This window comes from Ailuropoda melanoleuca, chromosome 2 (assembly GCF_002007445.2).
Source record: "Ailuropoda melanoleuca isolate Jingjing chromosome 2, ASM200744v2, whole genome shotgun sequence".
Lineage (NCBI taxonomy): Eukaryota > Metazoa > Chordata > Mammalia > Carnivora > Ursidae > Ailuropoda > Ailuropoda melanoleuca.
The window spans coordinates 54,688,938-54,761,026 of NC_048219.1; the positions used below are offsets into that span (position 1 = coordinate 54,688,938).

General features: G+C 42.5%; 1 long non-coding RNA gene across 1 annotated transcript; it reads right to left on the minus strand.

Annotated features, from left to right (window-relative positions):
• Window positions 1-23,429: 23,429 nt before the first annotated feature.
• On the minus strand, window positions 23,430-54,751 carry LOC117796338. Its single transcript, XR_004620744.1, has 3 exons — window positions 54,654-54,751; window positions 52,287-52,555; window positions 23,430-23,515 (listed from the first exon to the last, which is right to left on the minus strand). It is a non-coding gene; the product is annotated as an uncharacterized LOC117796338 (long non-coding RNA).
• Between the last annotated feature and the right edge of the window lie 17,338 nt (window positions 54,752-72,089).

Genomic DNA, 72,089 nt, shown 5'->3' on the forward strand with positions numbered 1-72,089 from the left:
GACTTGCTTCAAACGTTGGACTAAAAGCATAAGCTTTACACTGATTAGGCCACTTTAACGTCCAGGGAAATGCATAGTGTGATTAGGTTAGAACTTGGAGAGAACTGGGGGGATGGTCTCCAGGACTGCCTTCGCCTCTAACACCACCTGCAGTTTAGCCCACTGTGACGTTAGTCAGTTCCTCAGACTGCCCTCACTTCTGATACCAAGTGCAAATTTGGGGGATTCTCAAAATCCCTCAGTTTCCATAATTCACTAGAAGTACTCACAAAACTCAGTGAAAGCTGTGATACTCACGGTTACCATTTATTATGTTTAAAACAAGAAAAGGATATTGATTAAGACCAGCCAAGGGGAGGAGAGGCATAGATCAGAGTCCAGGGGAGAACCGAATGTAGAGCTTCCAGTCATGCTTCCCTGTGGAGTTATGGAGAAGGTTAATTCCTTCTGGCTCTGATGTGTGACAATACACAGAGTACTGCCAATCAGAGAAGCTCATCCAAGCCTTTGATGTCCAGAGATTTTATTGGGACTCAACAACATATTGCCTACATGCTTGCCCTTTATTCTCCAGCCCTTCCAGAGGTCAGGCTGATTTCTAGTCCCTTCAGAGGTGGGAATTGATACCACATGACTCAAAGTCCCCATCATGAATTATAAATCACACTGTTAGACTCTCTGGTGGCCAAAGAGACCCCTATTAGGCAGAACATTCCAGAACCCTGGAGATTTGCCTGCGCCTCTTGAAACTATCATTGTGGCCAAGAGGGATGGGATTATCATGATTGGTTTAAGCCAATTAAGGCCAACCTCTGAAACTGGGTTTGAGGGCAATCCCTCTCGGACTGTATGGCTGCTACACAATGGAGGTGGATGAAATAAATGTCTGTGTGGCCATCAGAATGTCCACTACAACAAGAAGGAGGGAGACGGGAATCCAAGGAATGGTGCATAGGAGCCAGAAGAGCTAGGAAGGCAAGTCTCAGGATGATGACTTTATAGCAGATCTGGTGAGTACTAAATTCAGACTGGAGCAGGGGCATGGATGATTCCAGAAGGGAGAACTTGGAGGAAAGGGATGATTTCAGGGAATAGATAGTGCATTGGAGACACTGAAAGAATTTACGGGGTGCATGGGTGGCTCAGTTGGTTAAGGGGCCGACTCTTGGTTTCAGCTCAGGTCGTGATCTCAGAGTCGTGGAATTGAGCCCCTCATCAGGCTCCACACTTAGTGGGGAGTCTTTTGAGATTCTGTCCCTCTGCCCCTCCCCTTACTCACACATGTGTTCTGACTCTCTCTCTCTCAAATAAATAAATCTTGAAAGGGAGGAAGGAAGGAAGGAAGGAAGGAAGGAAGGAAGGAAGGAAGGAAGGAAGGAAAAGAAGAAGAAGAAGATAAAGAAGAAAAAGAAAGAAAGAAAGAAAGAAAGAAAGAAAGAAAGAAAGAAGAAAGAAAGAAAGAAAGAAAGAAAGAAAGAAAAGAAAGAAGAAAGGAAGAAAGAAAGAAAGAAAGAAAGAAAGAAGAAAGAAAGAAAGAATGAAAGAAAGAAAGAAAGAAAGAAAGAAAGAAGAAAGAAAGAAGAAAGAAAGAAAGAAAGAAAGAAAGAAGAAAGGAAGAAAGAAAGAAGAAAGAAAGAAAGAAGAAAGGAAGAAAGAAAGAAAGAAAGAAAGAAGAAAGAAAGAAAGAAAGAAAGAAAGAAAGAAAGAAAGAAGAAAGAAAGAAAGAAAGAAAGAAAGAAAGAAAGAAAGAAGAAAGGAAGAAAGAAAGAAAGAAAGAAAGAAAGAAGAAAGAAAGAAAGGAAGAAAGAAAGAAAGAAAGAAGAAAGAAAGAAAGAAAGAAAGAAGAAAGAAAGAAGAAAGGAAGAAAGAAAGAAAGAAGAAAGAAAGAAGAAAGAAAGAAAGAAAGAAGAAAGAAAGAAAGAAAGAAAGAAAGAAAAAGGAAGAAAGGAAGAAAGGAAGAAAGGAAGAAAGAAAGAAAGAATTTAGAAGTAAATTCAAATGAAGGCAGAGAATACAAGAGGAAAATCTAAAAGGGACAAAAAGTTATATGGAAAAAGCCTGAAGTGATAGCACATTGCTTTATTATTTAGTAGTGAATAAATACATGAACATAATAGCATAAATGCTACCAACCGACCTTCAACATTTAGGGTCATCCTATTGATTAAACACAGGATTAATTTTTGGTTATAGTACAGAATAAAAATGCTATCAATTTTGACGATGTAAAGGTCGAAGTGCAGGACTTGGGTGAAAGAGAGAAGACAGGTAAAGAAGGCAGTGGAGGTGCTAATATCTTCATCATATAAACTAGAAACTCAAGAGAAATGATCTATAATTAATGGAACAAGAAATAGAGTTACAAAGGTAATGAACAGAGGAACTAAAGAGCAATGTATTTATTCAGAGGAAGTAAGGAGAAGAGATGGGGGTATATGTGAGCAAAATACTTAATCGTGAGAGCAGGAAGTCAGTGCGAAATGTCTAAATTAGATGCAGCATCAAGAAACAAGGGCATAACCATAAATTTAAACACACAGAGGTGATTGCTAGAAAATAAAGACACAGAGTGGCAGCCCCTAGGGAGGTACAGTGACCATGTCATTTTACGTCCAAATCAGGATACTCTGGAGTGAAATAATGATAATCATTTACACAGGGATAAAACATGATTCAGGACTGTCCAGATGTGTAGCTACTCTATTTAAAGGGAAATAATTCCAAGAGGTCTTTATTTAGTAGAATCAACAGGACTGTCCAGGAAAAACCCATGGCAAAGAAGGGCTAGGGATTTTCTTAGCATTTATTATTTTTAGTGATATGTATGTAATATTTTGGCAAATACAAAAATTACCTTAGAAAAATAAAAGTAGATTTAGGCCAAGGTGTTAAGGGCTTACTATTGCATCTCCTCCAGAAACTTAGCATTTTAACAGAATATTAAATTCGGTGAGATACGGTATCTTAAACAGTAGCCATGCTATCTCCAAGTTAACCTTTGACCTATCAGGAGTACACTGATCACAAAATAAACATGACATAGATGTTGACAGATACATTTGACTCAAAAATAGCAGAAAAGAACAATTGTGTCATAATAAAGCACATGTAGATATTTTACATAAGAGAAAATTCATAAGAATGTTTTAAACCGAACACTGGGTTTTGGAAAACATCTTACCTTGGGCAGCCACTGAGAGTCACTCATTCCCCATACTGTTAGGTGTACTGTCGGAAAAGTTTGGAAAGCCCTGAGTGACCGGGTTGGAAGCATCTGGGGCAAGATGATAGGGACACATGTTGAGAGAGGAGGGCAGGTATAGGTTCCATGCCCCTTAGATCCCCTCCATGAAGTTTCCTGCTCTACCTGTTCCTCAGTCCACAGAATGATACTGTGTGTCCCGGCGTGAACGGAAATGGAGGTAAAACTCCACCAGGTCACAAAACTCCAGGTTTCTAATGAAGCAACAGAACTCCCTTGCTCAGTATGCTGGGGAACCTGAATCAAAAGGAAGATTTTTATTTGTGAGAGTGGCATGATAATCAAGGCACAAGAGTGTGGTGTAAAAATGCCTTGATGGCCTGGGGAGAAGGCCCTGAGAACTGGTGTCAGGTCAGAAAGTGGGGAGGGCATCCAGGATATCCAGGAGCCACCAGAACACAGTGGCCGATTCCTCTGTGGCTGGGAAGTCTCTTCCTCGAGTGGAGTCGGTGTTCTCAGCTTCTTTCCCCTGCCCTGTCTGTTCCTCTCTCACCCTCCATCCATCTCCAGCCAGCTTTCACTTCTGCTCCTCTGGAATTGCAGCTCAGTGTGGACAGACTTGCTCCACATGGCAGAGAATACGGTTGGAAGCAACCCTGGAATTATAATCTTTCAACCTAAGCCAGGAGTGCTATTTACAATTCTTGGTGAAAGACTGCTCAACCTGTACCCGTGTATTGGACAGATCGCCAAGGTCAGGAGGGTTTTATTACAAGGATTAATCCCAGTGTTTAGGGTAGCAGAAATTGTTTCAGAATAGCAGGTAGCACTAACACTATGCTGAGCCGGCCACCACTCTGATCTGGGCACTGGGAAGGTCTACCATACTTCTATTTAGTTTGAAGTTCTGTCTTTCATGAGATCCATACTCCTGTGGACTGATTCAAACAGTAATCCGTTTGAGCTAGCTGAATTTAAAAAAGAAAAATCTGCTACAGGAATACTTCGCTGATATGGCCATTGGAAGAAAGGACCCACGGCAACCAAACTTACACGTTTTAGAGAAGTTAGCTCACTCTCGGTATGAATTTCAAATTCTTGAGGAAGTCACCCCACTCTGGGTCCAGTCGCCAACATTCGGGAGGTCAGCAAGGAAGGAAGCCAGAGTGGCTAATGGTCATTCATCCTCGCTCAAGCTTTTCCAGTGACTGACAGGAAGCTCATGATTTCACAAAGTAGTTCAACCCATTATTTGACAACCTTCTGGTTAGAAAGTTATTTCTTAGCGATCAGGAATGAGGGCTTTGGTGGTAACTCTGACTTCATGTCCTGAATAATCTGAGGATCTTGGATCAAGCCCATTTTCTCTTTCACATCACTTCTGATTTCACCACCATAGCCAGCAGTGTGGGTTCTAGGATTTCTTTAATTTCTCTGAGACTCAGTTCCCTGACCTACAGAATCAGGCTAATAATAGTACCTGTGTCACCACAGCATTGTTTTGACTATCAGATGAGGGGCGCTCATTGAAAATTCAGTGCTGAACACAAAGTGTTCAAGAAATAGCAATCATTAGCTCTTTAATTGATATTAATTACAATAGATAAGGGTGAAATATGTCTCTCTTGACTTCTGCCTACTGAGCCATATTCTATTCTCTGTAGCAACACAGCCTAGATCTGCTTCCTCTGCACGGCGGCTCTTCAAAAATTTGAACCCAGATTTCTTCTCTGTTTATACTATTGGCCAGACTCAAGATACTATGAAGTCGAGAGAACAGCCTTGGTCTAGGGGCCTGAAGTCTAATCTTCAATAAGGCATTCACCAGTTAGAGGTCCTCAGACAAGTCTTCACTTTCTCTGAAATTCAGACTTCTCATCTGGGTCCTGAAAGTAATTAGATATGCCTCATGAGGTTATGGTAAGAATAGAATGAGATAATACCAATATTGGCATAAACCCTTAATAAATAACAAGTATTTTTTTCTATTTTTGCAAGGAGAACAAGAGCCATGACTCAGTGTTTGATTGTGGAAAACAGTGATTGCTGGATGTGTTATGGACCCGATGATGTCAGGAGCACAGAGCATTAGAATTCTCTTACTATATGCAACATTTACCCATCCTTTGTCCATTCTTTCAGGGTTCTGCTCTCTGCTGAGAACATTCTCATGATGACTGATTAGTTTGATATATTATCACTCCAATTAACATTGTCGCATTTTATCCAGGATACATAATGGTAGCTATTGCCAGGACTAGAGCAAGATACTGGGGAGAGAGGGGTGCAGAAGCGTTGAGGCAGAAAGAACCAAATTCTTTCTGCGCAAATCTGTGGTTTGCCGACTTTAGTGTGCATCAGAATTGCGTGATTCGGTAAGTATGGGTAGGATCTTCCCCAGTGATTATGATGGAAACCAAACTTTGAAAATCAGTGTCATAGATAGGTGGTTCTCCGATCACTGATGGGTGTTTTTCTGCACCCAACTAGCCCAGGATGAATGACAGGTGGGGATAAGAAATATAATCCTCCCAGAGGGCTGGAACTACCTATCAAAGCCAAACTCCCTTTTGAAAGGATGTTCCACCTCTCTGTTGCAAATGGCATATTTACAGCCATTTCCTCTGTTCATTGCCAAGCCCGAGACATTGCCGAGTGCTATGGAATAGCTGTTGTGCTTCTCTCCAGGTGGGTAAAATTATTCTGAAATGTAATTTTCAGAATACAATAAGGCAGAATGCATTATATATATATAAATTAGTACCAGTCATAATAATAATGAGGCTTCAGAAAGCACTTTCTAAAAACGGTTTGACTTTCAAAGAAGCCAAAATAGTTTAATTTAGGGGTATATTACTACTCTTGTGTCGAGACCTGCCCGTGTGGCTTCTGTTGATGATAACGTTAGTTGTGAGCTCTTATGCAGGAGGTGTGGAAATCAGGTACTACGTTTAAAGGGTGACTCAAGTGCTGGCCCACAGATCAGTTGGGCAACAATCTGTTTTCAAAAGTTATTCACCTGCATTTAAATGCAAAAGAATTAAAATCAAATCAGTTCAGGTTTTCTCACATCAGAGTCAAGGATGTCCGCCTCTGTTCTTTTGCCACTTTGGAAATCTCTAAGAGACCAAGGCAGAAGAACAATGGTCTATTTTTTTTTTTTTTTTTATGTTGAATGTACTGTGTTATCTGGGCTCATTAGGATGCAAGAAATAGACTCTCAAGGTATCTTAAGTGCTGCAGGTGAGGTGGGAGCAGAACCTCAGGTATTTTCATGATAACAGGGCGAGAATCCCAGCTGGGTGGCCAGGTCTGAAAGAAAGAAAGAAAGAAAGAAAGAAAGAAAGAAAGAAAGAAAGAAAGAAAGAAAGAAAGGAAGGAAGGAAGGAAGGAAGGAAGGAAGGAAGGAAGGAAGAAACCAAAAAAACACATAGAAAGCTAAACCAGCAGGTTGTCCGAAAGCATAATAGAGCTGGTCTTGCTGAGCCAGGAGAGTTCAGAGGCTGGGCAGTTACTCGGGATCCAGTGCCCTCCTGCAAATGGGCCTCATTCTGGCTGTGGTCATGTGCTCAGAAACCCCGTCGGGCTGGAAAAGCAGGCTCCCTTCCACCCCCTTTCAGCAAAGGGCCCGGGAGGGGACTGTCTACCCCAGACACATCCGTGGACTGGGATGGAAAAGCCACGCCAGAGAGAGGCTGCTTAGAAATCACCTTCACTCATTTTCTCTCTCTCCTCATGTATCTCTGCTTTTCCTTCGTGTCTGTTCTGTTCTCCTCTCTTTACTGTCTTGCCAACACAACTCAAAATAAACTGATCTGATTGGTTTGGCTAATATGACTTCAAACCAGTGATCCCATAAATCCCCTGCTAGCCTGCAGATGCCCCCCCACCCCGGTCCAGTTTCATGGCTGTCTCTGAACAAAGAATGGACTGGTCCTGCTTCCTGAAGCAGGAGGGTATGGATGAGGTGGAGTCATCTAGAAGGGAAGCTTAGGTACAGCAGGCACCACGTTTGACATTAACCTTATTTTACTAATCTTGCTACTGCTAAGCAAATCCACTATGTTCTCTATGTGCTTTCAGTTTCTTGTTACGCATGGCTACATCCTTTTCTGTAAGTCTTTTATAGTTTCTTTCCTGTCTGTCAACTGACTTTTTGCATATTTGCAGTTCAAACTCTTGGTGAAGAGGATCAGCTTGGTCCAGTTTGTAATTATTGGCCACATTTGGCAAATGTCTCTTTTAAGGCCACCTCTTCAGCTACTGGTCAACCAATCGACTCCCCTTTGGGTGAGGTGCCCCCCTCTAATCCAATCAATTGTGTCCAAGTTGGGCTGAGGTGTTGTGTCATATGGGTCACTTACATGTACCTTAACATTTCTTCATGTAGCTAGAACCATGTAGAAGGGACACGCAAAAGGAAACTATAATAATCAGTCTTCTTATTTGGGGCAACAACTACCTAATTTAAGGTTTAAGAAAAAGTTTCAGTTAAAAGGTATCAGGTAGCTTATAAAATCTCAAGTAAAACCAGAAGTCCAGGCTTGGAAGATTTACCACTAGGAACAGGGCAGCTTAGAAAAATATCTAATTACTAAGGAGAGTTCTAGAGAAACACTGCTGCTTGGCACCTGCTGCTGAGCCACTCTAGAAATTCGACCCTGGCTTCCCTAGAGGACCAGAAGCCCCTGTCACTGGGTTTACCTGGTCATTGGGTCTCCCCTTGAGCTCAGCTCCATTTCTAAGTCCCACAAGAGGATATCCATTTGGCACTAGTTAGAGCATGCATGAACTTAACTACAAAGGACTTGGAGAAATATAACTGTGAAGTACGAATCATGCTAGGAAACTGTTGAAAATGGGAGCTGAAAGAGCCAAAGGGTCCACCTCAAGGGAATTCTGAGATTCCAACATTCCAGCACCTCTCCCTTAGTCTTTAGAGAACCCTGTAAGAACGCCTTATTGGGTCGATCATTGTCCTGATTTGGGTAATATTCAAGGAAGTACTCTCTCCCTGGTCTCCTTTAACAAATGTGGGCTCCCTCCATTAGCCAAGTCGAACTTCTGGTTCACTCATTCATTTCTTTCTGCCTTTGCTGAATTCTTGGGAAACTCTCCTGTTCTTTACCACAAATATGTGTTCAACCCCACATTTCAGGAGCCAGCTTATTATACCTCACTTCCCTAAGTAACACTGACATACTGTGATCACTCGTCAATCCCAAATTCCTCAAACTCACCCGTGGCTGAGTGATGTTGGTTTGACAAGAATTTACTCTTGCATCCATATACATACTACGTTGTTCTTGCAAGCCCCCCTCCCCACACTGGAGTGGCATGTAGTGCTCATACGATAGATATTTATCAAATAAATACTGATCACTTCAAATACAGGCAAGAGGAAGAGGAAACCTCCTTTCAGAGCTAACAGAAACTTAGAACAGGTCCGTTGCCTTGAAATCAAATTCCTTCAGTCCAAATTGAAATCTTTCCTATGTCTTAGAAACTTGGGAAAACAAGTCAGCCATTTTTAAATTCAAAATAATTGACAAAAGCACAGTAAACTGATCTGCCTTTTCCGTAGATTCCTGAGAACATTTCGGAACCTACCTGCGGAAGGGAGAGGGGCCGCTTGGGGATGAGATGTGGTGTGGGAAGGTGGCAGGATAGGGATACTTGTGAGCCTGGGCAGATTTTCAAAACTCTCTCATTCACAAGAATACAACTGAATCATTGACACTTTTGTCAAACTTTCCACACCTCTCTTACTGCAGAAGAAAAAACATATATGGAGAAACAAGTGAGTAAATTCAATTAAAGTAGGGAGAGTGAGGATATGGACACTGCCATCTGTTAGTATGTCCTGTCCGTAGCACCTGGCCCAGAGACACATACCAGGTGATCAGTGCATATTGATTCGGTCATGAACAGAAAATTTGTTATTTCCATTTAGAAATTAGAAAATGTTCTCCGTAAACTAGCTGAGCAGGAGAAAGTCATCCAGTATGATCCCGTTCATGCATCCCTCATGCATATGCATTCTCACTAAACTCTTCCTGCTGTCACTGCTAAACCAGGCGCCCCACTCCCACTCCACCTTCTCCAAGCCAGGCGCACCTGCTACCCTGGGCGCTCACTGCTGCTGCCATGTCTTGCTGCGTAATGCCATTGTCAACCTCCCTGCCTGGCGTGCGTGCCATTCTCCTTCACTGGAGGAAGGAATGTTTAATTATTTTTAATCAGTGGACATGGCATCTTGCTAGACAGCGACACTTGGGGGATCCAACACCATCTGCCTTCCACCAGGCGCCAGCTGCTCTGGTGGATGTCGGCAGAACACCTTAGGACATGGCCTTCCACTGCCAGGCGCCTGCGAGCGGCTGCCACTCGGCACCGTCTCCAACGCGATGCTGCCACTTGGGCTCATTCCCTGTCATGGTTCGCCTCTCACCCCTGCCACCCTCCCAGGGAGATGTTCCACAGCCCCAGCTCCCAGAACATTTTGCAAGCAACCCAGGGGCCTGCCAGTAATAATAGGGTGTCCAAATATAAATGTCACCCTAACCCAATGGCCACAGATCCTTCCATCACCATTAGTCAACCTAATGGATCTGCTGACTTCAGTCCCACAGAGAACGGCTACTGACTTCACAGCAGGCCAACCCATGGAGAGCAAGGGTCAGCCGGCCTACCGAGTGTTTAAAACAGTGGGAAGGACGAAGGGAGAGAAATGCCTCTCAGATAAATCACTGAGCTGTCCGGGGTGAGCTGTGCCCTTGTAAGTGAGCTCCTGATCGGTGGTGCTCTGCAAGTTCCTGTCACAGACCTGTCCCTTCCACCTCCTACCCTTAAGGCAGTTCCTGCAGTTCTCACGGCTGTGCCAACACTTTCACTCCTGCAAAGCACGTTTCATTTGCCGCTGTCGCTCCAGCGGCACAGCGCGGCCCCTGTCGGGAGCACTGCCGCCTCCTTCCCAAGGAGCGGGCTCCATTCCCAGACTAATTCCTACACTGTGAACCAAGCCCCCCAGGTTCATGGCACCCCCACCCCTGCCCCCGACTTTGTGAAGAGCCAAATTAAGCAGCTCCAACCCCAGCCTTATTTTCATGCAAAGTGAAAGGGATCAGCCGCTGGGTACGGCTGAAGGGTAGATAAAAGCCCCAGCTGTGCCTTCTCAGGGAGTCAGTTTCACCTCCAGCAGGAAAGCAAACTGTTCTTGTGCCTGAGGGAAATTACGGAGCCTCACACTTTCATCCAGAGAGGGACAAAGGGGAGGTCAGGTGCTGCATCTGCCAGAAATGGGGATGTGTGAAATGTGATTAACCCAGGAAGGAGCCAGACAGAGCCCCGGCTGCGGCCTCTCCTGTCCCTGTGTGTTTCCCAGGGTCAGGAGCAGGAGGAAGAGTAAACAAAAACATTAAATAAATATTTTTCCATTTAACCCATGTGTTAATACAGATTTTCACAACCTCGACAGCACAGAGTGAATTGATAGTGCAGCATTAGCCTAAATAATGAAGGAAGTCATGTACATCTGTTGAATTTTCCGCATTTGTGTAAAGAATGGCAGGGGTCCTGGGGAGGGGGCGGTGCAAAAAGGAAGAGGTTCCAGAACCAGCAAGCCTGTAGTCACATTGTACCCCAGTCCATCCAAAGCACTGCTAAACCTTTCGGGGCCCATTCGATCAGCTTGCCTAATGTTATTTCTCAGGCTAACTACAAACCACCGGTGCCCGTAGAATTAAAGTCATCAATAGCTAAGCTCTCCTGCATTTACAGGAAAACACAAATAAAATCCCCACTGATATGCCTATCGGAGTAGAAGTCCTCTGTCCCTTTGCAGACAGGCTCTGTAGGAGCTCTGCACGGTAAATGAATTTACAAGTGCATTTGTCTCTTTGTCTAAATAAGTAATGCCAATTTCATTTTCAAACAGTATGCTCGGGCTGCATTCATTATTGTGCTAGGGTTTTGTTTCTGCCAAACCGGCCCTCCCCAGCACCCTGCTTGGACAACTTGTCTCTGGTTAGAGATGGATGCTGAAAACAGATACTGTTTGAAATTGACTGGAGATGTATTAAATAATCACAAGAGAAATTCCAGTAAAAATAGAGTCAATTATCAAAAGATTAACACTTTTCTTTGTTCTGCAAGAAAAAAAGGCAAGGAGGGGAAGCAATTTTCAAGACAGGCACTGATGCTTTAAAAGGATTCTTCATAGGTGAATTATTTAATCCTTTGTGACTAAGGAAATCTTTGTGTGCACTGCGGGAGGGGGGCGCAAAAAGGAAAACATGTACAATATTGAAAAGTGAAAATACAATATGTGGCACACTGAGAACATGTCAGTTAGAAAGCCTGTCGGGTGGTTGATACCTGAATCAAATCTTGATTACTCTCCTATAGGAAGAATCTGCAGATATTTTCTCGAATATCCCTAAAGGATTAACATAATCAACTATGGAGTGCCACTGCAGCTATTTCACAAAAATGTAGTGAAGGCGGTACTTATCTGGCAGTGGGAAACTCAGCTCTCAGAGAAGGCACTTCACGTAGTAAGGCTTTCAATAGTTTTTTTAGGGCCCTCTCCAGGACGCAAGAGCTGCTCCTGAGGCTGGGAGGGGTCTGGCACGCACCAGTGTTCTCCAGCCCCCAGAGGCGGAGCGGTGGCAGCCAGGCATAGGAGGGTTCCATGTGTCTGAACAGGACTGACAGGGCTGAGGGGCAGTTCGCCTCCAAGTAAGTTTCCACCGGATTCCCTGGAGGGAGGGGGTGGTTGAAATACACAGAACCAGGCTTCCAGAAAAGCCAGCTCAACTGGGATTATCTCAGTGAGAGGACAGCTCAGAGAGTCACTAACACTGACCTTCAAAAATCAAGAAGTGCCTGGATCCCTGGGGAAACGACCCCAGAAGAGCTAATAAGCCTGATTGCTCCTGATCAATATACCCTCTTCTGTGACTCATCTCCAGCCACAGAGACTCTAAGCGGCCGTTGCACCAGGCTGAGCTGTCCCAAGCAAGTGAAGCCATTGACTTGCTTAAGCAGCACAAGCTGAGAGGGCTAGTCCCTGCAAGGAGGGTCTCTCAGATGGGCTGGTGGTCCACAGACGGGGCAGAAACAGGACTGGTTTGGCGTGGAGAGTGGTATGCCCTAAGGAGCAGAGATTTGAACTTGAGCTAGCTTTAAAAGTTTGACTACTCCCACCTACTCATTTCCTTCTACTCATTTTATGAGCAATATATATTCTGAGTGATCGTCATACATATTCTGTAATTTTTCACTTAGAAAAATAGCTTTTGCATTTCATACAGCTTCTAATTCCAAAATTAGTTCAACACCTAGCAGTGAATGTAGAAATATATACCCCTTTCGGAGACGTACTTAGGGCTGGTATTGATTTATGCTATATCATGATTTTAGTCTTATGGGATAATCACCTTGTCAAGGCTATATTTATTGTTGTGGCTATTAAATCACATTAATTCCTCAGCGACTACATAGAGGTAAAGCATCCGCAAACTGCAGCAGTGACAGAACTCAGTTTTCCTCCCTAAATAAATGCAATGCAAAGATGCATGTCCTAGTTTTTCAATGGTATTCCAATTTTTTTTTCTTCTTGCATATCTTACACAAGCATCAATTTGGGGTTGCAGCCAGCACTTTGCCATAGATTTGGACTCTGGTGGAAAAGCCCCTTGAGGGAGAAGCAGCACTTCGGAGACAAGTGCTAATGGCAGCACAGCACAGAACCAAATCGCCCATCAAATGGGATAACTTAGTGTTGCAGAAGCATTTGCAGGGGAAAAAGAAAGGGAGAAAGCAGAAATCATCCAATACCAGCCACCCTTGATTTAGGCTGCTTTCAGTAGATTGGTATGGGAATGCAGATGCTCTCTGGTGCTCAGGGAGTTTGTAACAACACCGTCCAGACCCAACTCACCTTAAAACTTCCACGGTGTGTTAGCAATAGGAAAGTGAGAAATCAGAGCTTTGCAGTGAAGGGGTTTCTTACATGAGATAGGAACCGGGAGGGTCCTTTTGGAGATGAGCGTGAAGCCCATGCCAGATTCACACTGGGTGCAAAGTTGAGTTCACTGCTTGGGGGACCCAAGGCTAGCAGGTAGCTCTGCGGAGCCTACACGTGATTGGTGTCTGGAGAAGGCCTCCTGTGAGAGAGCACTCAGGACCGGCTCTATCATACTTAAGCAAGACGGCATTACCCAGGACCGAAGAAATTCTGGCTGCCAACAAGAAATATCCGGGTTGACTGTCTTGGATCATTTGAAAAGATTCTGCTTGCTTTGTATTTTTCACAAAGGGTCAGATAGGATTTCATCCAAACTGGCTCACCCTCCTTTCTGCCTTGCATGTTGATTTCTGTCATTAATTTGGGGCAGGCTTTTAGCTTGATTGAAGCCCATGTCCGTGACCAAAAGACTTGTTTATATGCCTCTGATGTTCTTCATTCTTATGAATGCCAAATACCTTTCTTCTACAACCCATACCTTAGCTAAAGTCCCTGAGCCAATGAGGACAGAGAGAATAATGAGGAACAGGAACAATGCACAAGGGTTGCTCTGGACTCCAATTGTTATTGGTTCATTTTGGACCACAGAACTGGATCATGCTTAACGATGCACTAAGTTTTGACTCCCGTAGAAATGATAATAAGTGAGTTTTAAAATGTAGATATTTCCACTGTAACAACATATTAAAACAGACCCAGAAATGGGGGAGAAAATGAAACCCTCATTCGCCCATCATGGGTTTTGTAAAAGAGAAAATAGCGGGTATCTCTTGCAGGCAGCTCCTAATTTAATTTGTTCCTGTATAGTAATTTTCTTTTTCATTTTCATTTTCTTTTTCTTTTCCTTTAAAAAGAAGCATGGATACCTGAATTGTGGGATACATGCTTTTGTTCTGTTTTCTGCAACACAGGAAGACTTAGCAGAACTATTTGTACTTGAAGCGATTTGCATTTCCCTAAGTGCACCTACCTGAATAGTCAAGTGCTTTTCCCTCCATGCCACCCACCATGCCCACGCCACCCCCACTGCCCCGCTAATCTGCTTTGCCCAGGCATTTCCTCCAGGTCACCTTTCCGTTTCCACTTCTCACCTCTTCAGCCTTCCCATACACATTTTTACAGGGTGCCCTAACTAAAAGGGCTTTTCTTCTCTCTAATTTTATAATACATGTATTACGGGGCTGTAGGAATAGAAATGCCCTACAACCGATTTCCCCACCAGTGTGCCTCATAGAGTCAGACCTCATAGAGTCAGAGTAGTTTTTTTATATTTATTATTCCCCCATCTAATCATATTAGGAAACAGCTTAGAACCAACCTCCCCCGTGTTGTACTCCTGCCTCACCTGCCCCCAAACCTCTTAAGCAGTTGACATCAGACATGGTGGAGGATGTTTGCCAATTTCCCTTCCTTCCCTCACACCCCGATCTCTCCTCTGTCTGAAATCCCACCCTCTCTTTTTCCCCCTAACCTCGTTCACTTGGGCTCCTGGGGGTGATCGAGTCCTTCCTCTACTTAATAATGTTTTCCCCCTCTGTGGCCGAAAGCAGATTGTAAAGCAGTGCTTTTGCTCTTTCTCTCACCTAGTTTTACATTTTCCCCACCTGTTTTTCTTGGTACCCGAGTTTTCCAGGAATGCCATGAAAGTTTCACTCAAGCTGTTCCAGTGTGCATTCCTCCAGCTTGCCAAAAGGCCCTCTCTAGGTGGGTTTTCCCCAAGTCCCCGCATGCTTTTGCTAACGAAACTGCTGAACGGGAGCTAATTTATCACGCTGTTATCACCATATTAGGGCATGAGAGAGCCATACCTAGGATGAATTATGGATCCTTCCAGTGTCCCGTGCATCCTGTACGTCAAGGTAAGCAAATGCTGCGTTGTGTTAACTGTCAGCCTCCAAAACAGCTGACATTTGTTATTTTAATTAATAGTTTACTTTGCTGAAATAAGCTGCTGTGAGAAGCTATGACTTTTTATTAAATCTTCACTGCAGCATTGTTTTCCCCAGATTGGGAGAAAAAAGCTAATTTTCAAAACTGCTTTATCCTGCAAGGTCACAGTCAACAGCTTGGGTGCACATGTCAGGGAAACATCTGCTTCTGTGCCAAAGATATAAGTAAAATTTGCTTTATTTTGAAATTTAAATTTACTTTTACTTGGAGAAAAATGATGAGTCAGTCATTAAAGAGCTATTAAGTGATGTTGATTAGGAGAGACTTTTTAACCAGTCATTTTGTCTCACAACTGATGCTGAAATTTCTCTGACCTCAGCATTCTGCTCAGACGTTGCAGGGAACTGTGGTCACTGGCACATCTGGATCTGGACCAACTTGTCTTTTCATTAATGCAAATCATTATTATGTAATTACTCAGCCTGCAATGTAAAGATCATTGATTTCTTTTGCCCAGTAGCAGTATTTTTAAGTCACTGATGACAATGAGAACTTTCAGGACAATCCAAACTATACAAATTAGCTTCAGTTGAAGAAAGGCAAGCTGACTTAAAAGGCTCCAACACCAAATTTAGTTCTGAGATTTTCTCTTTGCTTGGAATAAATTAACCAAGGGAAGTTGGTTCCTTCATGTTGTTTTAATTACCTTTGATAATGCATTTTACTCATCACATTTCCGAGACAATAACACTTTAGCGCTCTTTCCCCAAATGGACTTGTGTTCTGCCCCTGCGTGTGGTTCCATATGATGGCTGGGCTCTCAGGGGAATCCGTCACTTTTCTGAGAATATCAGTGACTCCTTTGGAGAGACATGCCCTAGTATGAACAGTCTCCTATTCGGTTGATATTTCTGGATCTTGTTTCCTGAAGGCCAGAGACGTCCTCAAACACTGACGTATAAAAAGCAGATTACCATCTCCTGATTCTGCAGTCCCATCTCTTCAAGCCACCTCTGCAAGTTTCTGAAGTTTTGTGATAGATTGAATGATTGGCCCCAGTTCCTGACCCCTTCCTACATCTACACGCTTGCCTTGGCCTCACTGTGGGAAGAACATTTCCCCACCTCCGACTTTGAGCTCAGCCATAGGATTTGGTTTCGACAACTGTCATGTAGGTGAAAGTAACACGATGCCAGGTCCAAGCCAAGGCCTTAAAAACCCTCCCATGTTTCTGCTTGCCCTTTTGTACCTCCACCGTGACTGTGAGAAGTTTAGGCCCAGCTGGCCCGTTGGTGCAAGGAGGCTGACGGCGCAGAGCTGCCCCGGCTGATCCCAGCTCCGATCAGCCAAACTCTAGCCACAACTCACAGTCACATAAGCTATCAAAATAATGATTGTTGTTTCCAGCCACTGAGTTTGGGGGTGATATGTTAGGCAGTGATAGCCGACTGTTACATAGCAGTTATCTTTTTTTTTACAACCTTTTTGCGGAACAATAATCTTCACATATTTCAAATATACAATTGATAAGTTTTGACATGTGAATAGACCTATGAGATCATCACCACAATCATGATAATGAACATAGCCATCACTGCTAAACATTTCTTCCTAACCTTCCGGAATTTCTCCCTCCCGCCCTTCCTCCATCCCTAAACTCTACCCCATCCCCAGAAAAATGTGTTCTTTAGGGTGTATTTTGCATTTGGCAGCCTACATCTAGCAATTTTCTTGTGGACCATTCTTGGCCATCCTTAGTTTGCATGTAAACATGGTGTTCAAGTGTAGTAATTACTACCTTGAAAAACCATGGGGCCCACTGCCCAGGAAACCACAATAGGGAGAAAAAGAGTTGACCTGAGACCATGGAATTTGGAATTGCACAAGCCTACTTTGTATTCTAACTCTGATATTTAATTGCTCTGTGACTTTGAGCAATTAGATTAAACTCTCTGAGTGCCAGATTGAAAAGGGTAGGAAATATACCTATCTTCATGGGTTATTCTGAGGATGAAATGAGGTAATGTATGGTAACTAGATGGCACATATGCACACAGCATAGCCTCAGAAATGTTAGCTGCTATTATTTTTAGCTTTATGTCATCAGAGGAACTGCTCCTTAAGTGCACAGTAGAGAAGAGAGGAGCTGCCTGCACCATAGCTGGCACATAGTAGGCGTTCAGGAAATGTTGGTTGAATACATGAATAAAAAGTTCAGCATTTATTTCTTTGCCTGCAAGTGGTCATTTATTTTGTAGAATGAGAGGCTCATCCTATGGAACCAAAGTTGGTACCCCATCCTTCTCTTTCTCTTTTAAAAATAAGCTTACTCTAAAACTGTATGCCTAATATTACCTACACCCTCTAGGTCATTTGTGAAGACTGCACACAGAGCAGCAGTGATGACCTTGGGGAAAGTGCTCTCGTGCCGTAGACTGATACCTGTCATTTATTTTCCGGGGGATTCTAAAGCCTAGGGCCACTCAAGGCTTTTTCAGGGGCTAACACTTACCTTAGATTTTCTTTACTCTTGTAGATTCCCTTCTGGAAAGAAGAAAGAAAGAGAAGGAAAGAAAGAAAGAAAGAAAGAAAGAAAGAAAGAAAGAAAGAAAGAAAGAAAGAAAGAAAGAAAGGAAAACAAGGAAGGAAAAAGAAAGGAAAAAAGGATAAGAAAAGAAAAGGGGGGCACCTGGATGGCTCAGTCACTAAGCGTCTGCCTTTGGTTCAGGGCATGATCCCAGGTCCTGAGATTGAGCCCCATGTCGGGCTCTCTGCCCAGTGGGGAGCCTGCTTCTCCCTCTGCCTGCTGCTCCCCTTGCTTCTACTCTCTCTGTCAAATAAATAAATAAAAAAAAAGAAAGAAAGAAGGAAAGAAAGAAAGAAAGAAAGAAAGAAAGAAAGAAAGAAAGAAAGAAAAAGAAAGAAAAGAAAGGATCATCTTCCTGTCTCATTTGGGGCCCCTTTAGGAAGCAGTGAGCAAAGTGGACCACATAGATTTTGATGCCCATCTCTCACTTATTCTATCTCTGTCCACTGTATTTAACCCCAAAGGGCCTACCAGCCCTCCTCTGGCTGGCCTGTTCTGACTCCCATGAAAGTCACCTTGACAGTGACTGCTGACATCCACATCCGTCTGACGGTCCTTAAGGAGACTACTCTCTCCCATCTGCTGACATGCTGCTGGGCTTCTGGGCCAGCTTCAGATGCTGACTCCTTGCTTTGATGGCCCATTTTCCTGACCATGACCCTTCGAACTCTTCCTCAACAATCACCATCTGGCCCCACAAAGAGCCAGAGTTAAGGGACAGGGGCTCCTATTCCCACCCTTGCCTCTCAAAGCTGGGCCTCCACGGGGCAAGAGGTAGGATAGAAACAGTAGCTGTTCCCCACAGTCGTACATGTCACATGACTCACCAGATACACACAGATCGCGCTTGGGTCTACATGGCTACTTTGCCACCTCACTATCCAAGGGCAGGTTTTCCCAAAGCTGTTCTTTCCATGGTTGGCCCTTTCTTTTGTCAGTTGCTCACCTCCAAATCCCACCTGTTTAGAACTCTGTTTTTGTGATGCTGGGACTCTGGAAACTACATTTGTCGGGCTCCCTGCTAAGTTTCACCAACAGAAGTTTCTAGAAAGTGACTATTCTATCCCCCTCCAAATGTGTATGTTGAAGTCTTAATGCCCAATATCTCAGAATATGACTGTATTTGGAGATAGGGCCTTTAAAGAGGTAATTAAGTTAGAATGAGGCCTTTAGAATGGGCCCCAATCCAATCTGACTGGTGCCCTCATAAAAGGAGGAAATTTGAACACACAGAGAGACCCCAGAGATGCACACAGAGGAAAGGTCCTCTCAGGAACCAGTGAGAAGGGAGCTGCCTGCAAGCTGAGGAGACAGACCAAGGAAAAATCCAAATCTGCCTACACTGTGGTCTTGTCCTCCCGGCCTCCAGGACTGTGAGAAAATGAATGTCTGTGGTGTAACCCACCCAGTCTGTGGTGGGTTTTATTGTGGCAGCCTGAACAGTATCAGAGAGGCTGCAGAGAAGGGGCAGGAGGGGGGACTGGCTTCTTCTGTGTGCATGCTGCTCCTGTCAGGACCACCCCAGCAGGGCTCTTACCACCCAACCCCCCCAACAGCGGCAGCCCTCCCAGGCTCCAGTTCTCTCACCAGAACACCCAGGACCAGCCTGTCGTGCCCCTTTGAGGAAGCAGCCCCCATCCTCCAAGGTCTGAGTCCCAGCTCCATGGGCCTTCTGCTGAGCTTCTTGTTTCTGGTAATTTCCAATGCTTTCCCTCTGTTCTCCCAGTCCTGAGGGCAGTAGGTTTATCCTGCAGTTACTAGGTTTGCTGCCTCTTACTACCCTCCAAAATTCCCAGGCTCCTCCCTCCTGCCCTCTCCACCCCTGCCACTCTCCACCCCTTCACCCACCCCAGGATCTCCTTCACCAGCACTTGTCTGACAGTGTCAAAAGTTAGAATTGCTGAGTGGAAAAGGTATTTGATATGAGAAGGTCTGTCTGGATGAGTTTTCTATTGCTGCCGTAACAAATTATCACAAATGTGGTGCTTTCAATAATACGAATTAATTATCTCATAGCCATATAGGGTGGAAAAATCTGGCCCGGGTTCCTCTGGGCTAAAATCAAGGTGTGAGCAGGTTGTGTTCTCTTCTGGAGACTTAAGGGGAGGGTGTGTCTCCTGGTCTTTTCCATCTTCTAGAGACTGTTCCCTTCTTCCATCTTCAAAGCCAGCAGAGTCAAAACTCTCTCTTATGCCGCCATTTCTCTGGTTCTGCACAGCCTCTAAAGGTTCTCTGTAAGGATTTCCGTGGATTAGATTCAGCCCACCCACATAATCCAGGATCATCTCATCTCAAGGCCCTTAATCTTAATTGTATTTGCAAATCTCCTTGTAAAGTAAGAGAACAATTCCCAGGTTCCTAAGATTAAAGGCATGCCCAGATCATTATACTATCTATATAGGGTCTGGCTAGCTTTCACCTAATCTCCCTTCCTTCTTATTTGACATGACTCCCCACTTCTACTCACAGCTGAGTGTTTTGCTCAGACGCTTTGCTTAGACACTATGTACTCTGAAGGGGCGATGGGAAGCGCAGGGGTCCTGTGATCCTGATCCTGGAAACGAGCAGTGTTTAGCAGTCCCTGTACTTCCCTTGAGACTCAGTTTTGTTAACTGTAAGAAAGCTTGATCCTAAAGCTGTGAGCAGGTTGTAAAATATTGGGATTCCAGGGAAACGGTGGGAGAGGCCCTCTCATCGCTCTACATCAGGAGACCTAGGGAGCAAAGCAGGCTGGCTGATGACTGAGCCCTGACGCGGAGCAGCTAGGTGTCCGCAGTATATTGGCCCCTCTCATCCGAGGGGCAGCCAAGGCTTCTGCTGCTTTTCTCCATTCTCCTTTCATTGGCCTCTGAGCGGGGGCGGAACCACTCCTCACAGGATTCCTGCAGATAAAGGGGCCTCGTCTCCTACAAGGCCGCGTGAAGACTTCAGAGTCAGAGGTCCATCTTACAAGGGAACGACTCAGAGGAAAGAAGTGGAGTGGAATCGGGAAGTCAGCGAGTTAGCAGGTGGGCAGATTTTCTCCCCCCTCCTTTTTTTCTTTTTCTTTGTTTTTTCTTTTTCCTTCCTTCCCTTTTTTTTTTTTTTTTCCATTTGTGTTGGGGGTGGGATTTGGGCAGGGGGGTTTGAGAAAGAAACAGCCATGAGAACATAACTAATTCCATGCAGGACGTTTGGACTCATTTCAAAACCCGATACTACTCTTTCTTTACTGGGAGATCAAGTGATTTCTCTAAGTTTTATGCCAAGCATACTCTGTCTTGGGGCCTTTTGAAGAACTGTGTCTCCATGAAATTTGGTGAGGGCAATTCAAAAGCACCTGAGTGTTAACTCCACGTTGTTGGGTTTCCTGAGGGAAGGCAAGGCCTTGCAGCTCCCTGTGGCTGTTCCCACTAGTGCTTTCTTGCCGGTTCTCTGCAGTTTTTGTTCCTGTATCCCTTGAGTGTGTGTGGATGTGAAGGAAGTAACTACTGGAAGGAAACGAAAAATGTGCTTTTCTCCCTGGTCTATGATCAGTTTTGCACATATTTTCTATTTTTTAGGGATTTATTTCTTTTAGTGTTGGGCTTCATTTCAGAAGGCATTGGGGTGGCTCTCTGATGATTTATTTGTGTGGTAGAGAGAGGTTATTGGTTTTTCCTTATTTATATGTAGGCCCCCTCGCAGAGGAATATTTTTAGAAACATTCTTATTTCTCTTCGTATTTTTTCCAGTTACGGTGTATTTGCTTGCTTTGGGGGTCGGCTGCCTGCATCCCTTTGGTGTGCCAAGTTAGAAGAGAAAAATGTGAAGAATAGGAAGCTTTCATGGCCCCCATCCCAACATCACGGGTGTAGGGTCCATCTCATTAATAATGGAGGGGTCTTCAGCTTCTTGCTGAGATGGGGTGGTTTTTGTGGACAGTGAAGCTGAACACTGATGCTAAGAGGGTGTGCATTCCTTCGGCCCTATTCTACCGATCTGCATTCACGGATGAACTGCACTGTTGACAGTCTGCCTTTCTTTCTGCCACAGTCAGCTCTATTATCCTGCCTCAGGCTTGAACCTGCAGCAGCTGAAGCTTGTATTTGCTCTGCCTGAGGCCTTAACCTGCTGCTCTTCCCCTCATCCTTTATTTGTTCCTTCCTTGTGCCACCTGTTTGTCTCATCTGGCACTATGAGAAGGCATCCCTCCATCTCCGTATTCCACCTCCAGTATTAAAAAAAAATCGCAGGTGGCTTTCTTTCACCTTGTGCGTGCTTGAGTCTGCCCCAGCAGCTGTCGAGATGNGATCCCTCCATCTCCGTATTCCACCTCCAGTATTAAAAAAAAATCGCAGGTGGCTTTCTTTCACCTTGTGCGTGCTTGAGTCTGCCCCAGCAGCTGTCGAGATGAGTTTTCTTCAGGCATATGAATTCCAAAGCCGATTTCCATTTGTTCTATAAGAACAGACCTCACTACAAGACATCAGAAAGGCACACGAGTAACTCTGCACACACTTAAAAGAAAAATTAACAAGCAGAAATGGTGATGTGTCCAACACCAATGACATCAAAAGCCAAAGGCCCTACTAACGTTTCTTTTTAAGTAGGGACTCGAAACACAGCTCTTACCAAGGCCAACGAATGCCATCTTGCTGCCTTTCTAAAGTACAGTTCCCACATCCTTTGTTCTAGAACCGGGCCATGCAGTCTGGTAGCCACTCACCTCATGAAGGTAGGAGCACTTGAAATGTGGCCAATGCAGGTCCAGAGGGGCTGTAATTGTCAAATGCACACCAGACCGCCAAGACATAGTGTGGAAAAGGATGACTGTGGAATAGCTCGTGGATAATTTCCTGCACCGATTGCATGTGAAATGAAAACATTTCGGACATATTGGGTTAAATAAAATATGTTACTTAAAATGAATTTTGCCAGTTTCTTTTGACTTTTTTCAATACAGCTAATAGAAAATTTAAAATGACATGGCTTATATGATATTTCTACTGGACATTGCCGTTCTAGAACTTGGATAAGAAATGATACTTTAGGGGCACCTGGGTGGCTGTTGGTTAGCATTGGACGCTGGGTTTTGGCTCAGGTCGTGATCTCAGGGTCCCGGGATTAAGGCCTGCGCCAGGCTCTGCGCTCAGAGTGAAGTCTGCTTGGGATTCTCTCCCTCTTCCTCGCCCTCTTCCTCTTTCCTCTGTCTCTTTCTCTCTCAAATAAATTGTATTTATTTATTTAAAAAACATGACACTTGAGATTTTTGTTTTTCTTCCCCTCTGAAAAGCAATGCTAAAACCCAAATTGAGGAATATGTTCTTCAGTTTCTTTTCAAGAGATTTGACATGGTTGGGTCACTAGAAGTAGGATTTTTGTAAAATTTGGATACATCTATGATGAAGTCAGTTAACCTCTTTTAAAAAGGCTGCTTTCCATTTTTACGTACTGGTTTTTCCTTTAAATACTACCATTCCGTCCATAAGCTCAATCTGTTTTGAGATCAGTTTAACATTTATGAGGTGCTCCCGGTTTTTGTAAGAACTTATAAAATTATATACTCCCTGCCCTCAAGGAGAATATACTCCTAATGAACAAAAACTGGCAGACTTGATCTTCCTCTCTTTATAGAATTTTAATAGACCAAGTTTTAAGCATTAAAGAGAAAAAAGAGGCATGATACAGATTCTGTTTCCATCATGTTTTATGTGTTTTCTTTTCCTTATGTGATTTTTTTTCTAACAAAGTTTAACCAGAAGGAACGCGGTTGCTTCATTGCTGAGGATGGAACCCTGGGCACAAAGCACCAATTTGTGAGGACCCAAAGGACATTTTTCAGGATCTGAAAAATAAGAATAGTAAGCATTTATATAGCACCTACTATGTACTGGATACCAGTAAATACTTGGCATTTAAGATCTGATATAACAAGAATTCCGTGAAGCAAAGACAGTATTTATGCTCATGGTACAGATTAGGAAACTGAGGCATAGAGAGGTTGAGCAAATTGTCCTAGGTCACACAGCTAACAATCGTGGGAGTAGGGAGTAGAGATCGACACGAACATTCTGGCTCAAAGCTGGACTTTTAACCCTGCACCACACTGTTTCGCTCAGGTGATATGGATGATTCATGATGACGACTGCATCCTGGTTTTCTCTGCTACGCTTTGAAGGCCACCTGAAATTTGAGGGACTAAATTCTGTTTTCCCCTTGATTTTATCCCACCACGCCCTTTACCACAACTTACTATGTGACAAAATTATTCACCTTAGTTTCACCCTGTTTTCCTTTGCATTAGTACGAACTGACCCTGAAAAAACTAAAATGCAAGAGAAAAATGGTAAAAAGATGTGGCCTAGATAATCTATCAACTAGAATTTTATATACATATATATATTTGCAGCTCTTTAGAGAACATAGGCCAAATCTTACTCTTGTTCATGGATTTCTATAGAAAATCCATTTGCATATCTGAAGAAGGAATGTGGCTTTTAATGATCTTAATGGAAACTAGAAATATATCATTTTCCTGATAAGTTGTCATTTTGGATGTTCATCTTCCTGGCACCATAATACAAGCATGTAAATCTATGAGCCGCCGCCTGTCATAAAAGAACTGATGTGACATTCCCAGCTTTTGCAGCCTGTCCCCACACCTGATTCTTGCACTACATGGTGGTTTGAGTTCATTTGTCTCCCCTCTGGATTTTCGTTCTTAAAAGCTAATTTCCAATGTCAGCTTGTAATAATTCATGTAACTCTCGACACAAAAGCACGTTATTTACAGATAACACTCCCTGGTTGATCCAAGGATTCTTTCCAAAGAAGCCTCTGAACTACCTTGTGAAATCTTTAGCAATATTCCTGGAACCTTCTGACATTATGCTTAATTAAGGCTTACATGTTAATATTGAACGATAAAATGAGGACAGCGTAATAACACACATGCAAAATAGCACCAAAGTAATTAGCAGCGATGATATTTGTTCATTGAATTGTATCATTGCACATATGTGTACTTGCCAATTTATAATTTTTTCGAGTTATTAATTATAGCTTCTGAAGCAGTATCTTTTTAAAATACCTCAGGAGCCATCTCCTAAACATCCCTAGATTTAATGAAAAGCTAGTGATTATTGCCTTAAATAGCAGCAGAGATGCCTCCCAACCTTACAGAAATCAGTTAATCTCTAATTTCTCTTGTCTGTGAACAAGCAACTATTATTTCTCACCTTTTTCCTGAAGTTCATTATCAATAAAATAACTTTGCTTTGTTTACATATTCTTTACAACTCAGATGGGATTTTTAACTTGTCTCCAGATTGCTTTCTTTTTTTAAAGAAGAAAACAATACCAACATCTTTTATGGTTGAAAACTATTAGGACAAAATCTAACAGATATCTTAAAAATAGGGAAGTTGTTTAAAAATGTGCTAGCAAGTGGGGAAGAAAAAAAAACCCAAGGTGTGTGAGAGACATAAAAATTACTTTACACATGTCCTTCAAAAAAGTTTAATACATAGTCAGGTCACATTACTGCACATCAAATTCTCTAGGTCTCTGGCTGCCAGTAGCAATTATCTGTAAAAGAACATGTTTTCCCCGGTGACTCGCTATCGGGAATTTTTGAGTATACCTAAGCATAGCCTTGAGCAAAACTCCTACGGGGCATATTTGGAATACAGGATTTCATTTGGATGCAATATCAAGGTTTCGGTGCAATATGTCTATCTATATATTTTTACATCTGTTTTAACATATTGATGTGTTTATCTGTTGGCTTTAATTACATGATATAAGTATATATAAATGTAAATAGTACTCCTGAGCTTCCACTCAACTTTTGTCATGAGATATACAAATATATTTCCCTTGATGCTGGGATGATTTTATATTATAATGATGTCTCCTGAATTTTCACGATTACTTTGCTAAAAAGGTGGTGAATATTTGCAGATTGCTGAGGCATCAGGTCTTATTCTATCTGACCAGGTCACATTTCATTCGTTTCCAATGATCAGTGGAATCTCGTCTAGTAAAATCTTTTGTGGCCATCCCAATTCTGTTCCAGCTAATGATGATGTCACATTTTAAAGGCAGTTAAAGCATGAGCCCTGATTTTTTTCAAAACGTTGCCATGCCATTTTGCAGAGCCACCGAGAACTGAAAAAAATAAATGTTTTCAACTGATACTGTTATGGATTCATAAAGCCAGCTCGGGTACTCAGAGGTCTCAGTGTATTACCGCTGTCCCGGGAGCTTCAGGCATCGAGGGTATGCACTGTGGTTTGGATCAGGATGCTTCTGGAATGAGACAGCAGTTCCCAAAAATATATTTTTCTAAGATATGGAAGTCAAATGTTGGGGTGCCTACTGGGTTAGGATTTAGAAAGGAGCCAAATGTTATCATTGGCTCTGAAGGGGCGGGCAAAACAATGGGGGGGGGGCTTCATCTAAAACTTACCTTTAGTGATCAGCCTGCCCCTTAGCAAGCTTGAGTAGGCAAGACTCTCTCTACATTTGAGGAATTGAGCTAGCCGGCATGAAGTAATTCATATTTACATCTGTTTTCACAGTGAGAATACGTGTCCCTTCCAGAGTCCCCACCAGCTCACTTAAGGTGGCCCGAAGAGACCACAATCCCCCAAGAGCGGTGATAAATATGTTGTGGGGCTGGTAAGGCGCTTCATTTGTAAATGGATCACCTCTGGGGCCCAGACACAGTGAGTGTGGACCCGGCTCAGGTGAGCAGACGGGATGAACTGTGCTGCACTAATATAGGAGATGGGCCACCTGTCCACCCAACCGAGCTGATACGAGATCTGAGAAGGATCTGACTTCTCAACCCTTCAACATGGGGACTTTCCCAGGAGATTGATGAAGGGTGAGAATGTGACAGGTGGGTTTATAGGTAGCCTGGGATTTATCAAGAATATATCATCTGAGGGCTTCAGGTGATCCTTCTCTAAGAAAAAAGTTTAGAGCCCGAGTGTTTCCTGTAAGCCCACATTAGTCAAGGAAAGCTGGAGAACATCAGTTTTTAGCCTAATACTTTAGGTTTAATGTTTGCAAGGGCCATGTAAAGCATTCTGGATTTTTATAGAGCCATATGCACTTTTATTACTGCAAAAGACAACACCGTTACAGTCATGATAAATAAAATTATTTGCAGGCCTTTACAGCGCGGGGAATCCAGTGGTACTGCATTTTAAGTTCTGTGGCCACAAAATGTAAATGAAGTTGAAACAGCAGAAGTTTCATCCTTTCCACTTGTAGTAATTCTCGCAGAATCATGAATATGCCTTTCTTCCTCCTTCCTGGATCTCTCCAAATAGATTCCATTTATCTGATTGGATTTCTGTCCCATCTTTCTACATATTACAGCTAATTAGTGCCCCCTGATGAGAAACAGTCCACTGATGGAAAAAGCAGTTAGATAAGATCTGCATTAACAAATGTAGTTCATTTAATATCATTTGTGCTGCTGCATTATTAATAATACATAATTACCCTGCACAGGCTGGAAGGGGAGAATAAAACTGTTCTTTAATTTCTTGGCCTTTGCAGAGAAACAGTATATTAGAGAGAATAAAACAGTATTGGACTGTTGGTCGCCATCCATCATAGAGCTTTATGTGTCACACAATTTTATTAACTTTGGGTCTAGCTAGAGTTTCTGTATTTCAACGCAATCGCAGACTACTCAGGGACAACCACTTTGTGGGATTTTGAATGGCCAACTTCTTGTTTCGGCATGTGAGGTCCAACTGATGGCTATCAGAAAGCTGAGATTGTTTCCGCCCGTTATTGGGAGGACTTCATGGCAGTAGATCATGAATGCCATTGTGGTCAATAACCAATGCTCACGAAACCTGATTTCACATGATGGAGGCACCTGACTTCCCTCTCCCCATTCTCCAGAATCGCAGTATGCTGGGTTGGAAAGATGTTGGCATAACGCCTGTGTTAAAATAATAAAGCAAGCCGTGGTGACAGCATCAGAGGAAGAATGGCCAGCATTGACTGAATGAGTGCTTTATGCCAAGTTTTATGCTAACCTTTTAAACGGATTCATTCTCATCATAATTCTATGCTGGGGGTTACTACTTTCATGGCACAAGTCATGCAAATCTGGCAAGACCTCACTCACTGTCTTGAAAGCAAAATCTTCTGACAAGACGGCACACTCCCTGCATTTTTCTTTGCCATTGCATTTTCCCTGGTGAAGCCAAGCCTCTTGAACATGATTTGCCAGGCGGCGGGGACATGTGAGCGGCCGCGGAGCCCCTGTAAGTGTGTTTGTTTGCACAGGAGAGGCAGGCCAGCGATGCAGGTCTAGTTGCTGGCTTGGGAAACCAAAAGGTCCTCCAGTCTCAGTTCTGGTGCTCAAAGGAACGACGGAGCCTGGAAAGGGCAGGTGCAGGGCTGAACATTTGAGGTGCCCTTTTTTTTCTCTAATTAAAGCTGCACGTAAACCATTCTGTTGCCTTCGTCAGCTCAGTTTTTTATTCATTAAATATTTCCTGAGCCCCTACTACAGCAGTCATCTGAAAGGGGAATCATTCCTCAAAGGAGGAATTTGAAATATTAAATGGGGAATAAGAACACTTTCCCTGTTATCAGAGAACTCCTATGCTGACTATGAATACCGATGAAACAATGTGGGCGCAAAGGACGGAATGCTCAAACTTGGTCCGAATGGATCAAAGGAGGTTTTGACAAAGAGACAGTGAACTGATACTTGCAGAATGAATGCTGTTTTCCAGGTGATCTGGGAGGAATTCCTTTTCTCTCTTAGTAGTGACATTACCATGTTAAACAATAAATACTCTGCCACCTAAGAGTTGAGCGCATGGAAATTCTGTTGCTTATTAGAACAAAGCATCTTCCTTCTGAGGGTCATGGCTATCTATCAACATTTCATTATTGCTTTGAAATACTTTTAAACCAGAAACATGGAGGAATGATTTGTGTGTATGTCAATAATCCTGATAAAGAGAGGGAAAGAGAGAGAGAGAGAGAGAAGAAATGGGTAGGTCATGCATTGGTCATAGGATTTATAATATAACTAGCGAATATTAGTACAGAAACTTTATCTGTAGTGGATTTTTCTCCCAGCAGATTCTCAGATGTATCACAATTTCGAAACACAAATGATTATGTTTTCCCCTCCAAAGATTTTAATGTCTACAAGGTACGGAACAGAATAAAAGTCCTCTGAAAGATAAGATAACATCTGTACTGTCATAGCAATTAGTTCAGCTCCTAGTGCATTGAAAGCCATTTTACCTATCTGTGATTTCCTGTGTCATCCACTTCTCCTTGCTAAAGAATGGACACCTGACTCTCCATCTCGGACTGATGGGGCTGCTACAGTCTCCCTGGGGCATCGCACAGAGACAGCCACAGTGTGGTGCAGACCGCCAAGTATTCACCCAAACTCTCTTCCTTCTATGCAGGCAGCTCGACTCTATTTGCAGGCTCCCTGAAGTTGGAGAGGGCATGTGAGGAATGCTGGTCGAGGAGCCCTGAGCCGCGGGGATGTGCTCCCCTTCAAGGCTCACCCCACAAAACCTCCCGCAGGCATGCTCCAGTCTCTGTCCTTGTCTTCTGCCTGGAAGTAAAGTGGAGAATTCTGAGAGCAGAAGCAAAAGATGGAAGGAGCCCAAGCCCGCATCCCTGCTGAGAGGAGAGCAATTCAGGAGAGCACCAAAGCGGGAATGCCTATTGTTGCATAAACAAGAGATCAGCTTCCGTTGTGAATTTTTAGCTTGTCATTTGCTTTGGCCGTCAGCCCACCCTGAAGACGCAGGAGCTCTTCCCTCAGATGACCGAAATAAGAAAGATAAGCGGGTGTGTAGGGCAGAAGGTGACGGAGGACTTCGCATGGAACACTGCGACCATGCCGAGGGGAGCCGGAGGGGGGTGGCGTTGATTCCCACTGTTAGGGGCAGGGCTAAGGCGGCATTGGTCACCACTCCCATGGGGGCTGTGAGAGGGCGTTGAACAACACTGCCATGCAGGGTGACTGGAGAGTTCTCAGTGCAAACGTCACGGCCTTTTTATAAGGCTTTCCTAATCCCACGCCAGCTGCGTCTCCTGCTATGTGCTTCCTTCGAATATTGTACTTTTCCTCCGTGGCACGTTAGACACATAATGAAATACTTGATTTTTTTGTTGAATGACTGTCTTCTTCCCTAGATTATAAACTTTCCTGAAGACTGGGACTGCTTCATTCATCACGGCATCCGCCTCGTCAAGAATTGTGCCTGATATACAGCTGGTGCTTATCAAATACCGGTTCACTGACTAGTGCTGACCTTTTGGTCATTTATTCTGGCTTAATCTTTTATCTGCCCAACAGACAAGAGATTTCTACATGGGTTGTTACATTCAATGACCTGCAAAGCTCCATGTAGTTATAAGAGATTCTGATTTTAAATTTTCATTCCCAATAAACACGCACTCATGCACCCATAGAAAACAAACACATATACACAAAATGCCACCACCATAAATGCACACAGGTGTCCCAGAAAAAAATTCTCCCAGATGCCCCCAAGAGCCATCCCCTTACCACCTGCACGGCCACAGACATGCATCCAAAGACACACACAAAACAGCCATAGACACCCTGAGACCTGCACGTACCTCTAAAGACACCCCCCTCCACTACTGACATGTGCTCAGACAAACACACACACACACACACACACACACACACACACACATGTTAAGAGCATTTAACACCTGTCAGTTTGGTGACATTTATTCTATGCCTTTCTGCTTCATCCAATAAAAGAGAAAAGCATAAATCTAAAATTAAAATAACACTCTCACCTCTATTATCTATTCTGTTTTTGGAGCTGCTTTCCTTAAATCAGTGTCCTCTGTGGGAAGATGTACACGGGGCACAGAGGGGAACAAATGTCTCTCCCAAAGTCTTCCATTATTCTATCATTTACATTGCAAATGTCATCAAAAATGCAAATATATGTGACACATCTAATTGTTTCTAGGTCTTATGCTACAATAAACATTGGCTTGGTTAAATCATATTTCCAGGAATAAAAGAGATGAAGGTTTTGTTGTTGCTGTCCTCTATATTTAGAGGTGCTTAGAGAAGACTACAATAAAATTGTTTTTAAAAGTTATCCATCCAAACTAATATATTTAGCACTCAAGGCATACAATATTTTGGATTAAAAAATATTATAGAAAGTGTCACAAGTCAGTTGGCAATGTATGAGGCTTATCCACGGATATTTAGCCTGCTGGGAAAGGAAGAAATAGGGAGATATAAAGTACAATAATAATAAGCAAGTCACTCTAGGGTACCCTCCAGGGCACCCGGGGGTATATAATCGACTCTGCTGTTCTCTTTCCACCGGAAGTTTACAGACATGGCTGCCCCACCTCAGAGTAGAAATGACTGTTCCCACCACTTCCTGCATAGCCCCTGATGCCCAGGCCACAGACAGAAGACTATTCAGGAGAGCGTGGGCAATCGGTTTCCGATGCTGAGTAGGCCAGTCTTGGCAACGTGAGAAGAACACGCAGCCAGTTGTGCCAGGTCGTTTGCCCCAGACATACCCTCTTTCTTTTTTTCCAATGAGTCTCCTCCGTGTGCATCGTAAAATTGCTAGGATGTAGGCCAGAGCCAGCCTGAATAGGACGTAAAGTGAATCAGACTGTTGTTCTTTTCATCATCGCTGCAAATTAACACACACATCAGCCATTGTTTATGGATGGGGACCAGGCTACAATGAGCACCAAGGGCAGCATTCAAGTAGGTGGCATGTGGAAGACAAGCGGCCACCCTGCCCTTTTGCTGGGGAGAGTCTAACGGTATGAAAGACTCAGTGCTTCATCTGAACATCAGTTTCTGAAGCCACTTTCTCCCCACCTTCTGTGTTTCTCCATTATTGTCCAGCAACCTCGTTTGGAACTGTGCTTTCCAGTGGGCCTGGGAAAATACATATTTAGAGCAGTGGTAAGGCCAAGGGGATGTTATCCACACACACACAAGGGAAAAACAGCTCTGCATTGACAGAGCTTTCATGAGAATCTGATGAAAGCTATAGACGCTCTCTCCAGAAAAAAAAAATGCATATATCATCACAGAAGCATAATTTTGCATTAAATTTCAGAGTATTTTTTTAAAATTCTCAGTCAACCCTTCCATAGGTTCCAGAACATAAGTCCCCGGACCAATAGTCAAGCCTACTGCCACACCCTGTGGAAAGAGCATGGACCTGTCAGTCAGACAAACCCCATGAAATTAACCAAGTCAATTCACTTCACTTAACATTCATTCATCCCTTCATTCTGTAAATAAAGACAATCATAACCACATAGAGCTATTATTAGTTCTGTGGGAACATATCTTTCTCACCACTACATCCCTGCTACTTTACAACTCACATGGGACACATAGGAGACTCAATGCATGATCCTGAATTACTGAATATGTATAAACCCCCAAGTACAGTGCCTGATACCAGTTATGTACCCAATATTATTTTCCATTTCTTTATTGCAGCAGCAGTAAATAAATCCTGATTTCCAGTTGCCCTGTGACTATAAGCCTCATCCCTCTCCTTGGTCAGCCATTCAAGGGCACATTTCCCAAGTGGTGAACAGCAGCATCTAGAAAGAAGATGTCAGGATCCTTAAATGACATCACTGTCAGTCATACGGGGATATTTTTTTTTAACATATAATGTATTATTTATTCAGGGCTACAGGTCTGTGATTCCTCAGTCTTACACAATACACAGCGCTCACCACAACACGCACCCTCCCCAATGTCCACTGCAGCTTTGTAATGGAGCTTGAAGTCGGAATTGTGATCCCACCAGCTTGGTTTTCTTTTTCAACGTTCCTCTGGCTATTTGGGGTCTTTTCTGGTTCCGTACAAATTTTCGGATTATTTGTTCCATTTCTGTGAAAAAAAAGTTGATGGTATTTTGATAGGGATTGCATTGAATATGTACATTGCTCTAAGTAGCATAGACATTTTCACAATATTTGTTCTTCCAATCCATGAGCACGGAAGATTTTTCCATTTCTTTGTGACTTCCTCAACTTCTTTCATGAGTGTTCTATAGTTTTCTGAATACGGATACCAGGATATTTTAAAAATACTTTCACATATATTTTCATCTTCCATTTATCCCATTGTCTTGTGAATTCCCGTCACTGAATGAATGATATATATCCACTTGAGGGTCATCATTTTAAGACTTTTTTTTTTATTTATTTGACAGAGATAGAGACAGCCAGCGAGAGAGGGAACACAAGCAGGGGGAGTGGGAGAGGAAGAAGCAGGCTCATAGCAGGGGAGCCTGATGTGGGGCTCGATCCCATAATGCTGAGATCATGCCCTGAGCCGAAGGCAGACGCCTAACCGCTGTGCCACCCAGGCGCCCCGAGGGTCATCATTTTAAAGCTGGCTTCCGTTTTGAATCAGTAGGCTGGAAACAGACTTGAGAATCAAATTTATATAGAGAGAGGAATCCTAATTTTATTAAGCTTTAATTAACAAACAGAGACAGACATGAGCGACCTGACAGTAGAGTATTACATAAGGGAGGTGCCTTCCAGAAAAAGAATGAAGAGGAGAGCTTGTCCCATCTTGTCGGTGGAAAGGGAAACAGGAGGCAGAGAGTGGAAGTGGCCTGGGAGAGACACGACTACAGGCTGATGTCTGGGAGGGCAGTGACACCCGGGAGATTGGGGGGAAAGCTGAATCCGTGCAGACAAGGGGTTTTGTCCTGTTCTCAGGGACTGGCCAGCTGCAGCACGGGTGGACAGACAGTGAGACTGAGTGGGAGAGTGAAGTGAGTTGCCCTGGACTCTTCCGTGGCCTGGCAACAAAAAAATAACAACAATAAGGCTTATTTTGTGCCAAACTGTGTTCTAATTTCTTTACATATTAAGTCATTTAATTTTCACAGAAAGCTATGAGGGAGTTATTATGATCTTTGTTTTACATATGGGAACACTTTAGGCATAGAGAGGTTAAATAACTTGCCACATCCTATTACCTCATTTTCTACTAGCTAATACTTACCAAGCACGTACCCTGTGCTTACCAAGCACAATTCTAAGTGCTTTTCATGAGTAACTCCTGGAACCTTCATAAGGCTCCTATCCAGAAGGTAGGTTATTATTAACAACCCCATTTGACAGGGGAGAAAATGGAGTACGTAGCTTTTCTTAGGTCACTAAGCTGGTAAATGGCAGAGTTGGACATCAAATCTAAGCAGGTTGGCTCCAACGTCCATGCTGTTAATGAAAGGTTCTCTAATTTCTCTGATAAGGGATATAGAACTTAGTTGAAAATCTGGCTGGGTATTGAGCAACAGAGACATAGTGACCCTGTGGGCGCAGGATACAGACTGGGCCTCTGAAGTTAAGACCCAGTAGGAGTCAGAGCCAGACCTTAGAGAGTACGCAGAGCCAGAGTGGAATAAAGTGGGTCCAACTTGACAAGGGAGATGACCAAGCTCCCTGGGAGTCTTAACTATTCAGGAGAAAGGACACTGAGTCACATCAGCCCCTAACTTCAGTGTGGACAACAACAGGGTGGGGACGGAACTCCCACACCTCAGCGGACAGCCACCAGGACACCCCCAACTACCACCATCGGAGAGACCAGCCCAAGGACCAGCATGAGGTTTGGAGGGTCCATGCCCTTTAACCCAATTCTACGAGGCCACATAAGCTACCCAGGTGCCATTCTAATGAAGGGCCAGGGGAAAGCAAATCTGAAAGTCTGAGCATTCACAGCCTCCAGATTGAGTTCAAAACAAGACCACTTACACTAAAAAAAAAACTGAGAAAGTTTAAAATAAAGCTATTTTTACCTGCAACACACTGGGATGAGAAGCTCATAAGGAAGGTTAGATCAGTTATTGAAAATAAAGAAACTATATTTTCTTTGAACATTTGAGTGTTGTGTGAATGCATGTGAGCTTACAACTCCAAAGGGCTCTAAGATCCTGTCTAATGAAACACCTGCAGTATATTTATTAACAATTAGGATGAGGAAATGGACAACATACTGATCAAATTTGTGGTTGATGCAAAGCCAAGAGTTACAGGGCATACATGAGGTGACAGAACTAGGACCTGAAAAGCTCGTCTCCGGCTGACCTGGTGAGCCACATGTGGCCAGAACGGATTTAATCTGGATAAACTTAAACGAAGGCACAAAGAACCAATTGTACAAAAACAGTGGCTGCATAAGGGTGTCCAAATATTCAAACATTCACTCTGTAGAAGACGGATTAGATTATGAGGTCCAAGGGAAGAAGAGCAAGAGCCATGTCTTGAGTTCTCACTATGCGTCAGGCGTATAAACCATCTCACGGACTCCTAGGAAGGGGGTAGTGGTGTTTCTACTCTACCACATCAGGAAATTGGGGTTTAGCACCCACGGTCTCATAGCCAACTCTTCAAAGTCACGTTGTCTGACATCAAAGCCCAGATTCTCTGCACGAAACTGCCTCGCCAACATACAGCCATCAACGTAAGTAGGATTCTAACAGTCAGAACTTTCCTCTGGAAACAAAGCATGACCAACGCCAGGGTGGGACAGCGGATATCAGATGCCATAAGCAAAACTACTTATTCTGAGGCTTCATGACTCGTCTCTGGAAATTTCCAGGAGCCGTGGTCTCTGTTTCAGGTGGCTTTTGCTGCAAACACACCTACGAATCTGTAGTTCACAACAGCAAACCTTTATTTCTCACCCAGAGGTCTGAGGGCCAGTAAGGTTCTGTCGGCCTCACCTCACCTCTCATCCTGGGATTCAAGTGCAGGGAGCAGCCGCTAGCTGGGTGTGTTGTTCACGCAAGGGCAGAAGCCCCAAAGCACGTGGATAGCCTCTGTTTCCTCGTATTTGCTCACACTCGGCTCTGTGTCCACTCAGTAGCTGCACTGGAATGGCAACAGATTTTAGTCATTCTCCTGGTAGAGAAAAAAATCAGTTCTTATGAATTTGCCATTGTCCTGTGGATGGGACTACTCCACCGAGGTTTTGTTTCCTTTAACTTTTTGCCTGTTCATTTTGTTTTGCTTTTGTTTTACCTGCGAAAGAAACTATCAGAGGAAATGGCAGTCTCAGGACAATCTGAAACAAAGGGGTGAATGAAACGGGATGTAAAGGAAATGTTCCAAATCTCCCCATAACGTCCATGCTACGATGAATGGGTGTAGATGGTTATGCGATTGCATCTTTCACTGTGGATGCTTATTATTTATGTCTTTAAACTTTGGATACATTTCTCACATAGAAGCCCCAGGGCACATTTACAAGCACTGTTGGGGGGAAAAAAAAAAAAGATTGAGAAAGCTGTGTGATCTATTTATTCCAGGAGAGATTTACTTCATTTTTTATTTGTTTGTTTGTTTATTTATTTATTTATTTATTTATTTGATTTATACAGCTGGGTCCAGCGCAAGCCCCTGGGCACGTTCACATCAATTAAAACCACAGATAGAAGCAGAATGCTGAACACAAACAAAATCAACAATTAATGGACTATCCCCAACTGTAAAGCACTTCGGCAGAAACTTCAAATCATTCCGCCCCGCAAGTCCCCTTGGGCAGAAGGCTGGGTTAACAGATGGTTAAACAATGTTAAGAGAAGAGAATAGAACATGAGTACTGTACGTAGGGGCTGGAAGAAAGACAATGAGCGAAATTCACTGAGGAATCTGTCAGTCGAGCTATCGGTTGAATTTGTGAACCTGGAGCTGGAGGTAGCAGTGATCTGGCAAAGGTAAGCAGACAGCGCAGTCCTAACGACAGAGGGAGAAGAGGTAAGAGTCAGATGTTAACTAAAATGATGTACCCAGTAACACTCCACCCTCTGGATTTGTTGGGACTCCAGCCGATAAGAGCGATCTGCTCTGGTTAGTATTCCATCATCGGCACTAAGCCACAAGTTAACGTCCCTGAGTCACATGCTACTTCAGCTGAGCACCCAGGGAGCTGCCATGTACTGCGGTGACATCTTTAGGTGGGGATCAGAACAAGGCAGGCGATTTTCATCTTGGTGTTCCACATTAGTAAACATTTGTAATAGGAGATTAAGAAAAACCTACAACTTTTGTTATTGTTGTTGAGGTATAACATAGATATAGTAAATAGAAAAATCTTAGGTAATAGGGCAATAAATTTCACTTATACATTACATAATCATCACCAAGGTGAACGTATGAAACACTTCCCGCATCACCAAAGTCTCCCTCATGCCCTTTCACCGTCAATATTCCACCCCCAGAGAGAATCACCACTCTGATTTGTTACCGTAAGTTGGTCTTGCCTGTTCTCAAACTTCAGATAGATGATATACAGCACATATTCTTTTCTATCTGGCTTTTTTCGCTCGATACTGTATCTGTGTCACTTATTCCTGGTGTTGCACGCAGCAATAGTGCATTTTCTGATTGCTATGTAGGATTATAGTGTATGAATATACTGCAGTTTGTCCATTCAATCGTTGATGGACTTGGGGTTGTTTTTTGTTTTGATGGTGGTGAGGATGGTGATCTGAGGCTGATAGAGCTGCCCCGAACAGTGGAGTATACGAGAGCACATGGCCTATATAACCCAGTAGAGTCTTCGGGCATTTAACAAAGCCTGGAATTATTGAGTCATGACATGGTTGTAGCTTTAGTCTCAAAATATATTGCCAGGCAATTTTCCTAAGTGGTTGTACTAATTTAGATTCCCATTAAAAAATGAATGTTCCAGTTACACCACATCCTTGTCAACACCTGGTATCATCAGTCTGTTTAACTGTACCGATCATGGCATATAGTGGCATCTCACAGTAGTTTTGATTTGCATTTTCCAGATGGTTTTCCACAAGGTTTTAGAGCCCTGTTGACCTTTCTGATATTCTCATTTGTGAAGTGCCTATTTAATTTTTTTTTGTCCAACCCTTTGTTGGGTTGTCTGTCCCGTTTTCAAACTGATTTTGTAGGAATTTGTAAAGTATCATGGATATGATTTCTAGCTGAATGTATGTATTGCCAATTTCTTCTCTTTGTGGCTTGCATTCTCACTTTCTTAGTGATGTTTTTGATTAAAAGAAGTCTTAAATTTTATTGAAGTTCAATGCATGAATCTTTTGTTTTTATGGCTAGTGAGTTTTTGCATCCTCTTTAAGAAATGAGAGCCTATTCCAAGGTCATGAGCTTCTCCTGTGTTTTCTTCTAGGAACTTTATTGCTTTATCTTTCACATTTAGGTCTATTCATCTCACATAGATTATTTTTCCATACTGATATCCCATATCACCTTTTACCGATATGTCCATCCTTCCTCCACCAAACTGCAATGGCCTCTTGGTTGGAGAGCAGGTGACCATATGTTGTGTGGGTATGTTTGCGCATTCTCTATTCCATTTTATTGGTCTGTTTGCCCACCTTTGCACAGATACCATACCCCAAGTCTTGCTACCTATTGGTGTAACTTTAACTCTCACTAATTTTAGTATCTTTATAGGATTATCTTTCTCCTTTCAGTGATTTTGTTGGTTTTTCTTTTTTGTCTCTGGTTCTGATTCTTGTCTGACTCTACCTCTAAAGCTCAACTACTTCTCTTCTATGACTATTTCTCTCTCCCTGTTACGTAAGGGGGTCTTCAATGCCACACAGCGCACAGATAATATATGGGTTTTTTTGGAAAACACTTAGAAGCAGATAGGTAGCAGAGTGCCCACAGTCCCCTGAATCCATGTCTAGTCCATAAATGTGTTTGTATGAAAACAACAAGGTTTCAGTGAAACAGAGCCTGCCTCAGCCAGCAGGCTGGACTTGCTCCCAGGAGCACAGCAAGATAGAACAAGCTTTGGCCCACACCGTGGTACATGTTTACAGGTCAGCCTAGGAAGAGCTAAAGAATGCCTAGCTTCTCTAAGTAAGATCTTTAAGAAAGGTAGGGAAGGATCTCCAGGCTCAGAAACATTACCAAGAAGTGCATGGACCGAGGGTCAAGGTCTTTATTCTGAGGTCCCTGGGAACAGCTTTGCCTGGCAGGACTACCAACAACCAAATGTCTTTTCTCTGATTAAGTTGAGGCAGCTCTCTGCTAAGCTACCTAACAAGGAAGAAAATTTGCCTCCAGAACCATCTAGATTTGTCTGTCATTGCTCCCCACTCCCAATATTCTTTATTATTATTATTAATATTAATATTATTAAATTATGTTAGGTAGCAACATTTCTTGAATGCCTACTATGCAGATGACACTCCATCAAGCCTTCCAGATATAAAGCTTCACAATATGGTCACTATCAGGAAGGAGTCCACATTCTCAACAAGCATGAAATAGAGGGATCTAAGTGTGAGGAGAAGCAGGTGCCACCAGGCCTCTCCCCTCTTTCAAAGTAGAGCTCGAAACTCCATTATTCAAAGGTTTCAGATGTACTTATGGCTTGTGCATTTGTAAACTAATGGGAGTGAGTAGTTTTTGAAATTACTTGTTGCATTATATTTGTGTCTGCTAATTTTAAAAGCAGAGGTATTTATCATTGCAAAATTTAGAAACACTTTAAATATCCAGTAGGAAGGGAATAGTTAAATAAATTAGAGTAAATTAACAAGATGGAATACTAATGTGGCATTAAAAGTGATCATTAAAAAGACCAAGTAGCAAAATGGAAAATGTTCCAAATTGCCTGTATGCAAAAATACATATAATATTTATGGACAAAACATGATGAAAATGCAAAACATGTCACAGTGATAAAATTTTAGCAAAACACAATTGTTTTCTCCTAAAATTTCCTTTAATATTATTACTTTTATAATAAATTGAAATTTGGAGAAAAAATAGAAGCTAGTCTTTCTTATTTCTTTCTCTTCTCCCAGATATATTTCCACTGTGTATTGAAAATAAGCATTTTCTTTTTACTTGTGTGCATATGTGATCGTGAACATCACTTCTGCTCTGCTGAAAATAGCTCCTATCAAAATGGACACCAGAGCAGTCCAGCTCAGAGCAAGTAGCAAAGGAATTCACCCTGGACTCTTGGACTTGGGCATTGAAAATTCTCTTTGGTTTTGTGCTTTCCATTCCTAAGAGTACAATAGGTCATTCCACCATTTCTTTTGAACAACAACAGAGGCAAATGTCAAAAGCACATCTGCTGCCCTGTGTGAGGGCCTCCTAGGCACCCGAGAACTCTGGCCTCTCCTGCTCCTGAAACCGGGAGCGTGGTTCTCTGGTTGTGCTATGGGAGGAGAGGGCTGGGGAGCTGGTGCCCTCCCGGTGTTCCTCTCACAGGGAGGGAATGTCACTAGGGTAACCATTGTGGCCCCTTTCTGCACCTCTCACTCCTCTCCAAGGGCAAGCAAGGGGCAGGACCTGAGCGGGCATCATCCTGCCCTCGCTTCCCTTTCAGTGCCCCTCCTTGCTGTGCATTTATGGTAGCAGGCTCCATCTCTGCGGGCTCCGTCTTGCCCAGCCCTGTGCAGTTAGGGGAATAAATGGGTCTAAATCTATAGTTCAGGATAAGGCAGCACAGCCCATGTTTATATGTCACATTTTCAACATCAGTTTCATCAGTAACAACAATGGTATTTCAGTTTCCAATCTCTTATTCTTTTGTCTTATTTTGGGATATGCTCAGAATTCATGCAGGCAAGAAAGATGCTATTTATTGGGCCCCCTGAGCCAGCTGCCAGTTTCTCTGGAAGCTGCCTTTGAGAGAGAGACTAGTGTCCAAGAAGTTTATTAGGGAATGCTGTTGGAATATCACCTGTGACAGAGGAGAAGGAAGCCAGATTGGGCAGAAGGGGAAACAAGGCAGTCACCCAACTAAATGAGGAGCTCCGGCCCTCAGGTGGTTCCTTCAGAGTTAAACTTAGTTGGGATGAGGGGGCTGGGCCTTTATACCCCTGCTTCCCACCATAGACCAATCGTGGGATGCTAAGGAGGGGGGTGACCTCAAGTGAGACTGCACTCTTCAGCCAAGGACACTGCACAGAGAGGGCTGACCCCTGAGGCCTTCTGTGAGCAGATTTCCCAGAAGCTGGGAGAGAGTCAGTCCTCCGGTGCGGAATGAGGATCTGGATTTAGCAGTCTGCTAAAGAACCCAGTTTCAATGGGTGGTAGGTTCTTTCAACTAGCCTAACACGCAGCAAATAGTTTTCAAGGTCATGTGGTATCCGTGTTTGTATATTAATTAAATTCTTTCTGAATAAGCATATATACACATGAAAACACATACAGCTTATCTCAATATGAGAGAGCCCTTACACTGTTAGAATGAGTTGGTAGAAATTAAACTCTAAGGAAGTCCTCACACTGCCTCTCTGGTTGTGCAGCACACGCCGTCCTTCATTTGTTGCACGAGCTTTAATGGAGTGACTATCAAGAACCACGTAAGAAGGTTCCTGGGTGCATAAACTGTTCTGCCTACACCGAGGCTTCAATTCTCAGCTTAAACGTTCGTTCCTAAAAGAGGCCTTCTCAAAGCTCCAAGTCACATGGCCCCTCTGACAGACGTTCCCCTATGCAATATACTTCTTCACACGAACGTAATTGTTTGATTCTTTTAAAATCATCCGTGCCTTTGACAGTCATTGCTCTTGGAGACCACATCTGCCTTATTTGCCACTCCGTTCCCAGTACCTTAGAGTGGTCGGCACACAGTAGGTGATCAATAAAACCCATTGAATCAGTGACTGAATAAACAAATGGAAGAAATGTGTCCAACGTCGCGGCAGATCCAAATGGGAGAGGGTGCTGCCTGAGGGACTCAGAAAGGCTTCACAAAGGGAGAGACATCTGGACAGGCTCCTGGCAGCAGTCTCAGAGTCTGCCCGGCAGAGCAGGGTGCAGGGTATTTGGGGGGAGGAAAAGCGCTCAAGGATGCACAATTACATCAAGGTCTGGTAGGTTTAGTGATCAGTTGTTAATTCGGTGTGGCCAGAGCATAGGGTGACGAGGCTGCAGAGAGTAGATCAGGTTAGGGTCATGAGCTGCATGAATTAAACATTTCAGAGGAGAAAACTGGGAGTCAAAGGAATGAGGTCACAGGCAGAGTCAGAGCCAGGGGAGCAAAAGACACAAACGCGTGAAAAGCGCACCGTGCCTCCACGGACGCCGCAGCCCTCGTTTCACGCGAGGCGAGCCTCCGACTACATTAGGCACCCCGTCAGAGCAAGGGGCAGAATGACAATCTTGGAAAAAATGACAGGGAGCAGCCTGGCTCAGAGGCCCAGCCACAGATGCCCTAGAGGCCACGCACCTCTTCTTTCTGAGGCAGGAATCCAGCCATCATCTCCAGGAAGATTCCTCAGGCCAATGTCACAGAAAACAATCTCTTCTCTTTGGTGGAACCTGAATTATTTTCTAAATAAACATGAGCAGGTTCAGGGGGTGCTGAGCAAGAGGTTTGGAGGCAGCCAGGTAACACAAGGACTTGACACAATCCAACCTCTGCACAGAGCAGATTCAGCAGAAAACAAGAGGCTGGCCGGCCACGAAGTGCCTGGAAGAATTCTCTGCAGCAGGACTCAAAGAAAAATCAAACAGGCTTTGGCTCGCCATGAACCAGGGGCAGCAGCCCCGAATCTGAAGGGCGGTCACAAGCTCCGTTAGCCCCACACACAACATACACCGGGGAAGGCAGAGGAAGGAGAAGGAGAGAAACAGGAACACCCGAGGAAAGTGCCGAGCTTCATCCGTTTGCTAGCCAGATGCTTGACCATGGATATGGAAAGCTGAATCTTATTTTTCAAAAGCATTTGGCTAAGTGACTGCCAAATTATAAGCCATGACATTTAGGGTAAATTGTGGTTGAATATTTTAAAAATATTTTTAATTTGTGATTATAATTAGATGTCTAGACATGTGGTAGAGATTCCAGGGAGATTAACTCCAGTGATCAGAATCGAGTCAAAACAAAACAAAACAAAACAAAGTTTAGCAAAGCTGTGGTCCTTGATCATCATCTTCCAAATATAATTTTAAGAAATGCATTGTCACTGCCATTTTTAGAAACTCCAGTCAATTCCTAGCTCCAAGCTTCTTGGGGGCTCTCATAGATCCGGCTCCCTTTCTCCTCTTTGCTTACGTGCCTAGCTTTCTTTAGAATAATGTTTGTACTTAATTTTTTAAACATACATTTATTTGAGCCTCCATCCTAATCACTGTTTGAACACACAGAGTCTGGCTCAATACTTCATTTTTGGAATCATAAACAGTGAAATGACCTGGGGTGGTACAGGTTTTCAGAGATTTTAGAAGAACTGCCTTTAAAAAAATAAATCAAAACTTGTCGCATATTTATAATACAGAAAGGAGAGGAAACTCTTCCATAGAAAGCAGGACTTGCCAAGGCGGGGAATGGGAGCTAACAGGAGCGCTGCTCACCCAGGGGCCCTTCCACTCCAGCAAAGCTTATGGATCCCTTAAAATTCTCAGGCCATAATTTGGAAGCCCACATGCGGTAGGGAGAGGCCTAGAGTAAGAATTACAAAAATTGGATTGTAGTCATGGTGTGTCACTGAGCAACTGAACTAAACCACTCAGCCATGCTGGGCTCAGTCTTCCTCAAGTGAAATCACAGGATTAGAATAAATAATTCAGAAGCCTCCATCTAACTAAACAAACCTTAGTATCCTGAGAACCAAAGTTTCATTTATTTGCATAAATTATGCCTCTTTTATTAAAAGCTGTTACAAGAAAATTTGGGCTTCTCGGAAATTTTCTGTTCTCTGATTAATAAAGTCTTCCTTTTTTTTATACTCTGAGATCTTTTGAAACGGCATAGTTTTTATCCACAATGGCCAAGGTATGGAAAGAACCCAAGCAGCAGTCGACAGAAGAACGGATAAGAGAATGTGAGATATAGACATATATTTATATGTGTGTGTGTGTGTGTGTGTGTGTGTAAACATACATAATGAAATATTACCTGTCATTTCTTCTTTTTTATTACCTGTCATTTATGACAACATGGATGAATCTGGAGGGCATTTTGCTAAGTGAAATAAGCCAGACCAAGAAAGACAAATACCGCATGGTATCACTTGTATGTGGAATCTAAAACAACAAAAGTTGAACGCATAGGAAGAGTAGCAAAGTACTTGCCGGAGGTCTGGATGGTGGGGGCATCAGGGAGAAGCTGGTATAAACTTTCAATAAGACGAATAAGGTCTGAGGGTCTAACGTGGTGACTACAGTTGATAGTATTGTGTTGCATAATTGAAATTTGCTAAGAGAATGGAACTTAAATGTTCTCATTGAAAAAAGAAGGGAAAAGGTAAATACGTGAGGTGACCGATGTGTTAATTAACCTGATGGGGGAACCTCTTGCACAATGTATACGTGTATCAAATCATCACACTGTCCACTTTAAATAGCTTACAGTTTTATTTGCCAATTACACCTCAATAAAGCTGAGGGAAGAAATAGAAAGTGATAGTTAGATCCCTGTTCTTGAATGTTTTCTAGTTCTTTTAAAATTCCTTCCCTTTCAAAATTCTGCTGTGGAATGAGGCCTGTGTGTTCTCTTCTTCCTTAAAGATGCCAGTCTCCTGAGATCGAGGGAACACATCCGCCAAGGCCAACCCTCCTCGCTCGTGGTTGTCGCTTTAGGATGACACACCATGGACACTTTCCCCCCTCCGTTTCAATCACTTCCACTTCATCAACCAATTCCCCCTTGTGGTTCAGAATTAGGTCCAGACTAACAGTTTCCCCATTCCCTTTCTCCAGGAGAAGAAATTATCAGAAATTGTGGGCTCCTTTAGACATGTGGGCAGCGAAGCCAAAACCCATAATCTCCTGGGGCTTAAAGCATCTCACTGACCACCCCTTATCAGTTGAATGGGAACGAAAATTGGCCAATTTCTAACTTCTGAATTCTCATCAGGACAAACCCATTAAAAACATTAGCATATAGAGTGGGGTTTGCAGGAGTCGCTCAGCTGCGATCCCTGGCCCTCAAGGATGTACTGATGGGGCTGTCAGTCAATGGTCCAGACAGGCCTGTCTTCACTTGGCATCTCCCATGCAACCTCTGGATTCCCAGCACATTCTTTCTCTTAAATACAGGTGAATGGGAACAAGTAAATCTGTGACGTTTATGAGAGATCCACAGGGACAGAATATGGTAATGACTCCCAGATTTTTCATCACGTCTTATTTCCCATCAGCTCTTCAAAGTTTCGAATGGAGTCTCCAGTTGGATGTCCCACGTCACCTCAAATACACCATATGCAGAATCAGTATTACCTTCCTACCAAAATAGTTTGCTTTCCCAAACTCCCATTTATATTGTTCCTGTTCTCCAGCCTCCGGGGCTGGGGTCACCCAAGACCTTTCTGTCCTCCACAACCTCTTAGTTAAAGCTCATTTATTTTGGTAATATGATTGGTAATATTTATGATTATTATCAGTAAAAATGAATTTGTTATTGGGAATAATGTATTACTGGCAATAGGTCATGGAAAAATTCACCCACTTTAAATGATTCTTTTTTTTTTTTTTTTCAGTTTAAAATTGTGCAGGGGCGCCTGGGTGGCACAGCGGTTAAGCCTCTGCCTTCGGCTCAGGGCGTGATCCTGGCGTTATGGGATTGAGCCCCACATCAGGCTCCTTCCACTAGGAGCCTGCTTCTTCCTCTCCCACTCCCCCTGCTTGTGTTCCCTCTCTCGCTGGCTGTCTCTATCTCTGTCGAATAAATAAATAAAAAATCTTTTAAAAAAATTGTGCAAAGCCAAGTGAATGCTAGGAAAGTTTTGAGGGTCTGCTATACATTTTGACTGCTTATGTAACTTCTCATGAGTTCTAACACAATCTGAGGGTTAAAGAATTGTGATTATGGAGGTTATGATAAAATGGATTCTCAGAGAAACATTTTTGAATGTTCATTTGTGAATTGGTTTTTCCTTTTATGCCAAATGCATTGAGTTTGTTTAAATATAATATTTAATATATTATATATAAATCAATATTTATTATATAATAAATAAAATACTTTTTATTTTTATTTTGAATAAAATGTAGCCAGTATAAATGCCAAAGAAAAGTAGACATTATGGCAGTTTTGACCTTAGTTTTCTTAGAAATTACTAGTAGTAATTATTTTCTCCAAATTTATCTTCATAATCTTGTGTGCAAAGCCACAGGGTTTGCCTGGTGTCTGGTCTGCTTGGGGGCTGATGAAAGAGCGGAGGGGCTGGGATCCCAGCTAAGCTTTTGGGTGCTCAAGTAAGTCTGTGAGAACCTCTCCCTCTAGCTTTCCGACAGAATGCTGAATTATTCTCAGTCTCACAGTGTGAGAGATATACAAAATAACAAAGATAACAAATGAACCCAGGAGCAACAGGTAAAGATGACGACCACAAAGAAAGAAACCCCATCATGGACCCAGGCGGTTTCCTAGCTGCTTGGCATCACCGGGCGAAGCTTTTGGAAGTGCAAAGCCCCCTTTGGTTTCTAAAATCCCGAAGTCAGATGCAGAGCCATGCACTCCATTGGAAGCAATGCAGATTTACCAGAGTAAACAGAGGTGCCCAGGGCTGAGTAAAATGCGGACTTCCTTTTTTGACAAAGATAGGAAAGAGAACACGGAGGCCATTTGCAGTAGCAGAGACCTGATGGAATCCGAATTGCCAGGCTCAAACTAAGATTAGCACTAGGAAAATCACTTTCCAGGTTCAAAGGGAGGTGTCTGTAGGAATTGCCACACACAGCCAGACCCCACACTGCTGGGCAGATTGTGTTTTGATTTCAGAGCTGTGCCTCTGCACCCAATAGACATTTTGTGCCAGATGAGATCTTTAAGAAAAATCTTCATTTATATGGGCCTTAGTTGGGTTTTTTTTTTTATTGTTTTCGTTTTGTTTGCTTTTTTTGTTTGTTTTTATGTTTTTTGTTGCTGTTGTTCTCCATATGGCAAATTATTTGGTGTTTTTTCTGGGGAGTGTGGAGAGGATTTATTTTGGGGCTTGGTGCTTTCCTCAGTCACTGGGGCTATTAGGGGGCAGGATACAAAAACTGCAGTATCTATTCTTCAAAACCATGGCAATGATCTCATTTCTGATGATCTATGGCATTTTTTTGCCAGCAGTGATTGCATTCCTCCGAGATAGCAAGCCACTCCATTAGAAGAATTGAATAATTTGTTTGTGCATTAAATCTGTTTTTATGAGACTAAGGGTCAATATGGACATCAAGGCAGGTAAAGCTGCGTGGGAATAACTTGAGAAAATTTATGATCCAACCAGAAGAAGCCGGACTTTAGATGGAGAAGATCAGTTCTTTGGTTCTATCATACGGGCTCTTTGTTTTGTTTTCTTAGGTTGATTTTGTTCGTTGGGAGTTTTTGTCCCAGGTGAGAGTGGTGCTAGATGGTATTGGTGCTCTGCCAGATTCCCTTTATGGAGTAGGTCCACCAGTCCCAGGCTGCAGTGGTTACTGTGCACAGTGATTCACAAAGCCCCACCTCCCAACTTCGAGAATTGTCCTTAGCAGACAAGAGCCCTTTCTCCAAGGAAATTACATTCATATAACGCTTCTTGGCCCAGCCCCCCCGGAGGCAGCCCACAATGACTCACTTTGAGCAAGGGGGTGGGAAAGGCTTGTCTGACCCCTTGCTGGACAATGCCTGTGGAGTGATTAATGCTGCAGAACTCCCTCCTTCCAGTAGATCAAGTGGCCAAGGCTGGCCTTGCTCTTTCCCGGTCTCTATTCTCACCCTCTTGCAGGTTTTTTTTCTGAAGCGCACACTCAATAAATCAAGGACACAGGAACTATGTCACAGGCTCTGCTCCTAGAAAACCAAAGTAAGACAGGTGCGGGTTTTTTTTTTTTCTTTCTTGCCATAGATTAAATAATCTCTACAATATAGGCAAATCATTTCATGATGATGAGAAACGTAAATCAGATTATTAACTATTTAAGGACTTACTGCTTTATGTCCTGTGGGAAATCACTAGAAGAGGCAGTTTCAGGCCACAGGGGAATGACATTTACTTGGAGAAATATGACAAGGTATAAACAAATCGAATGGTAAAATGAAATCGGTAAAGATGACACCAGCTTCGTCAAGATGGCACATGACTAATCACCAAATGTATTGTGAAGATAGTTGCTACAGAAATTGGTACCACCCAAAGTCAGATGAATGTCATTCCATTTTTCTTCCTGTGCGGATGGGCACAAGTTGCTTGATTTTTCTGGGCCTCAGTTTTATCAGCAAAAGGAAGGTGAATGACTCGATAATCTCAAAGGTCCTTCTCCGTGTTGAACTGTGTTGACCGGGTAAGTGTGCTGCCTGGGGTGGAGGGAGCTCCCGGGAGGAAGTGCGTGACGTCAGAGATGGACAGAGTACATTACAGTTAGAGTGACAACAGGTACCAAGGAGCCGAAGTAGGAAAGCAAGTCCGCTTGGATGGTTGGCATTAGAGCTTTGTGGTAGAGCATCTCGGGGGGTGGTACTGCCAATGGGAGCTAAATGGTAAAAGTATTTATTGCCAAGATTAAGAAACATAGACCCTATGCTATAAAATGCAATGTAATCTCATTGGCAGGGCCAGGCTGGTACCCAGCCTACCTTTTTTACAACCCCCCGGTACTTGCATATACTGTGTGCAGGCATCATGTACTATCTGCAGTTTCTGGAAAATACCAGGGTCTCTAATGCTCCGAGGCCTTTGCATATCCATCCATTTGCCAGGAACGTAGTCCCCTCATTCCCCCCCTTATTAATCCATCTCATTTCTTAAGACTCGATATAACTACCATGTGCTGTATGAACCCTGCCCTCCACCATGCCCACCAGGCAGAGCTGGCTACTGCCTTCTCAGTGCTTCCTTGCACTTTGTCTGTATCTATAACACCACTTACCACACTGCATTGTGATGATCAATTCACACACTTTTTTTTCTTTTTTTGAGAGCGAGAGCACCAACTTCAGCGTGGGGGTGAGCAGAGGGAGAGGGAGAGAGAGCAATTCCCATACTTTTTCACTCATTAGGAATCCACATGCTCCTTGAGGACAAAAGCTGGGTCCTCTTCATTTTATCCAATCTACCACCCCACACATATATCGCATATTTCTCCCCATCCCACACGTACAACAGCTCCAGTGCAGTCCCTGACAAGCAGCAGGGAGCTCAGTAAATCCTGTCTGAATGAGCGAATCTGGACCACATCATATCTTGCATGGGCCCTGGGCTCTTTTGCCTTCTTGGGCCACCTTTTTTTTTTAATTTGATTTTATAATCATGTTGGTATAAAGATGAATATATTATCTATTAAAACATTTCCTTTTTCCTAAAAGTTCATTTTTTTTTCTTCTGACTTTAAAACGTTTTTGTGGGGGCGCCTGGGTGGCGCAGTCATTAGGCATCTGCCTTAGGCTCAGGGCGTGATCCCGGCATTCTGGGATCGAGCCCCACATCAGGCTCTTCCGCTATGGNGTTTTTGTGGGGGCGCCTGGGTGGCGCAGTCATTAGGCATCTGCCTTCGGCTCAGGGCGTGATCCCGGCATTCTGGGATCGAGCCCCACATCAGGCTCTTCCGCTATGAGCCTGCTTCTTCCTCTCCCACTCCCCCTGCTTGTGTTCCCTCTCTTGCTGGCTGCCTCTGTCAAATAAATAAATAAAAATCTTAAAAAAAAATTTTTGTGTGTGTGCTCCTGACAATACGGAGGCTCCCTCACGCTCTGCTACAGGTCCTAATAGAGAAGCCAAGCCTGCAGTGAATGGCCAAATGTACTAATCAATGAAACTCACCTTACAAATATTTATCTTTACTTACATAAGTCGATTGAGATTTATTTCATCTATTCTGAGTAAGCTATAAAAGGTTTCATTATATACTCCTTTGGCTTCTTTTTCTTTTTCTTTTTTATTTTTTTGCCACAGTAGTTATTTTTTCATCATAAGTAACATCATGGGAAATTTAATACAAATGCTCATGTGAAACATGACTCGTCTGTTTTGAAGAGCAATTTAAAATGACTGGTCAAAATTATCACGAAGAGGGCACCCTGCCATTCTTTGAATAGAACAAGAGACATGTATTAAAAATCAAAAGGGAAAAATTAATTTTATAGTATAACATAAGGAATGATGATTTCAAACAGCACTGTATATTATTAGTTCAGAACGACTATCTACAAACCGTCAAGAAAATTAGATTTCAGATGGTAGATGAGGTTTGTCTCGCTGAAAAAAGAGTTTTAATAAATATTAAGCACAGAAGTATTTGGGGATGATGAAGATTCGGTAATTAAGCATTGAACATGCAGTGATCCATCTGACACCAAAGAATTAAAGACACAAAAAATTGGTTAGCTGAATGCAACTGCCAAGAGGGTTGAACTCACTATTTTTGTGCTTTCAAGAATGATAATTTGTCTAGCAGCAAATCTTTCTTCCCCATTTGTGAGTTGTTAGAAATACTGCATGTTAGGATGAAATAGGATTTTTGAGACACGATTCTTAAGAATGAGGCAGGTCTTTAGCGATCTGTTTCCCACTCTGTGTAGAAATAACTTCGGCATCCCTAGAAAATGTTAGTGATGGCTACAATATTCTCAGAGATGGGAAACCCACTACCCCACAAAGCAGCGTGTTCTGCTGCTATACAAGTTTAATTTTTTAAAAAATACCCTGTTCATGTGGAGTAGAAACTATACTCCTCTCCCCACCAAAAAGTATACAAAAATTAACCATTCACTTTTGTGATACTTTGAGGGAATTGCGGCTAGAACAGGACTGATTCAGTTTCCACTAAGACAATTTCTTTTTAATCTTTTAATCTAACCGTTTTTGATTGGCACCTTTCAGGTTGGGTAGAATCATGGAGGGTTTTCAATCAGAGAAATCTAAGTTTGAATCCTGGCTCACTTACTAGCACTTGTCTGAATGACCTTAAGGAAATGGCTTAAACTCTGGAAGTCTCATTTTTCTATCTCCAAAACCTTGAGGATTGAAAGGATTAGAGATAATGTATGTAAAACACCTAGCATGGTTTTTGCTACAAAGTCAATGCTTGAAATATACCAGCTACGGTGAGTTTGTCTCTTTGACCATTTGACATGTGAACGGTTGGGGGTTTGATAATGACGAGCACTTATTATTACGGAGCACTTTGAAATGAGTCATGATGTTTATCATAACTTTAAAAATGTCCCAAACTGCTTTTCTGATTTTACGGCTGCTTTTTATTTTCTTCTTTATCCCTCCTTGCTGTCACATAATTCTGTCCCAGTACCAGGCTTTCTCACTCCCATTTCTTGGTCTCCTCACTCAGTTTGCTCTGGTCTTAGAAACAAACAAATGAGCAAAACCAAACTTGTTAGCACTGTGTTTAAAATAAATGCCCATGGGTGCTGCATAGAAAATCTGGAAAACTCTTAAAGTAAGTATTACCATTTCAGAGCCTAGGGTTTAGTGCTTGTGTCTTTGGCAGATATTTTAGCCAATGCTGAGAACATTTTGCCTATCTTCAGGCTCAGGACTGTCTTTCAGAAGTTGCAATTGTCAGATAGCTGACCTTTAGATAAGTGCAGAGGAGAGAGGGGCAAGTGGGTGAATAGGTGATAGATAGATGGAGAGATGGATAGATAGACAACTGTCTTATGACATATGAACTAAAATTTTCAGGTTGTTGAAATGAAAGATGGTTTAGTCAATCTACATCCCCAACGTGATGGAATCATAGCTCTATTTTTCATCTGTAAAATGGCGCAAAAAAACATTTAATCTGACTTTTTTTCATAACCGAACTATAAGACAACATAGAACAAATAGAAAAGAAATGAAAAACAGACATGAAAGTGCCCTATAAACACAACTTGTCGATGCTATTATGTATTTTGTACCTATCTTTTAAAAGGTGGATGACGAACTATTTGCATTTTTATCTAGTAGAGTAAATATTAAATATGTTGGCTTTCAGTTATATGGCTCCTTCCTTTCTTGAGATCCCACTGCTATGCTTTCTTCCAACACCTTTTTAATCTAAGCAGAGTTCCGTGCACAGATCCCATTTGAGAGCCCTGATGCGAAATTGTGTTGTGATTTATTGATGTGGTACTCAAAGTGTTTTTTAACAATGCCATGCCTGACTTTGTTTTTTCTTAGATTCATTTCTTTATTTGAGAGACAAGGAGTGAGGGGGAGAGGGGCAGAGGGAGAGAGAAAATCTCAAGCAGACTCTGCACTGAGCACGCCTGAGATCTTACAACCCTGAGGTCTTGACCTGAGCCAAAGCCAAGAGTCGGACGTTTAACTGACCGTGCCACCCGGGTGCCCCCATGCCTGACTCTTTTACTAGTGAGTAAAAATAAAATATCTTTGCTTATTTTTTCTTCTATTAAGTCTAATAATAATTTGCCCAATGATTCTACTAAGTAAAAAGAAAACTAATATAAAATCCTCCTTTGATTAGATTTCCTCTTCTTTTTTTTAATGGTATATATATGCGATACCTGAGTGCAAAGACCCTAGTAAAGAAATAAAACATAGACTTCCAATAGACTTCCATTGTGAAACTATTCCAGTTGGATGAAGTGCAAATAGAAAAACACGCAAGTGTTCCAAGTTGGGGGTAGTACTTACCGATTGCTGTGTGGCAAAGTAACCCCAAACCTAGCAGCTTCTGTCAGCCACCGTTTTGGATCGCAGAGTCCTTGAGGGTGGAGAACCCGGGTGTGGCATGAGTGCCCCCGGCTCGGGCCGCAGTCCTGCCAACATTCAACTGGCAATGGCCAAGCTGCTTCCCATCCTACTGGTGCAGCCGCCGGCGGGGTGAAGAAGACTGGCTCCCACATCAGCTCACTGGTGTGGGCGTCTCCACAGGCTGCCTGGGTGTCCTCCCAACAGGGTAACTGGTGATGTCAGAAAGAGACAGAGAACGGAGAGACGGAGAGGAGAGTGAGGAGGAGAGACACCCCAGGGTGTAGTCAAGACGAAAGCCACAGTCTTTTCGTACTTCCACCTCAGAGGTCCCATCCCACCCCTTTCTCCATGTTATGCTCATTAGGAGGGAATCACTGCGTTCTGCCCGCTTTCGAAAGAGGCAGGAATTACACAGGGCTGAGCACGTGGGGATCCCTGAGGGAAGTTTTCGAGGCTGCCTGGTGCAGTGGGATAAACTGGGCTTACAATTACTCGATTTTTCTTTACCCTGATAGTTTGGATATAACGTAACTTTTTTTTTTATTTAAAAAAATTGTTTAGCTTGGCTAGTTACAGTTCAACAGAATTGTGGACGAGGTGCCTATTGTATTTGCTACAGAAATATCCTGGCTAAGCTAATACCAGAAACAATCAAGCATACTCAGTCTTCTGTTGTATATAACCCTCGTGGCACGTATCAAGTTCCAGTGGAATTATCCGTGTGCCTGTCTCCCTCTGTGTGAGGGAGCACGGCCCTGAGAGCTCCCTCAGGGCGGCGACGGACAAGGGAGCTAACATTCGCTGACTGAACTCCTATGCTCCAGGCAGACCCTTGCTGGACGTGTTTACATAAATTATTTTTAATCTTCATCCAAACCTGCTAAGAAAGCCCTCTTACCCACAATTTATGGATGAAGAAACTAAGGTTATGTAACTAGCCCACGGCCAGGCAGGTAAAAAAAGGCAATGGAATTGGAATTAAAACCAAGGTTGCAGGGGTCCAAAGCCCACACCATGTCCACTGATAAACCATACTGTGCCCACGTCATTGCGCCAACGGCTTAATTTTCCCCAGGAAATATTTAATGAAAGAGTAACATATTTTAGAAATTCGAAAAAGAAGATCAGAGACACCACTACTTCTAAAAGCCTTGTAAGCAAACAATAAATCAAAAATAAATAAATCAATAATAATAAATATGACATGGCCTGAATTATAGTCCCTCCTAATTCATGTTCTAACCTCCAGTACTTCAAAATGTGACTGTATTTGGAGATAGGGCCTTTAAAGAGGTAATTAAGTCAAAATGAGATCGTTAGGACTGGTCCAAATCCAGTTTAACTGGTTTTCTCTGTAAGAAGACAGAACTTGGACATGCAAAGAGACACAAAGAAAGCAAATACACAAGGACCACAGGAGCACCCAGAGAAAAGACAGCTGCCTGCAAGCTAAAGAGAGAGGCCTCGGTAGAAATTCAACCTGCCCACGCCTCAGTCTGGGACCTCTAGCTTCCAGAACGGTGAGAAAATAAATGTCTGTTGTTTAAGCTACCCAGTCTACTCTACAGTGCTTTGTTATGTTATACTAGCAAACTAATATTTTTTTTATTTTAATGTTTTTTTATTATATTATGTTAGTCACCATACTGTACATCCCTGGTTTCTGATGTAAAGTTCAATGCTTCATTAGTTGGTTATAACACCCAGTGCACCATGCAATACGTGCCCTCCTTATTACCCATCACCGGTCTATCCCATTCCCCCACCCCACCCCCCTCAGAGTCCATAGTCTCTCATGCTTCATTCCCCCTTCTGATTACCCCCCCTTTCTTTATCCCTTTCTTCCCCTACCGATCTTCCTAGCTCTTATGTTCCATAGATGAGAGAAATCATGATAATCGTCTTTCTCAGCTTGACTTATTTCACTTAGCATTATCTGCTCCAGTGCCGTCCATGTTGCAGCAAATGTTGAGAACTCATTCTTTCTGATAGCTGAGTTATATTCCATTGTATATATGGACCACAACTTCTTAATCCAGTTAGCAAACCAATATTTTACACACACACATACACACACGCACACATATATATATACCCCTATACATATACACACATTCATAAGTACATGAAAATATACGAACATATAAAAATATAACATACAAAAGCATATATATATATAACATAAATGTATATGTATATGTCTGAAACCCTTAAAATAAAATTTTATATTAAATACTAAATAATATTCTCCATATTGGGATTTGTGTTACATTAGCTAACTAGGTATATTATGCTAGATTCCTTTACCTGTCATTTTCCAAGAACTCCTGAGGCTCTCTGGTGGGTGGCAGAGAAGCAGTTAGGGTGTGAGCAAAGAGAATTAGACAAACTGGCTTGAAGTTTTGGCTCTGTCATTTATTTTCAGCTCTATGACCTTTGGCAATATGCTTAGGCTTTCTAAGCCTGTACTTCCTTATTTTTCCACTTCAGCTTACGTTTCTTGAGTATCTACTACAGGCCAGACTGAGCACCGATCACTTTTGCATAAATCATCTGAATTTATAAAATGTAGTAACAATGCCACCTAGCAGAGCTGCTGTGACGATCAAGCGGGATAACGCATAGGCAAGGGCTCAGCAAACTGCACGGGCTCGTACAAATATCAGGGTGTGTCATTTTTCTGTTTTCCACATCAGTGCTTCCAAATGATAAAGCTGTAATTTTGACCTTAGCAACAACTGCTCATCTAATTTTATTCTCTAGCTAAATGATCCAGAGGTAATCTAGGAGTTATATTAATCATTCCCATGCTCAGCTTTAAACCTATCACTCCCCTGCTGAATAAACAAATAAACCTCAAAAACTTGAGTAATATCCAAAACACCTGCAGAATGTGTCAATTTTAGGTCTTCCACAATCTAGCCTCAACCTAACTTTCCAGCTTTATTTCCCATTATGTATTCTGCGTGAGGTTTTCAACAAAGTAAAATAATTAGCCGGCCACCTATTCAAACCCTGAACTTTGCATGTCCTGTGCGGGGGATTCCCTTCTCTGGTCTTCACAGGTGCTGATGCGTGCAAAGCATTAGCACACAGCCTGGGATGTGGTGTGTTCTCAATAAACGCTACCTGCTACTATTCTTACTACTGAAGAGGGAAATTGACCAGAGCAGGCCCAGGCCAGGAGGCCCCAGAAGATGGAAAAGTTACTAACAATAAGCTAGAGATAACCAGAAGCCCTACTGGGAGCAAGAGATAACCAGCCGTTTCTGCGTCTGTAAACAGGCTTCCACCACAGGCTCCCTGCACTACTGTTCCCACCTAAAGCAGCCCCCCACCTCCAGCTTAAACCCACCTGCCAGCAGTCAGCATAGCCCTTGGAGCCTGACTGCCCGCAGTCCCCTATAAAAGCCCTGTAACCTCCTTGCCTGGGGCCCAGAATTTGGAGCACGAGCTCATCTGGGTCTGCCGGCATAAAATAAATCCGAGTTCTCTTACTTCTCTGAGTGTCATTTGGTCCCTCCCCAGTCTGATTCTTACTTTTCCACAACACTGCAACTGCTGCCATCACCACCGGTCTTACTGAAATGTTTCTTCCACTACGAACCTTCTGAGTGACAGATGATGTTGCTCTCCTCTGCAGGCCTAGGGCACTATATTCTAACCTTTTGCAGGGATTTCAGTGATTTTCTTTGGTATACTGAAGTTATATCCATTCATTCAAAATATATGTGTTAAGCACCTACTTTGTGGGAAAACCTGTGTTGGAAAAGATACCTGGGACATGATGTGTCTTTTCTAAGAGAGCTTGCAGTCGGACGGGGGAAGCAGACAACGAACCAGACATATTCATGTTGTCCCTGGATCATACAGCAGCCTCTGACTATGTCTCCCTGCTTCTAGCCCCTCTACAGCCTGTCCTCAGCATGACTGCTAGCGTGAGCCTTCTGAAATGTGCATCCGATCACATTGCTTCTCTGCTAACAAGCCTGCTGTGGATCTCCATCTGACTCAGTTTTCACGTGCAAGGGCCTGGGAGACCCTGTACCACCCGACCCTGAGAACATCTCCTGCTTCCACCACCTGCTGCTGTCCAGCCACCCTGACCAGCTTCCTGCCCCTCAACCTGCCAAGCGTGCTCTCACCCTTGGCACTGACCATTCCCTTTGTCTAGAATGCTCTTCCCCAAATATCTGCTTGGCTAAATTCTCTTTTAGGTCCTCACTCAAATATTACCTTCCGGAAGAAACCAACTCAGATCTCCCTGCTTACCTGGTTGCCCTGCCGTCTCACTTGTGATTGGCTTCTCCTTTGTCTATTGTATGTATCCCCTTCCTGCCACTATATACCTCGCTTACTATGTTAATTGCTAATTGTTGGGCTCTCCTGTCTAGCTCTGACGGCAAGGAGCGGGAATATCTTTTGTTATTCCCCCTTTACTTATGGACCTAGAATAGTGTGTGAAACAAGGTCGAGCCCGATGTTTGCTTTCCTCATTTTTGTACCCTGAGTACCTAGTACAGCACTGTACAGCTAAGAGGTGTTGAATAAGTATTTGTCATTGAATCACATTTAGTCTCTTTAAATCCTGTGTCCAGCATTTGCTAGGACCTTCATTGTTCTATGATCCGCTTTTATCTTTTTCCATTTCTGGTAGAGTATATTTCAAACAGATTGTGTGCGTGTGTGAGAGAGTATGTGTATATATCAGGTTTCAGGCATTATTTTATGAACGTGAAATTTTAAGGCAAAGTTTTGCTTTTAAATTTTATAGAAGCCATCAAAGTCTACACTAGCTTCATGTTTTCTGGGCCTTTTCTGCTACTTAAGGCATTGATGTACGTAGTGGGCATTTGTCATTGGTAGAGCAATATTTCTAAATGCATATTAGAGAGGAAAAAAATCAATATAACTCAGCAAATATTTAATGAATGTCTATAATGTGAAATATTTTACAGGTTTTACAAATATGAGGAAAAAAACCAAAAACACTTCTTTTTTTTTTTTTTAAAGATTTTATTTTATTTATTCGATAGAGATAGAGACAGCCAGAGAGAGAGGGAACACAAGCAGGGGGAGTGGGAGAGGAAGAAGCAGGCTCATAGCAGAGGAGCCTGATGTGGGGCTCGATCCCTCAACGCCGGGATCACGCCCTGAGCCGAAGGCAGAAGCTTAACTGCTGTGCCACCCAGGCGCCCCCCAAAAACACTTCTACTCCAAAATTGCTTGTAACCTGGGTGAGAGAAATATATGGACAACTCACTATAAAACAAAACAAGTACGAAGAAAGATACAAAGAAGTATGGAGTGACTTGTCAAATTATGCATACCCAAAAAGAGACCTTCATCTTCCTGTGATCCTCAGCCAAACCCCTGCCCTAGGTCAGCTCTGTCCATAAGTAGGTTAACATTCAATTAACCAGAATTTCCATTAACCAGAACACCTTGCTCCTCAGACCTGTCCAGTAACAAAAGAGTTGGTATTCTTTCATTTTTTTGTGCATCTATGCTATGTTCGAACAGCAATGTAAGCGATAACCCTGAAGCTAGACTTTAAAGCTGATCACAGTTATTTAGTAACTTGACCCCCTCTCCCCCACCTCCCCTCCATCCTGATGGATTTAGACAGGGGCCGCTCTGCATTCCTTTGTAAGAATTTATGCTCAGAATGACTGATTGACAAGTGGAGATTTTTCCGTTTCAGGGGGAAAAGAAATTTCCAGGGTCATGCTCCTGGTATTTGCAAAGAGCTCTAAAAGCTCCAGAGAGTGAAAGAGTCAAAATTGACTTCTTGCTGATGATCACAAACTTCATGACAGGGGAAAGGGAAAAAAAGGGGAGATTGAGTCCGTGGTACAGAATGTCAGGATAACTACCAAGGAGAACGATTTCAAAACAGGCCTCCAGAAAAATAGGAAGTTATATACTCAACTAGAAACCACAGGCATTAGATAGAGGGTGTAAAGGCCGAAGAACTTCCACCCCAATCAAGATGGTATGTGCACCAGCAGCCTGTCAATAGAAAAGGATGACACTGTCTTGTGTGGTTGGCTTTCTTTAAAAAAGACACAATGCCCATCAGAGTATCGCGGACTTGCTATTCCTTCAATATGATACAATGTCTGTCCTGATACATGTTTCAGTTGTTCCAGGAAGAAAATTATATTTCTATTATCCATATTCATATGCCTATAAACTAAATCTGTATTCTAATATTCATCTTGATTTATTTATAAGGGCCTGCAAAATTCATGCTTTAGTGAGGAAATGTTTCAGCTCTTCATATCTCTTTTGTGGTCATTTTCAAAACCAAATGACTAAAAGGTGGAAGTTTCAAGCTCCATTCGCTTCTGGACCAAAAAAAAAAAAAAAAAGGAGTTCTATATACTTTAGATCTTCATTTTTAACAACAAAGTCCTGGATTTTGAATAGAGATATTTTTATCCCCAGGAAATAATCTTCTTTAGAAAAAAATAGCTGGGAAAAAAAACTAGTTATATTGGTATGTGTTTAAGCCTTTATATTGAGAAGGGAGATTATTAGCATAGTGGTTTGAGAAAATAAGTAGGATTCCTCTTTAATGAAACCCATTTTCATTACTGCTGGGCTTCGTGACTAGATAGGCGAAGACAGGGAGGATGCGGAGACTGGGGGTGAACGGAGCTGTTTTAGAGGCTGAGAGAAAGGAGCTGATCACCCTGAAGTCACAGGAGTCAAGGTGAGAAGCCAGTGGCATGACGTGCGAGGACACAGGACCTGCAAAGCTGTGAAGAGGAACTCTAAGAGGACAACGCAGAAAAGGGATCGGCCCCAACGGGTGTCTGCCATGTGCACGACACCTGGAAGTTTCTATGACTCACGCTGCTGAGAAAGCCTCCAACGCTCTGTCCTTTCCATGATGGCCTCACTAAGAAACCTGATGAATCACCAGTGAGAATGAAAACCATTAGATTTCATGCAATAATATTCCCAGGAATTCATTTCACCTAGGAACATCTTTAGTTTTATATCACAGCTCAGAAACAAACAAAATGAAACTATGATCATTTAGCTTTGCCCAAAGAAAGGACCAAGTGCATAGGGATCGTGAATTGTTAATGAGGATGTATAGAGGCTTAAAAATGGACCTTTCACGTATGAGTGTCCCATTTAGGGAGTAGCCTTTCACCGGGGATGCAAAATATGAACGTGAGATCTGGTTCATCCCCCTAGAAAGACAGCTCAGATCATCGTGGCCCCATCTGCCCCACTGTAAAATAAAGAGTAAATAAATACACGCTTCCCATTTAGTAGACGAGTATTAAAAGGTTTAATTCAATAACTGACATGAGGGGCATTGAGTTATTCGAATAAATGGGGTTATAGAAAGGGGAAGTATCACAAACTTTCACATCCGTGTATCATTCACTATCCCCCAGTCATTAAGCAAGGTCCCTACCGAAGTATTTTCCCCATAAATCATTTTCTGAACATAACGTTAAAAACCCCAATGACCTGGAAAGCATAAGGAAGAGCCACACTATATAATTAGTTGAGAATGGAGTTGCGCTAGTCACTCCTCCAGGGCCAACACTGTCATCCAGCCTCTAAAAACATTCAGTCAAGTCATCCTATTGTTTACAAATCAGATGCAAACCCAAATACTGCAAGGTTGGCCTGTTCTTCAAATAGCTACACTTCTGGCATAATTTCACAGCAAACTAGAAACACAGAGATTCAAGAGCTTTCCCCATTGTTGCTAATCTTTCCACTCCAAATTATGCTGCTGCTCCTGTATTTTCTGCAACATTTGCTCTTTTTCAAGTGGAGTTGACAATTCTGAGGTCACACTGAGTTGTTAGTGGCAAGCTGACAGTAGGACATGGCTGTTTTAGCTAAGTTACTAATAAGTGAACCCATGGAGTGCCATTTCATTAGTGAGTGTATCATTAAAAGCAGCACCTCCATGACTTACTCATTGTTCTTTGCCCAGCCTGGTCCCTGCATTGAAGCCTTAAAAGTAAAGAAACCATGCTCCCTAGTGAAGGGCTGGGACCAGCTAATTAGTGGCTCCCTTCCTGCATATTCTCTTCTCTCTATGGCATGGAGGAAGAGCTCTTCTCCTCCCACCACAACTATAGTTATGAATGAATGTATTTGAAGAAAAGAGGGAGGAAGATAAGAGGTAATGAACCAAATAAGAGGAATAAAATCAAGGACCAAGGACAACAGCAGGTTGGGTCCAGTGGTCCAGGATCAATAACTACATTGGTTGGTTTTGTAAGTTGATATTGGGGTCAAGCAGCCCTTTATATAAACCCGTCTCCACCACTTACCAGCTCGGTGAACTCAGGCAAGTTACCTGATGTCTCTAAACCTTACTTCCCATGTTCATAAAATAAGAATAATCAGAATACTTGTTTCAAATGAGACAGTTAATGTGAAGAGCTTAATGCAAATGCCTAACTATCACTATTAGCTTCAAAATTTGGCATCGACATCTCTAAAATGATTCAAACATTTCCTCCCCGGGGTCCACTGGGACATCCTACATTCCCCATCCCCTAATGACCTTGTTGTCAGTCTGAGTCCAGTTCCCAAACTCCATGCTCTCCAAACACTTCTTTCTGACAGTACTTATTAATCTGTATTATCTCCTGTTCAAGATCGTAATACTTGAGGAGAGACACAACTGAAAACAAAGTCACATCTTTCTAGATGGCTTACTAACAACGTTATCTGTGAGGCAAGGCAGTTGGGGGTGATGTGAAATAGAGAGAAACTTGACCTGGAAAAGCCTTCATTTATTCTCCAACACACACTTATTAAGAACTTACGTATGCCAGGGGCGCCTGGGTGGCACAGCGGTTAAGCGTCTGCCTTCAGCTCAGGGCGTGATCCCGGCGTTATGGGATCGAGCGCCACATCAGGCTCCTCTGCTATGAGCCTGCTTCTTCCTCTCCCACTCCCCCTGCTTGTGTTCCCTCTCTCTCTGGCTGTCTCTATCTCTGTCGAATAAATAAATAAAATCTTTAAAAAAAAAAAAAAGTACTTACGTATGCCATGTGCTGAGACAGAGTGGTAAACAAGATATAGATTCATTACGGTTGTGATAAATGTCTGCAATGCATCCTAGTCTTGAGGAATTCCTCTCCTTGAGGAATGATATATTAGGCAACTATGGCTGTAATTAATGCTGCGTAATAAATGACCCTCCAAACTTACTGACTTTCAACAGCAAGCACTTCCTGCTCTCACTCAACTGTCTGCGGGTTGTCTGGGGGAGCTCTGCCTCAGACTCGGTCAGCTGGGACTGGCTACAAGCCTCCGGTCAGGGGCCTGACTGCTCATGTGCCTCATTCTGGGGCCCACGGCAAAGAAGCAACAACTGCATAGAACTTGCTCTCCCAGGATGAGCAGAGGAGCCCAAGTGGTCAAGCCCAACCTCACGAGCATACTGAAGGCCTTTGCTAGTGTCATATCCTCTAAAAATCCAATGGCTTAAAGCAAGTCATATGACCAAGCCTAACATCGATGGAATAGGAAATACACCAACCTCCGCTAGCTCTGTTGACAAAGAATCTCTCCTTGAGCAAAGGTTAGTCAGGCTCCTCTGAACTCTCTTGTCCTTTAGACCCTAACTTTTGGGCTTCTGTGCTCATTTCTGCGTTCTCCAATTTTGCAAGAATCCTACTAAGTCGGTTTAATCAGAATCCCCCATCCTCCATTGATCAGCCTCAGTATCTATCAGGTTCCTCATCCTCTTCTATCCCCGGGTGATATCTGATCACCAAGCTTCTTCTCTAGCCCCCTCGCCATGTCCCTTGATGAGACGGGCAGGACACTCCAGTAGCTGTACGGGTATGTTGGAGGACTTTTTCCTACTCCTAAAGAGAATTCTCTAAGGCCTAAAAAGCTATATAAGACAATATGAGCCATGTTACAAATGGTAGCACTTATTCTCCTTAATTGAAATGTATGAGTACTGTGGAACAAGGGTAAAAGTAGGATTTGTCTATCTATCATTGTGACAAATGGACAGTTTATCGCCTTGCATTTGCTCAGCACTGCAGGAAAAGGGTATAAGTTCAGAAAAATCTATTTCCCACAGAGCAATTATCAATTTTAATATTAAATTTTAAAATGATTTTTAATTTATCAACTGGCCCCTGAATTCAGGGTTGGAACTGTCAGATCTCTGCCTTGGATCTGAGGCCGATGGTGGTTCATACCCGAAATCCACAGATAATGAACATTTTGTAAATCTGTAGGTGCAGTTCTTTTTCTTGCCTCTCATTGTAAATTAATTGATCTTTTTCTGCCATTAGGGAGATAATCAACTGCTCTTCTTTCCTGTCTCCTCCACTTCTTTTTGGTTCAAATACAAAGCAAAACATTCCCCAATACAACCCAGTTTTAATTAAAGCTACCCTCGTCCCTGGAAAGCTGTATCCTCCTGCTTCACTGAGACTTTAAAGTTTCCTGCTTTGATGCGCTGTTGAAAGAGCAATAAAACAGGGGTGAGCAGCTTTAAAGTGAGAGGTCAAAAAAGCATTTGTCTCCTTTTGCCCTTCACTCTTTTGGCAGGGGAACCTTCCTCTGGCCCATAGTTCATAGTCCAAGAGAAAATTTGCATGCAGGAAAACCACACACCAAAATCAAATCATGCTCACCAAATCTCACCCGTGGAAAGCAAAGGCCGCCACCACCCTGCGTGGCCCTGACTTGACACACGCAGTTGGAAAGTGTTTGAGGAGGTCGGGAATACGGGGATCCGTAACTGGCCTTGTAGATTACAGTTAACAAAACTTCACTTTTCCCCCATGCTTAAAAATCACCAAGGCCTGATCCAAGTTTAAGATACATAATGAAGTGATGGAAATCCTCTTCACTAATCAGGTGAGCTGACTGAGAAATCGACGTAGTATATTAATTACTAGTCTTCCACATAACTTCCGACAATCTAAATATACCATGACTTCTTTTTCTCCCCATCTTTCAGAATTGCTCTGCTATCTCTAAAAGCCCATTACACGGGGCGCCTGGGTGGCACAGCGGTTAAGCATTTGCCTTCAGCTCAGGGCGTGATCCCGGCGTTATGGGATTGAGCCCCAGCCCCACATCAGGCTCTTCCACTATGAGCCTGCTTCTTCCTCTCCCACTCCCCCTGCTTGTGTTCCCTCTCTCGCTGGCTGTCTCTATCTCTGTTGAATAAATAAATAAAATCTTTAAAAAAAATAAAAATAAATAAAAGCCCATTACACCGTGGGAGAACCGAACAAAGCAATTAGTAGATTATCGTCAAGATTAGTGAATCCAGAGGTAAGCTCTTATCACAGCTATCTTCTTTGGCAAAAAATATTCTTATCATTNGCCCATTACACCGTGGGAGAACCGAACAAAGCAATTAGTAGATTATTGTCAAGATTAGTGAATCCAGAGGTAAGCTCTTATCACAGCTATCTTCTTTGGCAAAAAATATTCTTATCATTTTCTATGGAAATGAGAACAACCAACCACACAATAAATTGTGGGTATAATTTTCTCCCCAATTTAATGGAAGCTAATGGGCCTAAAGCTCCATGAAGGTAAGCGTGGCGTCTGCTACAGTCCCTGCCTCATCTCAGACATGTCGCAACGGCCTGGCACGTGACAGGCATCAAAATCCACTGCGAACGCACAATCAACATTCAAGTGTATAAATATATGAATGAATATGTAAATGACTGTTAAGCCGGCGCAAGACTGTTGAATATCACAAAATAATGCAAATCAGAAGAAAGAAGAGAAAACCTGGTTGTCTGGTAAGAGGTGTGATATTTTTCCCCAAAGGAAACGTTTCAGGGCCCCCCCCACCCCGGGAAAGAAAAGATCTGTGCCAGCAGCACAGCAGTTGCTGGAAGCCCCACAGAGTCTGCAAACCTGACGGAGGAGAAAAAATTGAGGTGAGGAAATAGATTTCACTTTGGAGCTTTAAAGTAGTTATTATAAGCAATAGGGAAGAAATAATTATTTTTTAAATGATAAGCACTACCTGGACAATGTGACAATGTTCTATTTAAATGCAACTTTGTGAGCGGTGGCTATTTGGGGGGGACATGGTTCTCCTGCCCTGGATGCCTCGAGTCTGTCAGTGTGAAAAATAATTTGAAGAGTCAAAACACATCAAGCAAGAAGCTGTTGGTTGCTGTTGTCATTTTCCTAAAGAGTATGGTAGAAGGGCCTCTTGGCCTCTTCGGAGGACAATAACATCAATATATTTGTTTTAAAGGATCTGATTCCTTTTATGCAAAACTAAAGAGTAAAGCCCTTTCCACATCATGACTTATGGTGGTGTGTTTTAGTTTGTGACTTTTTTTTTTTTTTTATAGCTTACAACCTCTTCAAATTCTAGAAAGAGAAAGAACCGAGAGATAGCATCACAAACAGGACTCTGGCAGCCTGGGGAATTAGAACCTGGCCTTCTCTTTCTGAGCATAAAATTCACAGAACCCTGCCTTTTAACTGGATCCTCTCATCTACCCATCCTCACCCCCACATTTCCCCATCCCACCATTTCATTGCAGCACCTAGTTAACAAAACACCTACAAAGAGAATGAGGAAAAACCATCTCTCGCAATGTCTCTTCAGGTTTGCCGCCCTTCACACCAATTTGAACGAGCTGCCGCAGTGGACCAGAACTATCAGCAGCCTCTGTCCAGCTGACCTGAAGCGATCAGAGAGGAGTCCCAACAGAAACAGGCAGAACCAGTGTAGCAGATAGAAGAAGGACTGGACTGAGGCTCGTTTACCAGATCTTAGTCTCCAATAGAGTTGACTTTAGGCTTTGTCATACATCATGGCCCTTAAGCGCCAGCTGGAGCTGCTGAACATGGAAGAATTGTCTCCCACAAGCCACCTGGAAATCGCCTCACATTTTCCCATTCACATCAGAGCCAAAGATCTGGAAATGGACCTTCATTCCAGACCGGGGTTCTGATAATTAAGTATGAGTGGCCTTAGAAGTAAACACTAACTCTTCATTTTAAAAAAGTCCAATGCAACTAAAGATCTACAGGAGAACGAGGGGCCAACGGGAACTCCAGAGTCCACATGACCTAAGGAACCCTGATTAATACGTAGAAGAAGTTTTTGTGCAGTTCTTGAAATAATTCGCTAATACATAGCTATATAAACACACATATATGCAGAGAGATAGAGGAGAGATAGATGATTGATTGATAGAGAGAGAGATAGATAGAGAGATAGAAGATATATTTTGTTCCATTCTCAATCCCTAAGATTTATCATTCTTAAGGAGCTGGCTTAGCAAGAAGACCAAGTTCGTTTCCTTTGCCTTCAACTGTTTCATGTCAGCTCATAATGTACAAATCAGTCAAATATCTAAACTAACAGCATTTCATCAGTCTTACCTTGCCCTTAATAATTCATCCCTCTTATGTTTACTCTAATACTTCTGCACCATAAATATGCATGACATGCCGCTGTGTATGTTCGAGCACTTTCATGGATAGACTAACAGCGGGGGACTTTTGACCTTGGTCTGAAGAGGGAAAAGTTACTGCGATAACTAATGACAGAAATGACAGTCTCATACTTTAAATTAAAGAGGAAAGGGGAGAAAAACATCCCCAAGAGAGAATTCCTTAACAGCAATTTAGATTTCAGCCTAAGAGGTGCTTTTTGTAAATTACATTCGAAAACGGTTGCTTTTCCTGCACCAGATTTAACAAGGATAATACCTATCCTCTTGCCAAAAATCTCACAGAAGATGTTGTAAGAAATAATAAAAGAATGTCTGTGGAGGCTCTGAGCTACTTGGAATAAAGATGCTAATACATAGAAGGCCTTCTTATTAATTCTAGTAAATATCCTTCTGGGGGGAAAAAAGCCCACAATAAAAGTGAGATTTGGGCAAAATCTACTAACTCCTAATCCAATTATTTCAGATGTTTTGATTACTTTTTTTGACTCCCTTAAATTTGTAAGGAGTGTATATTATGTATTTAACATCTTATTTTCTCATTGTTCAGAGTCTCTCCCCTCCCCCATAGCTTGGGAAATAATACCAGGTATTAACAAGGACCAATTTAGCATCCGTGGATTGCTGGCAACTCAGCTTCTCCACTGCAATCAAGAAACTATAAAAACATGGACTTGTTGCCTTTGTTGTGCATCACATGTTTTCAATCTCAAAGAGATTTTTCCAGATGTTTCGGCCAGTCTTGTTGCTGTGTTTGAAAATGCTGGTCTGTTTGCCGAGTCCATTTCCCCTACAATATACAAACTCAGATGCTCAGGCTGAATTGAACTCAATCATCCTTCTTTACCATCTTTCAATGAAGCGTTCTGTTCTGTCATTAGGTAAAAGGGAGAACAATACCTTCAAGATCTCATTTGCAGATATAATATTATGAGAAACTTGACACAGATTTATGTACCAGCTTGTAATGGCACAATTAGGATCTTTATCTGTGCAGGGGAACGTAGGCCAAAAAGCATTTTTCATTTTCTGAACAAGTACCAACCAAACTTGCAAGGCTGTTGAATCTAAAGGAGCAAGACACAGGGTGCATTGATAAGTTTTACTTGATGATGCTTTTCCTGGGCCCAGAGAACGACAGACCCAGAAAATGACATTTGTCCTAGCAGGGATTCAAAAACTATGCTGGAAGTATTACTTATGTTGGANCTGGGCCCAGAGAATGACAGACCCAGAAAATGACATTTGTCCTAGCAGGGATTCAAAAACTATGCTGGAAGTATTACTTATGTTGGAAGGGTCACAATTAACATAGCAGATGTGCAAAGAAAAAGAAGCTTCTTTATTTTCTACAAGTGATAGAATCTTTCTCACAAGCTCTCACCCTGCTGGGTAGCTGATGGGGGTGAAGTGTGGGAAGCAATAGGCTTTGACTTTAAATTTGCCTGTTAAAGATGTTTCAGCTCCTCTGGGTTCCATAGTTTCTTTGGGATAATTTTTCAGTGGATTCCAAGTTCACTCCCTAATGAAACTGCTCCTTCGTTTCCCCTCTTCTTTCATCAAATGGTGTTTGCATATAGAGGATGAGTTACAGCACCCATGATTTGGGGATGGAGAGGCCCTTGGTTTCATGGCAGATGTCCATGATAGGCTAACCTAGCCTTTGAGTGTGTTGTAGCTGGACATCCTATTATGTTCACCTTTGAAATGAACAGCTGTAAGCAGTAAAATTCTTGGAGAATTTTCCTTGATGACTGATTCCAAAATTGGGTCTCACTAGCCAAACTTGAAGCTACATTAAGGACTGTGACCTACATTTGGTGACATCCTAGATCCAGATCACTCACTCAGAATAGGTTTTACCATTCTTGTCTTCTTACTCTGGTCTGTTCTCCTTCCACCATCCCATAGGGCAGAAGGCACAATCTATTTTCTCTTCCTCCTTAACCAGAACATCCCCCTCATCATTGACTAAGTCAGCTCAGGCTGCTATAACAAATTACCATTGACTGGGTGGCTAAAACAACAAATATTTCTTTCGCACAGCTCTGAACGCTGGGAAGTCAAGATCATGGTGGTGGCTGATCTGGTTCCTGGTGAAGAGCCTCTCTTCAGCCATCTTCTCATTGTGTCTCCATATGGCAGAGAGAGAGAAAGAAGCAGCAAGCTCTCTCATGATTCTTCTTATAAGGCACTAATTCCATCATCAAGATTCCACCCATATGACCTAACTACCTCTCAAAGACCTCTTCTCTTCTCCAAATACCACCACATTGAGGATTTGGGTTTCAACAATGGAAATGGGGGTGGGAGGGTGTACACATTCTATCCTTAGCAATCATAGTTTTGGTTTTTTTTGTTCTGGGTGGTACATTCCCTAATCCACACATTCGCAGGGATCCTGATTCATGCTCAGCCTTGGAGGTGGAAGACTTCAAGGGAACAAGATTTAAAGGGCAATTAAAATATGTAGTTTAATATTTTTACAATGTTACCTCATTACAAAGCACCAAAATTGACTTATTTTAAAGGTGCAGAGTTAAGAAATTAGCAGTGTCTGTGTGTGAAAAAGCATGTGTGTGCACACATGCATATGCACATGCGTGTGGGTGTGAATGGTTCCCTATGTCTGTGTGAGTACGTAGACACATGAGGTAGGGGTCTGTAAAGTCTCAGAGGGAATGCAGTAATCACAGCCTATGAGGGCAAGACCCTTTTGAATTATTCCAACCTTCCCCATGTCAGAACTTACAGAGTATTTCATCACCTGCCATAGGTAATGGTGCTTTGAAAATAGACATGAGCTGTCAGCCCAAAACACACTCCCCTGTAGGAACCTGAGTATTTCCTCCAGGAGGTATCAGGGAAATGTCAAATCATTGGAGACTGCCTTTCCAACCCCAGCTGGCCTTGACCTGGGATAAAATGCATGTTTCCTGAAAACACCTCATAATTTAGACTCTATGACAGAGGTCCCTTCTGGATTTTTCACACAATATTTATTCTGCTCTTTCAGACTTCCTCACGGAGAATAGACATAGTGCTTCTACTCCATTCTATGGATTAAGCCGATGTTTAGACGATCTTTTGTTTTCCCTCTGGAATAAAGTAAGTCTATGTTTCTCTCCCAACTCGTATCCCAGAAGTCATTTTGAAATAGACTCAACCTTATGATGAAAGAAGGTAAGTAAAGAGGAAGTCAAGTAAATGAAATTTCTTAGGGGAAATTCCATCTGGTAAATAATTATTTGCCATAAACTCTGGAGGAGTAAGTTGACCTAACATGGTAATCATCACACCTCACTTATAACCACTCTCTTTTTTACAGCCGAGAGTGCAGTGTGTTGGCAGCTTTCAGTTATTCATATATTATTTATGAGTTTTATCCACATTAAATTTGCGGGTAATCTGCTTTCCTCATAACCTTTCTATGGCTGATAATTGAGAAATGAAGTATAATTGAATTAAATGTTATTGATTCAGGCACTGATTTTTTTTTTTTTTTTGGTCAAGGATATATAATTCTAAATACATATTTTATTCTAAACTTCACTTGAAAAATCCTGGGATTAAAGTTACTCTTTGATACAAAAAGCCATGATTTGGGAAGTTAGAACTAATTTCAAACCCTGACTCACTGTGAGCTTTCTATTTTAGCAGAAGTTGTTTTCAGTCTTATTTGATCATCTCTATAATGGAAATAAAAATACAGGAAGATTAGGAGGACTAAGTGAAATTAAGCTGCAGTAACTAACAGGCCATTCTTGTCATGTTCAGAGCACTCTTTCTCTCCGACCTGAAAACCAAGTCTATCAACAACAGTTCAACGTGTATCTAGGGAGAAGAGAAGCACGGTCAGATAAAGAAATCTTCACCTAGTTTCTGCTGCATGATTGTGTTTCTTTTGATCCTTGGACTCGGGCTGAGTCACTTACATAGTAAAAATAATAAGCATCATAGCGTAGGAGTCAACATAAAGAGGATGGTGAGTGATAAAGAAAAACCAATAGCCGACCCCAAAGGACAAAGCTCCTGGAACACTGGTCCTCTGCACAGTCAACCCTGTGGTATTATCAACAGACATGTCCCTGTGTTCAATAAGCCTTGTGAATGGAGAAGATGTTGAGCATTAAGCTAGATAAGACGGATATAGCGATGAACAAGACAGTCCTTGCTCTCAAACTGCTTATCTTCAAGTTGGGGGATCAGGAAGTAATCCCGCAATTCTAGTTTGGCATGGTAACTGCTGGCCAAGGGGTAAGGACTGGGTGCCATGAAGGAGGGTCTCTCAGAGGAAGTGGTACCCGCCCTGCAGAACAGGGATATTTCTAAAGCCACCTATGCCTGTTCATACATGAAGAAACACCTGCTTTGTTTTCTGTATAATTGGATTCACTATTTCTGCTGCTGTCATGTTCTCTCTCTCTCTCCGTTAATTTTGTGCCATGTATAATCTTATTTTTAGTTCTGAACCACAGTTTGCTTACTTTCCCAATTTTTCTCAACTGCATGTGAAATTAGTTATTAACCACCAGTTATTTAGTTGAATTCTGTAGAAGTCATTTGATCCTGAATTAACATTCATCTAAATGTAGGCTATAGAAGTTGCTCTTACGGTGAAGTAATGCCACGTACATTTTATAGCACAAACCACATGCCATTCTTAATTTGTTCAAAATACATGCACCTCTGTCTTGTAAAGCTTATATCATTTGTACTTCTACAGATGAAAAGAAAACATGTTTGTTTGCTTATTTGGAGTCTTTTTTTATATACTTTATAGAAACGCAATTCAAATTAGCTTAAACAGAAAAAAAGAGAATTTTTAAAATTTTCAAAGATGGCTTAGAGTCAGGTCCCCAGACATTGTCATCGGTGATCCTTCTCTTTCTCTCCCTTCTTTCACCCATCCCTTAGTTCTAATTGCTCTTTGCACATGGTAAGTTCTTTGTACCCAGTGACAAAAACAGTCCCCAGCAAATTAACTCAAAGCATCTGTCATCTTCATAGCTTATTGCAAAGAGAAGGGTCTCTTTCCTAACAAATTCAGCAGAATTTGTGAGGATGACTCTGATTGGCTAAGTCTGGGTCATATGCCCACCTATGGACCAATCACAAGAGCAGAGGGGAGTAACCTGATTAGCCCCGATTGAGTCACATGCCCACCATCATGGCAGAGGAGACAACAGCTTGCCATGAGCATCTTCACCAGGTTGGAAGGGACAACTGGTGAAAGAAAAAGATGGTGAACAGACAACATAATGATCTGTCATAACATGAAATAATCAAGCATCAAGCATTTTTGAGCTAAGCCAGGAGAGTGAGCATATGAGGCCTTATGGCTGGTTCACCTTATAAGAGTGTCAACTCTGCTAAAGAATGAGTGAGAATGTTCCCTAGAACCTACATATACTTGCAATCTTACTCCAGCTCACAGGGAGTGAACCCCTCATAAGTTAAACCCAAACCCAAGGTCATGGTGAAATAGAAAATTTTAAGTCTCTAGAAAAACAACAGAAAATTCAGAGAAATCTCACCTGGGAAAGGTCTTTATGAACATGCATGGGCATCCAAAGGCACTAAGAAGCAAGTTAAGTTCTCAGGCAAACAAACCCAATGCATGAATATTGCAACTGTGGGAATTTCTCAACTGGTCACTTAAACATCCAGATAGAAAACACTAAGCCTTGATGGGAATTCTGCATTTTGAAGGAACTGTGAGGAAGTTAAAACGGTTCCAAACTGGACAATGGAGATTTACAGAACATAAATGCAGTGAAAGATTAGAAAAATATGGATCATTTAATGGATGAAAAACAAGAAAGTGATCTCTTCATTTTCTTTTTGATTTCCCCAGAGCACATGTAACAGATTAATTGTAAAAAGATGCTTTAAGCAACCATCAAAAAATACGAAGCTGCTCTGTGATAGGGATTGTGCTAGAGGCTGAGGCATTGTCTTGCCCTCAAGGGAGTCACTGTTTTGTGGGGAAAGAAAGCCCTTTCAGCAGACTATTAAAATACAATATTCTACATAGAGGTTTGTAAAAGGTGCTATTCGAACAGTGTGAATTTAAGAGGTCACACCTGCAACTCTTCCAATAATTATGTTCCTCCATGTTGCCTGAAATCCACCATTAGAGGTCGATTCATCTGAGGTAGATGACAGTTCTTTTAAATTTTAAATAGTCCTGGTAAGAATATCACTTTAATCAGGATTGTCAGTTGTTCATGCTTCTTGTGAATTATCAATCAGATCATTCCCTGCTAATAAGTACCTC